The sequence below is a fragment of the Zalophus californianus genome, chromosome 3 (genome assembly GCF_009762305.2).
Source record: "Zalophus californianus isolate mZalCal1 chromosome 3, mZalCal1.pri.v2, whole genome shotgun sequence".
Lineage (NCBI taxonomy): Eukaryota > Metazoa > Chordata > Mammalia > Carnivora > Otariidae > Zalophus > Zalophus californianus.
The window spans coordinates 122163271-122235359 of record NC_045597.1 but is presented as its reverse complement, the minus strand read 5'-3'; the positions used below and the strand labels follow the sequence as shown (position 1 = coordinate 122235359).

The following is a 72089-nucleotide window of genomic DNA, read 5'->3' as shown; positions in this document are numbered from 1 at the left end:
TAATTGATCACTCATTTCCTCTTTTGCAACCATAAACATCTTATCTCAAAATTGAAGTCGATTCATTAGACCTTGAGCAATTTAGCTTAGTTAGGACCTTAATAGGCAAAAATGGAAGAGATTATTATTTTTTTAATATTAGAACATCACATAAAACAGTAGATGCCAAGGAAGACAAGGATGTAATTGGCAGTTTCTTGGGTTTGTCCACTTTGCTTGGACACCTCCCAGACTATCTGCTGTCCCTATGTAGTGGTGGAACAACCACTATTGTAATAATGTAGTAAAGAACAACCATTATTAAGCTTTTACATTATCACAGGTAATTTATAAAACTTAAGCTTTAAGCCCCGTGAAATGAACTAAATAACTTCTCTCCCCTAATCTTTCTGTTTCCAATGTAGCAAGTTCTCACAGGCAGTGCATCTAGAGAACTTTCCAAAAAAATTTTTAAATTTATATATTTATTTGGGAGAGAGAGAGAGAGCACCCAGGCAATGGAGAGGGGCAGAGGGAGAGGGAGAGAGAGTCTCAAGCAGACTCTGAGCTGAGCATGGAGCCTGACATGGGGCTTCATCTCATGACCCTGAGATCACGATCTGAGCTGAAACCAGGAGACTGACACTTAATGAATTGCACCACCCACGTGCCCCAAGACCCTTTCAAATATCTGATCAGAGAGTCCACTGGAGACAACAGTTTGCTAGGATCTTTCATTTTATCAAATAGAGAATCAAAGCAGGCTGGATTTTTTAAGTAGATGGTGTCAGGGTGAATTTTTCCCTGAATGAATCCTTTTGTGTTTGGTGGAACATATGTTTTCCCTGTAAGGCACATGTTGGTATCTTCAGTTTTCACAATGACAAACAGCTATAAAGTCTCCAAAGAGAATACTCCTGGGTTGAAAAATAGCAAGATGCTAAAAATATTGAGGAAAAACTATAATTTAAATTCAAGAAGTAATTTCATGCATGACAGCTCCATGCCTGAGTCATGGTGTGAGCAAAAAATCAGCTTCTTTGGTTCTTATGGAAAAGAAGACAATAAAAGAAAGTTTAAGATTATAGCAAACATGCTAATGTATATTTATTTATAATGTAAAGAACATTGACTGGGCACCAACAACCTGATAGGAACTGTGTACAACCAGTTAGGAATGATAATCCATCTTCACTTCTATCTCTTTTTGTAAGTTTACATCTGATTCCTGTAGTTGGGAAAACAAAAAAATGAAAAGAGCATGAAAAATCTTGACTGGTAATGGACTTGTAAAAATTTTTCAGTGAAGGTAGAAAGCTGTGGCGGGGAAAGGCAAAGAGGAACATTGCCTCTCACTTTATTTAAAGACTCTTGTGGTGTTGAAAGGGAATAGTGAACGGAAGCCTGACAAAGCACACAATCTAGACAGTATTTTAAAGTCACGCATAGACTGAAGCTTCTCACAGAAGTCCTTTTAGAGGTGAAAGCCCAGAGAACAGCCTCCACTCTAATTCTTTTGAGCATGCTCAATAAATATTGTTAAGGATATGCTGATGTGATCTGTTTGAAAAGTGAAATTTGACATGAATTAAGCCTTGTAAAAGTCACTATATGGTACCAAACAACTTGAGTTAATTAGTTGTTATTAGGGATATGTCTAACATGACAGGCTAATCTAGCACTGTATAGAGATGACCACAACATGGTTTTAAAGCTTGGCTCTCTAGAAATCAATGGCAGATCTTAGATGACATTGTGTGTGCTTTGGTGGGCTTGGTGTCACTGTTAGCCCAGCATATGACTCCTGACCATCCATGGCCCCCTGCTCCTCCTTCCACAACAGGAACTTTAGCACAACTCTGAGAAGCATGGTGGCAAATACTGAATGTGCTACTCTGAGCGTGCCCAGATGTGGGAAGTCATTGTTTTTACTACCTGAAGAAAGCCTTTTTTCTCCTGTGAGATATTTTTCTAATTTTCCTTGGGGAATATGTGTGTGTGTATGCGTGTGTGTGTAAGAGATAGGTCCAAATATTTTATTTTCTATGTTCACATTTCCAGTCACTTCGGGCTAGACAGGATTTTAAAAGTCTGTCTCAGGAACACCAGTCTCACTAGATACAAAAGTCACAACAAAAAAAATGTTTCATGGTCAAATGAAGTTGAGTTGTCGACTTCTTAGAGATTCACAATATTCATTGGTATTTTAAAGACTTGCATAAATTCTGAAGCTTACTTAACTGTGTTTAATGCAGTATTTTCCAAACTAATCTGACAGTACAACCCATTTTATTGTGTAAAACATATTATTAACCCACAGAATGATATCCTATAAAGCACGTGTGGGGAAATGATTGTCCAGAAACATAATTTAAAGAATAAGAGCTGGGTATTTCAATTACCAATTGATTTTGCTACAGGACATCAATGGGAGAAGATTCCTCGGAGCATCAGTAGCCAGGAAATAAGTAGACAAAAGGAAAGGATTACTGAACAACCTCTAGAAGAGAAGGAAGAGGAGGATGGGAAGAGCAAAGCTCACCAGGCAACTGAAATGGAATGGTTGGGATTTCGGAAACCTAGTCAAGTTGATGTGTTGCATTCTAAACATGAGGAGGAGCAAGAGGTGTGGGATGAAGAAATTAATAATGATGACGATGATTGCAATGATGATGAAGATGAAGTTCGAGTAATAGAATTTAAGAAAAAAAATGAAGAGGGTTCTCAATTAAAAGAGGAAGTTGATGCAAACGAGGACTCCCCACTGAGCAGCCCCAGTTCCCAACCTGTGACACCTGAGGAGCAGCCAACCTTTGGGAAGAAGAGTGATATCTCTAGAAATGCTTATTCAAGATACAATACAATATCCTATCGGAAAATCAGGAAGGGGAACACCAAGCAGAGAATTGATGAATTCGAGTCTATGATGCACTTATAAACTAAATGGAACGAGGAAATTCTCCTGCCCACTAAAGCAAAAGCTAATTCTATTTTCCTGAGATGCATCTTTGCATGTCTTATTTGAGTCATCCCCTTTAAAGATGTGAAACCTTAATCTCTGTTTCACTGTAGAATAATATGGAAATAATCCTAGACAAAATTCAGTCTGGTAACCTCAAGTCAAAAAGCTTTAGATTCATTCGTGGGCATTTGTTTTTTAAAATTTCACTAATACAGCCTTGTGTGATAAGCACTAAACAGCAAACAGCAAGCACCCCTGGAGAATCTGGCATGATTTGGCTTTAAAAGTAGCAACACAGAAATACAGTCATCAGATGAAAGAGGACTATGAGAAATGACCTGTATCTCTTTTGGTGTCTTTCTTCCTGCACACTGAGGGTGCTAGAAAGTCTGGTATTAAACTTCTCTTTCTTTTAAACATGTTTTTATAGACACTGGCAATAAGCTGTCCAAAATGTTTTGCTTTTTCTATTATCTTCGAATAAGATTTTAAGTGGTTTTCCTTAGCCTCTAGAGTGAAAAGTCTGTACAGGCCTTCTTCCTAGGTGTTACCATTCACTGAATTTTCTCACTAGAGGGGCCGAGCAATTGTCAGTCAGGAAAATTCTGACTAAATGTTGGCTTTATGCACTCAAGATGAATAAAATCCACTGTGAGGTTGATATAAGGAGGGGCTAGAAAAATTGGTGGGCAATAGACTAAAGAGTCAGATACTTTATTTCTGTAACTGAAAATAAAATCTCGTCTAGCACAGTTAAAGTCATTACAAGTGAAAATGACAGCTTTAGCACAATTTTAAGAAAATACCCCTCTCTATTACCACACTTTCTCTTATTAACAGTATCTCAGAATAATTTTCTTTCCTTAGAAACCCAAGACAACTCTAGTCATAACTGTACTAGTTACTATGATAATGGAAATAATTATCTTAGGATATTTTCAAAGTAGAATGTGAGCATGTATTTTTAGTGAGAAAGCTCTGATAGTTGTTGGGAATATATAATTTACTGGACCTCAGCCCAAATCAAGATGCTTAAAATTGTGCCTATGGAGCTTCACTCAAGCCAGTGTGTCAAATAATGTATTAAATATTTATGAAAAGGGAGAATCTATATTTATATTCTTAGATAGTTTCATAATTTTTCATTTCAGGCTCCCATATATATCACCCTGAACTTTCTGTCACCACAGATAAAGATATTTTTGGCCCTGCAAATAAAAAGACAATTCCTTATTGTCTGAATGTAATACAGTCTTCATTGTACTATTCAACCCTTTGTTTATTTCTTTTTCACTTTGTGAAAATACCCAGATTAGGCCTTCTTAGATTATTGCTTATTTATGTGTAACAAATCCCACACATTCTAATGGAAATTTCTTTAATTCTCCCTGGTAATATAATATATTTCCATGGTATCATATACTATTATTTACTGTTTACAAGACTCAATTTTGAATTCAAGATTGAAGAGGTTCTTTTATCCTTTCAAACAGATATTTTGCAACCTGATCATGTAAAAGTCTGTTGCTCTTCATCTGTAGAACCTATAGATTTCCTTCTTGATAATGCAAGTTTTCAGAAGGAAGCCAGGGAAATCAGGTGTTTATTGGTAAATTTAGGTAAAAGATTGGTGCACTCAGACAATTTCCTATTTATTTAGATACTCTGTTCCACCTGGACAACCTATTTTCTTTTCTGGATTACTGATGACCCCTACAATTTTCTACTTAGCTTCAAAGCACGGTATTTTATTATCCATCATGGAAGAGGAGCATATCGTTAACCTACCATCAACAGAACCTCTATTTCTAATTGTTCCAGCAGAAGTGTTGAATTCCTGCAGAATTTGAGTGAGCTGGGTGGTCTATGGTGTGACATGGCCAAGCAACTGGATCTTATGGGGATCCAACACATAGTAACCCTGGCCTTTTTAGCTTTGTGCTCTTACCATATAATTAAGCAAACATGAAAGATTTTGTCAACAAAGACTTTATCAGGGTATGTTCAATGAGCAAATGCTCAGTGCTTATGGGTGAGGCAGTGTAGCTACAAAAGAGCATGGAAACTACTCTTTGACATTAATGCCCATTGCCCTGTGCTGCCATCTTACACTAAGGCCACAGAGTTAAGTGATCATAAGTAACATTGATGGGGTTAGGTGACTATTTAATTCTTTATAACCTAGGAAAGGCAAGGGTATGGTTCTGATTTCAGGAGGGATATTTAACATATTAGACACTCTTACAAGACAAGGTAGAACACAAATTGGTAACTATACTGGAAGATTTACTGCTTTTGTGATTCAAGGTTCAGGGGTGGATGGAAGAAGGACTCTGGTACCCGTTAGGAGGGAAAATTGATTTCTGTGAGAATGCTGCTATTTCTTACATGACTTAATTTTTCTTAGTTTTGGGGTGAATAGGAATTAATAAAAGCTCTATTTGTCAATATAAAATTTACCTTTTATATAATGCTACACTGGAAAACGTGGAATATGTCAGACTCTGTTATCTGTCTACAATTTAAATAAAGAACTGCTATGTCTGACTTGCTCTCAATAAAAGTTTGTGTCCCTGTTTTTGGTGTCTAGAATTTTTTTTCTTTCGCTGCCCTTTAAAATTTAGGAAGAACGCTTGCATATCAGCAGCTATTAAAGACCATTAAGAAATGCTGCTTTAGAAATCAAGAGAACCCCTTATTTAAGTTCAAAAAGCATTATTTCAAAAAGGTCTTAAAATGATTGTGTACAGAATTGCAAAAAAAATATCTGGTAGTTGGTATGTAATGTTCATGAAAAATTTGTATTATTTTTATAGGAACTGAGCTCTTGTTTTAGATACACCTTAACTCCAACAACTTGAAAAACATATATATATATCTTTATAGCCATCAAGGTAATACATTTAAACCATGCTGACACTTTTATAGTCACTGTTTCTGCATATTTACATGGGATAGTACTTTTGGCACATTTTCAAATGAAGAAAGGACATTTAATTTTTCAAAGTGATAGGAAAAACATTTAAAATAAGTAATAATAGAGAATTATGGCAAAAGATAAAGCACCAGAGTATCATAAAGAAGAAATATGTTTGACCATATGAGAAAGGCAACTACTCTTAAAGGCTTAACATTCATTGCTCTATAAAAACAAGAGGGCTATAAAAAGTAATATCAGAAGTTATAGCAAACATTTGCCAATATTAAAATATCAGACAGTAACAAAATAAATATGAATACCAAAATGTGTATACAGCTCATGAGGAACATGAGGTGACTAAGCTATACAATCAACATAAACACAATGACATGGGTAGTAATCAACAGCAGAAATCACCCAACAGATACAAGGCAAACTACAAAATCAAAGGACAATACCTGGTAATCAACTGACAGTGTGGGACAGTCTTGGAAATGAATTTGGAAAGTAATCTGAATTTTTAGGTAGCGACTTAAAATTACATATTTGATTCCTTCTTTATAATAACTTCAGTTAGTAGAGGCTGAAAAATTGGGTACTTCAAAATGTTCAAATTAACTCCAAATTCCTTTATATTCCATTGTTTCAATCTTGTTCTCCCATTAACAGAAGTTTTTAGGTAATCAATGAGAAAATTCACTAATTTGACCTTTGCCTTCTCTTATTTTTCTGTCCATCTCTGGTAGCTAATATGTGTAAAACTAGCAACATCTGGGCAGCTGTTTGAAGGAGGAGAATTAAGGCATGTGCATAATCCAAAATGAACAACAAGCATCTTGATAATTTAGAATTTGGTTACTCCCTTCCAGTATGGAAAATGATACCCAGAGTGAAAGTCCACTGGAGATACTTTTGTCCAGAAGGCCAGATGCAAAATGGTACACTTAAAAGAATTAAAAATATCCAAAAACATTCATAGTTTTCTTTATATTTATAAGCAGGAATTCTTGGTCTTATTTTCTCCCACTTCAAAGCATAAAATATAGAGACTCATTATATATATATACACACACACACACACACACATATGCATATGTGAATATGTGAATATATACACATATTTATCTATATGGATATATATGTATGTATACATATATATTTACAAAAATCGATGTTTTTGGTCAAGCAAAGATAATCTAGGCCCTCAAAAAATTAGTTTTTATATCTAATATAAAGGTTTTATTTATATAGATATTTATGACTAATATCCTTGAACTGGTAAATACCAACCAATCAATAATAAAATAGAAAGCCCCTGTTTTCAAAGATATTATTTGTTACTTATTTAATGGCAACTGTCATCATCAGAAACTCACCATATTAGAAGTTGCTCTATTTGTTGAAAAATGAGAACTTTCCTGTATGTTTTTGCAAAGCAATGATTCACATAAACTTGCAAAGAGACCCTATTGGGATGGTAACTACTAGTTGACCTATTAGGTTGAAAACAGAGGCATTGAATCTGCTTATTGTGATGGGATTTTTTTTTCCTTTCTGTTAGGTGCCAATACCTACCTGAAATACCATCCATTAAACCTCATCAGGAGTATTTAATACTTTACATAGCTTACCCAAACTTTTCCATGGAATGGCTATTTGCCAAAAATAAATATTTTGTCTATTAGCTTTGGTTAGTGTTCCTTTCCTCATTTCAAGGCACTTGGCTCATAGCAATTTTTGAATAACCTACACAAAAGTTGTAAAAGCACTATGGTGACAATCTACACAATGAAGTAAAAGTTACAGCCTTTAGTTTGTATTTTAAATTAAAGGACTCTTCAATGTTTTACTTCCCACCTCTGTTGAAATTGGGCAATCTGTCGGCTTTGATTAATGGTTGGGGGAAGAAAGAGTTGGCAGTATTATTTACAGGGAAGCAATTTCTCTATGTCTGCTTCTCCTTCTCATATTTATTATAGGAAATGGAAAAGAATATGTCCCGCATGAAGTCAAGGAGATAGACAACTGCAAAGCAGGTGGGGATAGCTAACCTTAAGCCTACATTTCAGTTAAAGGAAAAGGTGCAGCCTCTATATCACAGCCTAGGGAGATCTAAGACATTTGCTTTCACAATGAAGGGATTTTAATTAAGCCCACACAAGTTGACTGCCCTTCTTAAAGAAAAAAACAAACAAACAAATCATAGCAACATGTTGTTGTCAAAGAGACTCTTTTCTTCCTCTTCTTCTTTTTTTTTCAGCCACATAGAATGAAAACCAGATTTCAATCTCTTACTAGTGGGATGATCTTAGATAATACCTCTCAGCCATCCTCTTTGCATAATGAGGAGAGTAAGACCTAATTCACTGAGTTGTGTACAACAGTGAGATGGGGTACAGTCGGTGCCTAGCACATGGTAGGTACTCAAAGATAATCAGTTCTCATCTGTTTTCCCTTTATTCCCTGTAAATTCCTTGTTTGTATCAAAGATACTGGAATCTTCATCTGAGGAGTAGTTTCTTTTCTGTGTTTGAACATGGAAGTTAAAGTTGTTAAAACAAATAAAGATGGTACTATCTGGCCAGCCTCAACCCCACTCTCTTGCATGAGAACCCCTTGAAAATCATCCTAAACCATTCATAAATTCAAGGTTGACTGGAGAATTTGAATTCCTGTACACTATAACTGGTATCTTTGCTCCTTTACAATCCCTAAGGCAATACTATAAGCAAGGTGTTTTCAGATCTAAAAGAATTTTCCAAATTAGTTGTGGAAAACTAACAATATGATTATGGCATATGGTGGTTTTGGGCCCTGTGAATGACAGCTGATTGAATGTCAGCAAGCGGAATTGAGCAAATTTGATGCTGGTGATAAAACATGGTTGTACCAACAACAGCTGTGTCATCCTTCAGGGAGAAGCTCTGGGTAACTGTTGAAAAAGAGAAGGGAACTGTGCAAACCAAAAGTTCAGAAGCACTCAGATGGTCTGGTAAGTTAGTTTTTGATCAAATAAGTCCTGTAAAATATCAAAACTATGCTTGTGTTTAAAGTAACAAAATGTATAGACACTTCTCTAAGAGAAGTCAATGACTCAAGCCAACCCAAGGAAAACTCTGAAGTCTCTCCATAACATAGCCTCCTACTGAAGAATTTAGGGTTGAATAGGACCCTAATGTGTCCCACTCAGGGGTTTCTCACTAGAAGTGCCAGAGGCCTAGTAGCATTTACACCTTTATTACAGTCTTCTGAAAACAAAATATAGAGGGGTAATGCTTTAGAAAGTGTTGGTAGTGGCTGCACCAGCTTGCATTCCCACCAACTGTGTAGGAGGGTTCCCCTTTCTCCGCATCCCCGCCAACATCTGTCATTTCCTGACTTGTTCATTTTAGCCATTCTGATTGGTGTGAGGTGGTATCTCATTGATGTTTTGATTTGGATTTCCCTGATGCCGAGCGATGTTGAGCACTTTTTCATGTGTCTGTTGGCCATTTGGATGTCTTCTTTGCAAAAATGTCTGTTCATGTCTTTTGCCCATTTCTTGATTGGATCATTTGTTCTTTGGGTGTTGAGTTTCATAAGTTCTTTATAGGTTTTGGATACTAGCCCTTTATCTGATCTGTCATTTGCAAATATCTTCACCCATTCTGTCAGCTGTCTTTTGGTTTTGTTGACTGTTTCTTTTGCTGTGCAAAAGCTTTCAATCTTGATGAAGTCCCAATAGTTCATTTTTGCCCTTGCTTTCCTTGCCTTTGGCGATGTTTCTAGGAAGAAGTTGCTGCGGCTGAGGTCGAAGAGGTTGCTGCCTGTGTTCTCCTTTAGGATTTTGATGGACTCCTGTCTCACATTGAGGTCTTTCAACCATTTTGAGTCTATTTTTGTGTGTGGTGTAAGGAAATGGTCCAGTTTCATTGGGGGGGTGGGGGATGGGTTAGCCTGGTGATGGGTATTAAAGAGGGCACGTATTAAATGGAGCACTGGGTGTATACGCAAACAATGAATCATGGAACACTACATCAAAAACTAATGATGTAATGTATGGTGATTAACATAACATAATAAAAAAACATAAAAATAATAAAAATAGAAAAATAAAAAAGGAAGTAATTAAAAAATAAAAATAAAAAGTGTTGGTAGGAGATTTCCTAATTAGTCAATACTCTGCAGTTTAGGCCTATAAAAAGATTTCCAATTAATGATTAGTTCCTTGCATCTTAGAGTAGTTGAGTAAATACATGGTAGAAGCTCTTTTTAAAATTCTTTCCAAGAACAAACATGTCATGTATGAAAACAATCCTTTGCTATATCGACAATATAGTTTCCAGTAAAGCTTTTTCTTATGTCAAGGTGAAGTCAGGAAGATCATACACTGAACAGAATGTAGAAGATTTTTGTGAAAAACATTCAAATTTCTTTCACTTGTATGTCCAAAGGTAAGTGTTTCCAAACCATAATTGTCTTTTTCTGAATAGACTTGATGTGTTTTGTGGAAACTGTTTTCGAATAAGAAAAGTCTTCAGACTGGGGGCAAAAAAACCTTTCAACATTTTTGCAGTTACACAAAGAATTGCACGAGGCACTCAGCATATTCAGTTTGGTCAGCAATTCAGCTAGTCCTTTGGCAACTGACTTGTGTTTTATCCCCCATATGGCTCTGTTTTGAAAAGAATTATCTCATTTTCTAGTCATTCTCTTATCTCATCTGCAATATCAATTATCTGACTAAAACCTCTTAAATATGATGCAAATAGGCAGAACTGTTTCTCTTCTGAGTCATAGCTCTGCTTTTGTGCAATTAATTGGGAGATAAAATTAAATTTGAAATAGGAAGTCAGAACTAAAGATGCCCAGTTTAACCATCAGCTCAACTGAACAAAGCTTTGTTTTTCTATTAACAAGCATATAGCATGGTTTTCCTCTGAAGAGACCCAACGCCAGCAAAAAGGTTTATGTCTCTCTTTCTTAAGAATGCTGTGAAACAGATTTGTTTAGGTCCGTGGCCTGGGGCAGTGGATTGAGCCCTGTCTCTGGAGATCCAAATTTGAATCCTCATCTCTCACTAACTGCTGTGGGACTCTTAGACAGGTAATATGTTTTCCGGGCATCAATTTGCCTACCAAAAATCAATACAAAGGATGTTAGGATTTCTAGAATCTCTTCTGGTATGCCTAAATACTGACATACGTAAGGTTAGGAATTCAGTGTGGATTGAAGAACTATTGGAATTTTCCCCAAATTTATCAGTGTTATCATTAGGCCCACATCCACGGCCTTAGCTCCCACACCCACCCCACAGAGGTGCCAGGTTCCTTTTCTTTTCTGGCCAAGTCTAGGTCAATTTTTTTCTTAACTCTCTTCCAGAGGGTTGCTTACCTCTTTCTCTTCCCCTTTCATTATATTTACTTCATTTTACTTCTACTTTGAACTCTTTTAGAGCTTACTTGTAGCTTACTTCATCCCTGTGAATGCTGTTAAATCTAGTCATATTTTATATAAATCTTTAATATTTTTCAGTGCTCTATTGCTGCTTTGTTTCAGCTCCTCTTATTTGGTCTTACATTACAGTGTTATTAAGTGTATTTTTAGGGTATTTTTGGTGACTACAGTGCATTGTGACCCAGCCATTTTTTCTTTGCTTTTTTTTTTTTTTTTTTTAATATCCACCTAAGTCTAGGAAGTTACTAGCAGGACTCTTCTTTTAAAGTGTAGCTTTAAAAGCCCAAAATGAATTGAAACAATGTCTATATCTAGAACTGAATAAGCATTTGACTTCCTCACTTAAAGTTTTTTTTCCACTGACTCAGACTGGGGGAAAAAAAAATAAAAAAACATTATGTAGTCATCTAGATCAAAGTCTATTGAGGAGGAGTTGAGGACTATGATATGATACTGTTAGGTGAACAGGCATGTAGCTGGGAGGGACTTCACCAAGATGACAGCTGTGTGTTTCTGAGGCCTTTTTGCTATAGGAACTCAAGTAATTTTTTGAATTAAAAAAAAAAAGCAAATAAAAGAATAGGTTCTCATTGATTATACCTACTTGTGGGCCAAAAGAGCTGGTTATTATCAAACTCAGTCATCATGAATATCATTGTACTTCCTCAAGTACTTTTGGCTTCATTTCCTGTATTTCCTGTTACCTGTTTGATTGCATGGGGAAGTTGGCAGGCTGAGGTCCATCCAGCACAGGGCAGGAAGCATGCAATTCAAAAGGCCACCTAGAGCTGGAAATGGACTCCAGTTCAACGTTAGGTTGTTTCCCTGAGCTCACTTTTGGTTTCTCAAATATTGTGGGTTTTTAAAATCTTCTATTCAAATGCTCTTAATTTTGAAAATGTAAACTACCGTGGAGAAATACAGTCCTCACATCCACTGTCATTTTCACAGTGTCTAATGGGTTTACTAGATAAAAATATTACTTGTTCTTTAGTCTTCATAATACTTTTCAAATTTCCACTTTTGGTATTGCTTTTCTGGGTCACAAGCAGCGACTTTCAGGGTCTTCTGAAAAACATTTCCTTCTAAGCATAACAACTGATGATAGTTCCCAAAAACAATGTGATTCACCTGGAAAGAAAGGGGATTTGGGAATGAGCCACAGAATGAATTTGACCACCGAAATATAAAGAAACGAAAACTAATTAAAAAAAAGATAATTACATTTTTGATTCCTTAGGAATTCTTCTGAACTAAACTAACAATGTGAACACAGCCTTTGGACTGTATTAAACTTGTCTCCATCTCAAACTAACTTCTCTCTTCTTAAAGCTACAAGGCTTTTAAGACTTTTACAACTTCCTCAGGGAGGAAGCAAAAGATTTATTTTCTGATGATGGGTCTGATAACTATATTGTTTAGAGGAAATTATTCCATATGCATATACTATATTTGATGGATGATGGCTTTCTAATTGATGGTGATCATGAAAAAACAGCCATCACAAAAAGTGAGTCAGTTAATTTTTTAATTAAGTTTATACCTTAGAATGCAAACTTGGGATACAAAGTGCTAGAAATGATGTATTTATTTATAAGTTACCCATCGTAATATCTGATAGTATGTAATGCCTGATGTCCAGAAAATCCAGATGTAATTAGAAAAAAGTCAAAGGTATTTCAGAGGAGTTCTATTTACTGAATATCCTAGAAATAATAGCTTGCCCATGGCTTTATAATTTTTTTCACCTATTAATCCTCTCATTTTTTCCCATGACTATGACAAAGATAATCTTAATTATATGTATATTGTTTTGAAATATTTAAAAAAATATACCAAATAGGGGTGACTTCATAATAGTTTATTTTAAAGATGTTCCTACAAAACCATTGTCATCCTTGTAGGGCTTTGGAAATATAATGTTTGAGTATGCTCAAGGTTTTGTAAAGGAGTTGGCCTTGAGCAAAATCATCCTGGATTATCTACAACATTCTGCCAGTGGATTGTAAAGAGGTAATTGAATAACTCGTCCCCAACCTAAGGACACTTGATGAAGAGACCAGTGGTGGAGGGTCATTCCATGTCACAGTACCTAGGAGCTACCTATGAAACAATTTCCTCTTAGGTATCTATAATCCACAGCATTTGGGGTGGGCTGGCCTAGAGAATATCTTTTAAATGCAGATTAGAAATGTATAATTTTAACAATTCATTGGTATTCAGGATCAAACTCACTGCTACCCTATTTCCTTCTATGAAGCTCTCGATTCCTAATGCTAAAGGGGGAGACATCTTCCTGTTATTCAGTCTTTTTCTCCATTTCTTTTTTAAAGACTTAACAAGCTTTGGATGACTCAGGAGGTTTAGTATGAAAATTACCAAAATACTGAAAAAATAAGGAATACTATTGTCAACATATTAATCTCCATGACATCTAGCAGCATGGAAAGGGGAACTTAAGGTAGAAGGCAGCAGTGTGACATGCTACAAATTCATAGGCACTAACAGGATCGGGAAACATCGAATTTTTGCCATTTTAATTAAATTACTCTCTTTACAAACTGGCTTACCATTTATAGGGACCAAAATTAAGCCTATATAAAAATCAGCTAATGAAGCCTTAAGTTCTCAATGGGGCCAACACAGTTTATAAATAAGACATATGTGATTTAAGGGCTGCTTACTCCTAAATATTTTCTCACTAGTGTGAATTTTTTTTCTGGTAACAGATTCATTTCTGGAGATGAAAAATGTGTTCTCATTCTCATCCTTTCTCACCTCTGGCCCCACCTCCAGCTTTCTTTGGCATAAGGTCAAGGAAGCAGAAGGTAATATCTGATAGATGTTTATGGATTTTTCCAACACTATGCAACATAAAATTAGTAACTGGTACACTAGTAATTCCTAATTTTTCTAAATAACTCAATTTTAGTCATTATCACTAAAGAGAAAAAAAATGCCCAGAAGAAATCAAAATATAACAGAGAAGATTGAAAGAGAGGAAGATTGGGAACTATGTTGCTCAAGCCCTGATTTTGACCCCAAGTAGGAAGAAAAATGCCATGAAGGGAGTAGTCACTGGTTGTGAAATCAAAAGAAATGGAGGCACTTCAAGGGCAGGGAGGAGTGCTTACTTTGGGGACAACCCTGAGCAAAATGATGGTCTTCATATACCCAGTGCATTTTGTGGATTTGGTGATTACTTGTTAGTGAGATAATAGAAAATTTAAGAAGGTTGGCCTGAAATTATTTTTATCACTCCAAGATCTTACACCAAAACTTATGACTTTGTATCTTGTTAAAATAGAATTGGGAAAACCTATCAGGACTTTGAGAGTAAATAGGATATAGCAGGTGTAGTCTGATAAATATTAACAACTGGACCTCTAGAAAAACATCCCTGGATTAGGAGCATGGGTTTACAGAAATCCTCCCATAATGGCTGGTTTCAAGCTACCCGGGTGATGTCACTGAATGTGATGTCGGCAGGTGCACGCAGCACACTGTCAGCTCCTACAAGCAGCGGGGAGCTGCTTCTATCACCTGTTAAGGTCCAGGTCTCTGGCAACGAGGGGGGGGTGTGTGTGAGAAAAAGTCTCCCTTTATGGAAAGAAGGCAGAATGCTGAAAAGCAGAGTCATACTAAAGTGCAAGGCTTGTAGGAAGCATACTGCTTCTCTCTTTCCCCGTATACTCTCCCTAAGGGCTTCTCTGGTAACCAGTGAGAACAAGTTCTAGCCTATAAGCATGATTTTTGGCATTGTTAGTTGACTGAAGCAAATGACTTAAAGAAACAAAGATGCTGATAGCCATATAACCAAAGAAATGGGTGGCTTATATTTAAAATAACAGATTTGAAATAAATTTTGTGAAAGAAAAAAAGGACTTGACAATTTGCAAAACTATCCATTTATCTCTCTGTTTGAACTATTACACTGCCTCTTTTGCCACAGACAAATTGAAAGCTTCTGATTGAAGACGTGGACAATGAGAGTTTTATGTCCCATTTAACTGGAAGTTGGATTTGAGATAAAGAAGAGGTACACATATTTTGCTTACCAGTTCTGGATGAAAGACTGATGTTGATTTATGCAGCCATCTTAGCACTTTGTTTCTGTTATCGCAAGGGTGCAGCCTCAGAGCCCCCATATCAGGGACGGGAGCTAAGCACCATTCTCCATGTTTAATAAGTCTTAGCCAGGTGTAATTAAATTGTTGAAGCTGTCGGGAAATGAACAAGGAGAAGGTCACCAGGCAGCAAACACAGGTAGGGGCTTTGCCGAACATTTTCGTTAGCAATGGTCAAGGATATAGGCACTTTGATCAAATGTTTTGTACCCAAATCCCGGTATTGCCACTCTCAATTCTGACAGCATGGGTATATTATTACCATATCTAATTTCATTTTTATCATTTTTTAAGTTGGATAGCAATAGGGTGTATCTCAGAGAGTTGAGGTAATGACTGTTAAGTGTTTAGCACACAGTAAGCCCTCAATAAATGTGAGTTGCAGTAATAAAAATTATTGAGTACGGTTAGTATATGTCTACAAATAGAGGTCATTTCAGGTGTTCTGAATCCCAGACAAGCCTGGTGCCTGAAGTAGTGGAACATTCAAACCATCCATAGCCATTAGGGCTATAAGAAGATCCAAATCACAGTCTTAAATTACTTTGGTGGAAATTATTATTCTTCTTTGTTTAAGACTATCTAGATCTAGAGGCATTGTAGGAAAGGTTAAAAAAATCTTTCTTAAGGCTAAAAAACGTTTCTATTGTAAGAAAGGTTAAAACTCTTTCTATGCTGATAGCCAAAAGAGTCATCAGGTTCTGCTCTACCAGCATCCCCTAGTTCATAAGAACTACTCTTGGAGAAGTCCAGTTTTGGGGAGTTGCCAAAGTCTAAATCAGGTAATGGAACCATGTTTTCAGTTTTTATAAGAATTTTATCCAGTTATTTACACCCTAGTACTATCTGCCTGGTCAATTTATTCTAAGTCTGTGGGTCTGTGGGAAGTTTGTTGTTTTGCACCAATGTGAACATAAAAAAAAATAGACTGCTGGTAAAATTTATCTAAATGCTTTTACCTACTGAATCATTTGTAATGTAATTGAGATTTAACTTAGATTATCAAGTATGTCATTGAGTTAGACCTCACCACTCAAAGGGTAGGCTCTGGCCCAACATCAGCATCCACCTGGGAGCTAGTTGGAACAGCTGAATCTCAGCCTCTTGAACCTCTTGAATCAGAAATGAACCTCTTGAATCAGAAATCTGTATTGTAACAAACTTTCCAGGTGATTTGTGTGCACATTAAAATTTGAGAAGCATGGTCTTATGTCATAATATAAGGAAGTTATGTGGCTACTAAGAGAAGCTAGACATTACCTTTAAAAGGGACATCTCAGCTGGCTGAAAGTTAATAGCTAAGGAGACTTTTTAGGTAAAGTGAAGGATAAGGCTTGGTGGTTGAATCCTCGGGCTTTATTCCTTTTGAGCTTTTTTTGGATGAATGCTATAAACTGGCTTGGTATTAAGCTTCGTTAATTCTGCCAAAATAAGTTACCTTCCTCCAAGTCCCTTTACTCTTTATTATTCAAACAAACTACAAGCTTAAAATGAGTAACAAGACAAGGGAGACGGGGTTTGTGGAGAGCAGGGGCTGCATATTCATACTTTTGCCTCCCAGCACCCCCTTGAGAAACTCAGCGGTTATCCAGACCACAACTTGGGTCTTCAGATAAAATACTGGTTAATCAGGCACAGAAAAGCACGAGAAGAATGAGCCTTGAAGGGCTGAATGAAATAATACTTTACTTTCATATAATTTGGACTACTTGTAGTTTTATTTTGTAATTTATGACTTTATTTCCTCTTTGAATTGTTAATATGAGTTGTATCTTTCAAATGATTTTTGACATTTTTCTTGTCCCTCTGCCTCCTTTCTTTCCTAATTAAGAGTTCCCTCAGCCTCAAGTTTACAATCCATAGCTGAATTATAGCAACAGAGAGGACAAAAGTATCTTTTCAGTTTTGAATTAAGAGGTAGAGAGGAGATGTGCTCAGAAATAGAAGCAATATCTCTAAGTCAAAGCAAACAGGTAAGCCGAGGGAAGCCTAGATTCTCATCACAAAATAATTTCTTTACCAAAGAGTGATCTACAACTTGAGGATGCTGAGTTTTACTCATGGATTGATGTTTTTATGAGTTTTATTTGGCATTGAAACCAATAATATCTGCACAGAATGAGAATTGGTGGGGAACATTTGCTGAAGAGGGAGGTGCCATCACTCAGAACTCACCTCCAGCTCCGCAGAGCCCCTGCTCTGTTCTCCCTGGCCCTCCTTCCTCCCCTAACCATTGTGCTCTGAGTTTGTCAGAGATTTGCTAAAGGGTTTTCCACCATGGATCATGGATTATGTAATTTGCATTACTCCCTCAATATGTAGGAGAATGGGGAAGAGGGGACTGAATCAGAATAAAATGTCTCCCTTAGATTATTTAAAAATATGCTCTGCCTTTATTTCCTTTATTTTTTCATCTTTAGATGTAATTTTTTTCACATTTTTGTCTTTATTATCATAACAGTGAACATCTGCAGAGCACTGAGTGTTAAATATTGTTCTACATGCTTCATCTGTATGACATAATTTGATCCTCAAACCTGATTTAGGGGTAGGTGCTGTTATAACTACTATTTACCTAAAGGTTAAAGGATTTGCAAAGGTAACACACTTGAAAGTGACAGAGCCAGAACTGGGTCCCTGGTAGGTGGACTTCAGTACTCATAGATTTACTCCCTTGGTCACTAACTTTACATTTAGCGGCAGGCTGTCTTAACAGCAACCTTACGATCATGTAAAAATTTACACATTAATTATTGTTTGTACAGCAAAAATAAATTTTTCAAGTGAGTGGTAAATGTGCACTTATCAGGTATACTTGCTCCATCTATCAACCTTGTCTATGATGAGAGAGGAAACCCAGCCCAGCGTACCTTGCTGCTCGCATCACAGTCTTCCAAAGTGGCTATGGTGTTTTCAATGGAAATGCATTTGCCCAAGGCCACATTAATAAGCTAGGGAACAAAATATAAAATATGCATTAAGAAAAAAATATTTTAAAGTAGAACAAGACATTCAGAAAGCACAGACTATAAAACTATAATAAGGTTAAAAGATAGTTAAGTTGATAGCTTAGCATTACTTAGCACTATACGGTTTTATTGGTTGCTATCTCTAACAGAGACATAATGTAATCTTGCTAAAGTACAGCTTCAATCTGTCAATTTAGGCCTATGATTCAGCCACAGAGCCAACAAACAGAAGCTTTTAATTAACCCTTGCCTGGAATGCTGAATAGGGAATAAGCAAAAGGTAGCATGAAAAGTAGTTATTTTCTTGTCTCAAGTTTTTCTGATGCATACATTAAAAGTCAATGCATAGACTTGCAATTTAATCAAACCAACAGTTACAGGCTCTGTTCCCTGGCTGACCCCTTCAAGCTATTTCACTGCTTAGGCACTGAATCATAGATAAATTGAGTCCTTCAAAGAACAGCAGATTCCAGCTGATTCTCTGTCAGAATCTTCCTAATGACTCAGGCAAGCTACAATTCATCACAGGAAAGTCATGAAAGCTAATACAGAGCCAAACTTAAAGGCACTATCTGGCAGGCCCCCAGGTTTTTAATGGATTTGCAGGGTCAAATATGGAGGCAGCTTTCTATAGGTCACCATTTAATGCAGAAAAATGTTGATTCCCTTGCCCCCTTTGACATCTTGGGCAAGGCTAACGAGCTGGTGAGTTAATAGTGCAATTTAGACTTCTTAGATTCCTAGAAGAGCTGTGTAGAGTCAAGTCTACACTCAGGAAAGCCTTCTGAGCTGGGAGGTTGTGAAGTCTTTGTTGGCAAGGTCACTATTTATGCCCCATCCTGTTCTGTGGTGCCCAACACAGAGCTCTAACTCTGGGGTATTGTAAGATACAGCTGTGTAGCTCAGAGCTGTAAGCCTTCATAACAAGGTGCTCACTTTTACATGCATAGCTTAGCTTGCAAGAAAGTCAGGGGCATCTTCAGGGACCAGAAAATGAAACAAAACAAAGCCCTTCAGCAAGTGGGAAAATTGCAAATGCTGGTAGGCAAGGGACCAACATTGTAAGAACAGGAGAAAAAATAAGAGTGAGCGAGAGAGTTGGAACTGCAGTCTTCCACATAAAGATGGACGACTAAAAAATTAGACCCTCAGTAGAACAATGTCCCAGGAAAAACAATCTACCCTGTAGGTAGCACAGGGAGACAACAGGGAAACTAGAGTCTCCCTTGGGAATCTGAACCTTACATGGACCTTCATTTGGGTTTGAGATGCAAGTTTATACTACTTCCATTGGATAGGAACTTTGACAGACATAAAAATAGTACCAGGTTGAGGGCGTCTGGGTGGCTCAGTTGGTTAAGCGCCTGCCTTTGACTCAGGTCATGATCCCAGGGTCTTGGGATCCAGCCCCACAACTGCCCAATTCCAAGCCCCACAGCAAAGGGCTCATGCTCAGTGGGGAGTCTGCTTCTCCCTCTCCCCCATCCCTCTGCTCCCCTCACCCCATCCCCACCTCACTCATGCCCTCTCGTGCTCTCTCTCAAATAAATAAATAAAATCTTAGAAAAAAAATAGTACCAAGTTGGTTACTTCTGGGGTGGCTGGCAGGTAAAACAACTCTAGAAGGACAGAATTTCCATCAGAAATCTTCAAAGAAAACTCTATTCACAATGTAGAGTGACAAATGTGGGAGGAGACAATCCACCATTAGGAAATGGAGCAGTCAGGACGCACAGAAAGAATCAACTTTAGAGAAGTGATTTTATAGAAATGCATGAAAGAAGGATAATCCTGGAGATTAAAGAAAGGAAATGTGCTCCAATTGCTCTCTGGATTTTAACAGAGATAAGTATAAACTTCTGTATTTGTGGATTACTCAGAAAATATTCTGTCTTCCCACGCGTTTGGAAAACTGGCTTCAATACAGCCAAAGAGGTTGTATAGCTCCAGAACCTCGCAGAACCTCCAGTACGTTAATGTTTAGCTCTCTGCTATAAGAGGGAGTGAAGCATGAGTGTCTGCCAAATATATTTGGCCCTGGGATCCTATTTCTGGCAGCACAACTAACATTGCCCAGAGCAGTGTAGGGAACTCCTGGTTTAACCGATTTTTTTTTGTATCTATTTTGTACAGTCCCTTCTGCCAAGCATGGAAAAGCATTAGATGGAAGGAAAAAATTTTTCTTTCCCTTGCTTTCCGCTCCCCTGCTTTCTCTGAAGATTTGTTTTCCTTCCTCCCTATCAGAAATTTCTGGAGAAACTGCTTTTCTTCACATAGAAATGATTTATGAAGTCCTAAGGAGTTGTTTTTCTTTATCTTATTATGAATGGTTTTAAAAATGGAATCCTCATTTTATTTTCAAGGAATTGTATTTATGCTTTTATTGTAAACCACTTCAATCTTTTTTAAAAAATCAGGCAGTCTATACATTTTAAATTACCCATTTTGAATTATTTCACTTTCCAATTTAGGAGGTGGAGTTCCCCACAGTTCATCACAGAATTACTAAACATTGGGCTACAGGCTATTTGCTAAGCATCTAATCCAATATAAAGACACATTATTAGTGAGGTTCTTTCACTCATTAAATATTTTTGGTTCAAAAAGGTATGATATGTTCTTATAAAAAAAGAAAAGGAAACAAAAAAATCTTGCGCTGTAAATCCTAATAGGATTGAAAGAAGGGAAAATGTGGAGCAAATGACAAAAAGTTGTAGAGTTTATTTTCTTGGGACTTTTCAAAACTGTCTGTCCAAAATAATTGTCACGTTAATCTTCGTCTGAAATGTCTGGAAAAAGATCTTTTTTAAAACTGGTAATAATGCTCCCTACTGGTTATTTAAGAAGGGAACAAATGATACCTTGATTATAATTTGTCCAAGGAAAGCAACAAATAGAATTTAAAAAATCATTTAAAAATATTTTCTGCATTTTAATATATTATAGCTCAGGCATCAGCAGAAAGCTGTTACAGGAGAGCTCTTCAGAAATTTCATGGGAACTCATACACAAGTTAACCTCACAGGGGAAGCAAAAGGTAGTTTTTTAGTTCCCTCTGGTGGTTAAAGTTCAGTAATGCTCTTGCTGAGATCCTGTGTTAGGAAAAAAAATTACTATGCTGAGAATTTCTTTTTTTTCTTACTCAGGAGTTAGAATTAAAATATATATATATATATATATATATATATATATATATATATATATAAAAGTTTATTTTACAGACACATTATTTGAACAGTGTATAAATCCGGGCTATTCTTCCTAACAAGTTACCTAGAAAAAAAACACCAGGTCAAGAACTACCAGAAATAGCTGCTATTCTATTTTGACCTATAAAAACGACAATTTTATACTACATTATGTTACATACAAACAGGTCACATATATTAGTTTGTCAGTTGAATTTTTATGTTTCCTTTCTTTCATACTCTTCCAGAATCTCCCCTATATGGTCGAGGAGAATGGCTTTACTAAGTCCTTGTCATCAGGAAATTTCCCAGGCAGAGAGTGAGAGTGATTGGTTTGTAAAATTCACTTTCTAGGGAGAACTGAACAAACATGGCCTAAAACAACAGGCTTACAAGTGATGGTCAACTCTGAGAACCTCTTTTATGAAGAAAAAGAAAATTCTTAAAGAAAATGAAATAATGCCTGGAATATTTATAAATAAAAAATAAATGAGAAAACAATAAAACAGATTAAAAATATGCATGACTGGGGAAGAGCTCTAGGTCAAGGCTTGACTAATAACTTCTAAACCTACTCTATGGTAAATATCCTCATGTCTTGCCATCCTCTTCAAATTAAGCCCCACCCCCAGAATGGGTTTGAAATGGCTTTCATCCAGGTTCTCTGCTTTCTTGCTTTAGTTCTTAGCTTTGTACTCCATCCAATCTGTTTAGCTTGGTTTCTTCCCTTTTGGCACATTACATTGTGCCCTGGAATTTTTTGTCATCATTTGATGATTTCTTTTATTTTCAACCTGTGTTTGAAATCTGTAAAAATCTAATTAAATCATGTCGTCGCATTGCTTAACCTTACTCAATAACCTCCTTTTACATTTGGGGGGGGGGGAAGAAAGGAAAGAAAAGAAAGAAAGAAAGAAAGAAAGAAAGAAAGAAAGAAAGAAAGAAAGAAAGAAAGAAAGAAAGAAAGAAAGAAAGAAAGAAAGAAAGAAAGAAAGAAAGGAAGGAAGGAAGGAAGGAAGGAAGGAAGAAAGAAAGAAAGAATGAAAGAAAAGAAAGAAAGAAAGAAAGAAAGAAAAAAGAAAGAAGAAAGAAAGAAAGAAAGAAAGGAAAGAAAGAAAGAAGAAAGAAAGAAAGAAAGAAAAAAGAAAGAAGAAAGAAAGAAAGAAAGGAAAGAAAGAAAGAAAGAAAGAAAGAAAGAAAAGAAAGAAAGAAAGAAAGAAAGAAAGAAAAAAGAAAGAAGAAAGAAAGAAAGGAAAGAAAGAAAGAAAGAAAGAAGAAAGAAAGAAAGAAAGAAAGAAAGAAAGAAAGAAAAGAAAGAAAGAAAGAAAGAAAGAAAGAAAAAAGAAAGGAGAGAAAGAAAGAGGAAAGAAAGAAAGAAAGGAAGGAAGGAAGGAAGGAAGGAAGGAAGGAAGGAAGGAAGGAAGGAAGGAAAGAGAGAAAGAAAAAGGAAGGAAGGAATGAAGGAAGGAAGAAAGGAAGAAAGGATCCTTACTCTGCCTTCAAGGACCTATGTAACATGACTCTTCCTCCCTCCTCCCCTTCATTTGGTGCCATTCTTCTCTCCTTCGCACCTTGACAACATTCATTCTCCTTGGCAGTTCTTGAATGCCTGGATAGTCATCTATCTTAGAGTTTTTGCACCAAGGGAGTCCTCTGCCTAAGACTCAATCCTTTAGAGCTTGGCTGACACTTGTCTTCCAGGCCTAGGCTTCAACATCTCTTCAGGGTTGAATACTCTAGCTTAGAAGGAGTCATCACTTGTGACCAGTTCCCTAAATGAGAGCCATTCTATTTTTTATTTAAACGTTACATACTTGTACATTGTTTTCCCTACTCAACTTCAAGCTCCACAAACAGGAATCAAGTCTGCTTTATACATCACCCTATAATCCAGTTCTGAAATGCTGTCTGGCTTATCGATACCCAGTAGGTATTGGCTGAAGTAATCAATGAACATGGCTGCTTAAAAGCCTCCCTCAAGTTCACCTATATTTAACCCTTAACCGTGCTCTGTCTCATCTGCACTCATACTTAGTATTTACATATAATGTAATTCTTCATTCTTTTCCACACATTTTCAAGGGTTTTTAAACTTTATTTTTACGGAGTCAGAATGTAATTGCTGCTTGAACTTACCACACCATTAGCCCTCACAATGGGAGCCTTTAGATCAGGAAAAACATTCTCCAAGTACCATTTGAAACCTTTGCATTTTAGTTTCTTTCGAAGTTCCTGTTGTTCGGTGAGGTTTCCAACATCTAACCCTTGGTCTATGAGGTGGTCCCCATGGCCATAGAATAGCTCCTTGTACTCATCAAGCCAGACCTCAGCAACCCGCACCAAGTTCCGCTCTACTGTCTTCATCCGGTCTTTGGGGAAGGAGTATGGATTGTCATTTCTGAATATGTGGCCCACTCGGGAACAGGGAATGATCTCAATTTCACCACCACACATCCACACCTGGATGATAACAAACATCAATTATCAAATGATGTCTGCAAATCATGGGCAGTTATCAATGACAAGGAACGACCTGGTGACCACTCTCTCCTCCCCCCAGTCTGAAGTAGTTTTTTTTCCATTAGTTTCAAATTAAACTCAACAGGTTTATTTAGTTTTGTACATTGCTGTGGACCATTTTAGGATTCGTAAAACATGTTTTTTTATTCCCTACCCATCAATGTACATCTTCTTATTTTATAAAGAAATTCTCACTGAATTGCAAAGTATAAAATATGGAATATGGATTCCTGTTTTGGTTGGATCAGGGAAAGGAGTGTATATTTCCATGTTTTCAACTTTCCCTTCTCATCTTGGGATGACCCATATGACTTACGGAGCACAACTTGAAAATGAGCTCGAAGTAATAGCCCTTTTACTATATTACCACCCCACTCCTCAGGAAAGCAGTTGCCTTTTGGATTCTCTTTACTCTGGCTGCTGCCAAGGCTTTCTTAGCTGTTGATCAATGACTATAAATACCCAGAACTGTCTGAGATGTCCAAAGTTGGTGCACCATTGCCTGTTGTACTTCTGTCTATCTAACATGACCCATTACTGAATGATTTCATTACTTCCGATATACTAGAAAAATGTTCCCAGAGATATTTTGTGTGAAGCATGAATCCCACAGCATTTATACAGAATGGCAAGATGTTATTTCTCCCAAGTCACATGTAGAAAAAGGACTATAAAATACTAGGGAATTCTAATAAATTTCATGAGAGCTATTGATTCTTCCAAATTTAATCTGGGATATAAAAACATTAATCTAGAAGCCCTTAAATTTCTGTGGAATTTCCTCCCTGAGGCAGTCCCATATCTGATTATATATTAGTAAAAAGAAACCAAATGATAAGGTCTTAATTGTAGAGAGGATTTGAGGACCACTTGGTAATACCTTGAATGAAAGCTCCATATTTTCTCCACCCCAGACATCAAGCCCAGGGTCGTATGTTCCAAGTTCAAAAAAGTAATTTTTATCAATAGAAAACAATCCACCTGCCATGACGGGGCACCTACAAAAAGAAATGTTTGATATTTTAAGCTTGCATGTCTTGGGAATTCAACGTTTCGAGTGGGTCCCTGTGCAGTTGTGATGGAGTTAAGAGATATTTTAAAATAGCTACCAAGCACGGGGAGGTCTTGGAACGGAGTCACAAATAGCACCGAAGTCATCAGTTCCCTAGTTAATGGTGGCAAAGCTTGATTAGGGTCAGCAAAGATGGGGCCTGGAAGTAAGATTCTTATTTGCCCTTTACTCTCTGACACAAACTCTCCAGATAGGTTATTATTTTTTTCCACGCAGAACGTTGCCTCTTTAATCACCAGGCATCCCTCCACGCCCCTCCCCTCTAGAACCCTCAGTTTGTTTCTCAGAGTCCATAGTCTCTCATGGTTCTTCTCCTCCTCCGATTTCCCCCCCTTCATTCTTCCCCTCCTGCTATCTTCTTCTTCTTCTTCTTCTTTTTGTTAACATATGATGTATTATTTGTTTCAGAGGTACAGGTCTGGGTATGTGCTATGGTGAGCGCTGTGAATTGTGTAAGACTGTTGAATCACAGACTTGTACCTCAGATAGGTTATTTTTAACAATGCCTATTTAATAGTACTAAAGGAGTACCAGGCACTGTTGTAAGTATTATGTATGTAATTATCTCAGACTTTATGAAAATCCTGCAAGTATGTACCATTAAGAAACCACAGCACAGAAACGGTTAGGAAATTTCCCAAGGTCACAGATTAGTAAGATGTACTTCGGGTGTTCAGTTTAGGTGGTCTAGTTTGACTCTATGATCTCTCACTCCACTCTACTGCCTCAACTGTAGACAGATTTTTATTGACAGCTTATTATGTGGCAAACACTTTTTAAAGCATGTTATATAATAGGATTTAATTCTTAGATAATAGAGGTAGCTCCTTCTATTAGTCTTAATGCAGAAACAAAACAAAACAAAACAAAACAAAACAAAACAAAAAATGAGGACACAGAGATTCAGAGAGGTTAAGTGACTTTTTAAAGCTCACACCATTAGGAAGTAATCGAATTGAGATTTATATCCAAAGAGTCAGACTCCAGAGCGTTCGCGACTGTTATAGATTATGGGGGATAGAAACTACACTTGAATCAGCAACTAGACAAGGCAGCAATCCCTTCCCATGGTGGTTACCATTGAGCCAGTGGAAAGGTTTGTGTGGAAAGCCTGTCTTGTGTTTAGGGTACAAAGCAATGTCAAGGATAAGGTAATTCTTGCCCCACACCTACTTCCCTACCCCCCATCATTTATGTACATATTCTGTCTGATTGCCCAATGTCCTTTCTAGTCCATCCAGAATGCATTGTCTTGCTAATGTTATGTGGAATATAATCTGAACTCAATCACTACATTAACTCTCAAAATGGGAGTCAGAAAAAGGCAAAGAGGTTCTTTAGATGTGGGATCAGAGTAAGTGTGTTAAATGCAGGCAGATATGGGTTTGAGTCCCAATTTGTTCTTTTACCAGATGTATATCCCAGGGAAAATTACTTCTTTTAGGCTCAATTTCCTCATCTCCACAATGACAATACTACCACCTCTCTCCTAGGGTTAGAGAGAGGCTTAAATGCACAGTGTTTAATAGATGATTGTACTTCTATTTGACTTGCTAGGAATATCAACTCTGACGGCATCATACCTAGCAAGGGATGAGGCATGCAGTATTGAGGGTTAAGTTCTGAGAAATAATGTTACAATGCACAGTCTGGGCTGGGGCTTTCTCTTGACACTTGTCTGCTCAAGTTCTCTCTCCAACTGGGAAGGCTTTGGGGACCCCTGTTGCTCTGCCTGAGGCTGGCTGCATGCTTATCCTGCAGGTCTAGTCTCTGGGGGAAGTGTTCACTTTGGCTTCAGGTCTAAACTGCGATCTTCAATCCAGCTTCTCCATCAATAAAGCCCTTCTTTTAATTCATATCCACCTTCTGTATCTATTTCTCAATTCATTCACAGAATTTGGCTCCCATGGGAAGGGTAGGATTCGAATTGAAAAGAAAATCCAAATGGTAGCTATTATTACAATAATATTTTTACCACTATTATTTACTCTTCTCATTTTTACTCATGTTGGCTTTAACATTATATGTGTTCATACAGCATTTATGCAGCATATTCACTTAGTTTATATTTCTTACATTGTCTATCCCAGGGAACAGGAATAGTGTTAGTGAATTTCCCTGGGTTCAGGACTGAATAAGTTGCACTTAACCATTTAAAAAATGAGGTTTGGTAGTGGGAAAGTAATATCTTAGGAAAACTTTGCTTTTGATCATCTATTGGCTAAAGCTGTAATTCTTGATGGTCTACAGAATGACAGGAAATACTTGTTTTGTGGAATTGTTTCCTATGCCTTTATAAAAAGATACACGATTGCTTTCCAATCTTAAATTTCACACACTTACCTTATTATATCTGTTTCTTTAATTCTGTTTTTTGCAACAACGTCTGGAGGAATTGTTCTCCAACCAAAGTTCATGGGCCACACAAAGATGCCTCTTTGAAAGTTGTCCACTGTCATGTAACTAATCCAGGAAAGAAACAAAAGTGCTACCTGAGATCATACACATATACTTAAGCAACCTGACACCATGTCTTGTTCAAATGAATGAAACAAGTTCTTACACAAATGATTTTAGATTATCACAAACTTTTTAATAACATTTCAAGCAAATTTATGAGTACAATTTAACATTAGTGACTAACTGGCTTGATTGCTAGTTTTTAACTTATACTTTATTTTAATAATGTTCTGACTATTTTTGAGGGAAAAACAGTTTAGGAGCTTATGTATTATTTCCCACTAAAAGAGGAACTAATCTTAAGGAAGATAAATATTTTCTGGGTTCAGGTACAGCTGAATAGAAAGAGGAAAGAACAGGACACTGAGTATTAGGATTTATTGCTCTTAAGAGTTAAGCATTTTGATGATCAAATAAATTACTGGATTGACCTTCTCTGATCCCAAGATATCTATTATGTGTTTCCATTTATTTAAATTGATGCACTGTGTATTTCTTAGATTTGCAAAAATGTGCATTTTAGGAATATGACCAGTACTTTCTGCTGCTGTTAAAGACTCGCTTAGAAGTATCTTGTGGAATATGACAGTATTACCTCATATCCTTATCATTGATGACTTCAATTACTGGACAGGCTACTTTCTTTCTACTTAAATAAACCCTTTCCAGAAGAGGTTCCAACCAACCAATGTTACATTCCACGTGAGAATCCAAGAATGTCAACACATCACCTAGAGAGCCAGAAAAAAAAAAATCATTTGAAAATGTGATACACTGAATGTATGTACTTCATGTTCAAAGGTTTTGGGGATTGCTCCAGAAAGGTGATTATAAGGGCAGTAGTCTTCTCATTGAATTCCTGGTCCCTATAATTTCATCCTATAATGAAATAAAATAAATTTTGTTTCTAGAAGTCCTATGGGACAAGCATCATTTCTGTTTGTGAAAAATTGATAAGCCACTTAGAATGGATAGCCAAGACTTTGAAGGGAATCCTTAGTAGTAAAGGCTTTGTCTCTTCTAAGGAGGGTGGGTCGCATTAACCTGGGGTGGGGGTGTGTGGACCAGGTAGAGTTTGATATTCCAAGGTGGGCCTTAGGAATGATGAAGAGGAGAAATCATTCTGCATAACAAGGGTGAAAACAAATAAAAAAGGAAGAATCAGCAAGGCTAGAAGGTAGTGTAAAAAGTGTTACAGGGATGGGGAGGGAGAATAGGGAATAGTTTAATGGGTATAGAGTTTTAGTTTTGCAAGATGAAAAGTGTTCTGGAGATTGGTTGCACAACTGTGTGAATATACTTCAGAGTACTGGACTATGCACTGAAGAAATAATTAAGATGGTAAATTTTATGTTACGCATATTTTGTTGCAATAAAAAATCAAAGACTTGCAGGAGAAAAAAAAGAAAAAAGAAAAAAAAACTTGGAGGCCAAAAAATAATCACTAAAAATTCTTTTTTTCCTATTAGTTGTGTGAAGTAACACTCTCTTCCCAATAAAAATCTCCATAGCATCTACATTGTTCCAAATGATTTTATACAAATGGAGTGTTTGTGTGTGTGTGTGTGTGTGTGTGTGTGTGTGTGTGTGTGAAGATTAACAAATAATCTGAGGAATTGGGGCTATGGCCAAAATCCTATATGTGTCCTTTCAGGCCCAACCATTGGCCAATTATAAAGGCTTTCCCTGGCAGGTCCTCATGGCTGGAGGCTGCCCTCTTACACCAGACGTGGTCTGCAGCCAGCGCACCACAGCCTCTGAAGGGACTTGCAGTCAAGAGCTCAGGCCCTCCCTCTCCCTCAGTGGACGTGCTTTCAGCATAGCTTCACTCCTAGCTCAGTTTCCTCCATCGGAGGCCTCCTTCAGGCTAAGATCTCTGTCTCACCGCATGGGAGGTGGGGAGGTCGCCAGGACCTTTTCCTCCATCTGACTCAGCATCAGCACTTTCCCACTCGGAGCCTTCTCCTTTTTCTCACCCTCGGCCCCAGGCTGTAAAACAGGAGGAGCCGTTTGTTCTGGGCTCCGTGGACAGTGAGACGATCCTCACATCTACCCAATCCATCAACCCGTTTCTCTACAGGGAATCATGGGACATTCAGGGAGTCAGCACTTTCTTCTGTTTCAATTCTTACTTATACTTCTTACTTATATTAGTGCAGGAAATGATTAAAGACTTGAGGGTTGCTTTCCTTTTGGCTTATTGTTTGCATTGACCACTCTGACACCTGGCTGCTCCCCTCTGCTCTTGACAAGCTTACAACATCAATTACCTTCTATTAAGTGCTTACTCCATGCCAGACACTGTCCTAAGCATTCTACATGAGTGTCTTGTTTAAGCCACACAACAAACCTGAAGTATAATCTAATTTTTCTTTCCATTTAAGAAATGAGATGCAGATCTAAGTTTTATTCCCATTTAAGAGAAACAAAAAACTGAAACAATTTTTTCAAGTTTGCACAGCTAAGTGGCAGCCTGATATTTGAAAATACATAGTTTATTCCATTGCCTGTGTTCTTAAAAAAAGAAAGAAAAAACGGTCAGAAAGAGGCAGGGCTATGAGAATGGGAAGGCTTAAAGTAAAAGCAGAAGACGGCAGCAGGCAAGGAACAAGGTGAAATTAAATACCTAGATGATGGTTCATTATCCACTAAAAGCTATACCTCTTCATTAATGGTTCAGTAGTGTATTAATTGATCAACAATGGAATTTTTGCATGAGGGTAAAGAAACTGATTTTAGCCAAGGTCTTGGTGAGGAATGCTCTTGAGAAGTCTCTAGGCAGGACCAGGCTGTGCTAGACTGAAGCCCCTCCCCCCATTATCCCCAACTCTTGGAGACGGTGGTTACAACTCCTGATCATGCTGGTGGAGTCCTATTTTCAGAGATTATGGCTTATTTGATAACGAAAGGTCATTATCAACTAAGGGTGTCATTTTGCACAGCCCGCTCCCTGTGTGGGAAGGTTCACAGGGGTTATCTAGGTGCATAGGGTGTGTAAACATGGCCTGCTAAGGTCCTACTTGGCTAGTGAATAGCATGTGCAGAAGATAACCTCCTTTTTCTCACTACTTCTACTGCTGGTCCGTTCGAACCAAAGAGCAGTCTCTACCAGACTGCCTGTCCCTATCCCCAGAGTAAGCTGGTACGGTCAAAGGGGCCTGGATCGACTTTCTCAATCCCTGGTGGCAGCAGGATGGGTACCCAAACCTACATTCATTTCCCACCTGGCCCAGATTCCCATACAGATTTTCATTCACTTGTTGCCAGGACCCAAAGGAAGCAGCTTCTGCCCAAAACACAGACTGGAATTTTATACTGTTTTATTTTGGGTGAGAAGAGAATCCTCCCATGCATGAATGTCATTGCTCCACTTTCAGACACTTTAATTTAAAATAGGATCTCCGGAACTAGACCAGGGAGCTATCTATGTAGCTGACTCTGGTTAGGACTTCTACTTGTAGAAGGTATGGTCTGCGGACGTTTCACATACACCCTTCCCAACCCTGAGGGTCATGGTGAAATGAACAGAGTATCGAAGCCACATAGCTCTGCTTTCCTTAGCTACAATGGATAAATTATTTAACCTCTCTGAGATCTACCTTCTTGGGATAGTTCTAAGATCTTCCTAATACCTAAATTCCTTATAAATAGCTAGTGTTGTTACTGTTTTTTCCATGAGTGTTTAAGCTAGAGCCCCAAATAATCCTATCTTGATGACCACCTGACAGGCTTTTCTGTTTCCTAAGAGTAGGTCCCAGCGATGCTGGATTGTTTGCACATGGGTTTGATTGTGACTTATTCATTTATTTACTTCTTGACCAACCCAGAGATGCTCCCATGCCAGAAGGCTTTGGCTCCTTATTGAGTACAGACCCCCATTTCTATTTAGCCAACCAGCTTGGAATATTGTTGCCAGCATCAATTAGTGTTGGAGTGTTGTCTTTAGGGTTCCTTGAGGGATGTGGACCTGGCTGCCCATTTAATTTTACATAATAATTTATAAGTGATGCTAAGAAACCACCTGTTTTACCTGCAGCAGAAACAAGTTGTAGAAATTTACAGAAGGACCATCGCTTTTCAGGAGACCTTAAGGCTGTCCAGGAGTCAGATGTCATTTCAGTCCACATACTTCAAGTTAGCCAACTGATTCTTTGGAATGTTCACAGCAATGTCATGTATTTTGCCAAATGCCCTTGTTATAAAGGAAATGAGAATCTGATCTCTACTCTGACTCTCTAGAGTGTACTATTGAACCTGCCCATCTGCCGACTCTTCTTGGCAGGGCAATAACTTGCTCTTTTGTTCAATACTCACACGAGATCTGAGTGGTCAGCTTGTTCACTTTGTACCTCATTTACTACAACTCTCTTTTTACTTGTGTTGGCTTCCTATAGGACACTTTCCCTAGAGATCCATTGACCGTGGCCTGCCCTTCAGATTTTTAAATCCTACTTGAACTCTCTATCTCCTCATTCTCAGGAAATAACTGATTGGACCCGATCTTTTTGCCTGAATCATATCCAGATGAAGAGCCTATCATGCACCGGAAACTGAACATGTAGTGAACGTTGTTAGTGGTCAGAGAGTCACTGTTTTGCCCTTATTATTTTGTATTATGTACTTTCAGAGAGTCTAATAATACTCTGGGATCAAAATAGTACCCTGGGACCAAACCTGACCAATTTCTGCAGGTCCTTGGATCTTTGATCTCATCCTTACCTGTGGCTTCCCCTCCCTTTTCCCTGAATTCTAAAGGGTAAATCTTTAGGAAACAATAGCTGTCAAGGCCTGTCAGATTCTGCATTCAGATTCTTGTCATTCATCTCTGTTTGGCTGAGGCAGTCCAGAGGAAATCTCTGCCCTGGTATCTTTGCTGATCTCTGATTACAGAGACTTTTCAGGCCCAGAATGTGTCCTGCCTGTGCTTTACTTGGGGTGGCTGGGGGATGCCCAGGGGAAGTCTGGGAGAACTAACAGGCTGGCCAGCCCCGCTTAGGGCCAGGCCCTGGACAGTTCCTGAATTATTTCCTCAGCTAAAGCTGCTATGGGCTTCTGAAGCCCCTTGAATTTCCTACAGGAGCCAGGTGCACTTCAGGGCCCTTGGATGTATTCTTGGACAAGGCTGTTAAACTAATTCCATCAGAACACACTTTTCAGCTTCTTCCAAGTTCAGGCATTGACCTTTTGCTAATGCTGCTCAAAGTGTGGGCCATAGACCCTGCTATCAGAGATAGGAATGGAAATTGAGAATGGATGATTTAAAACTCTAGCAGTTTGCTGGAATTTGTTAATTTATTCTCTGTTTTATACAGGTATATGTATATAACCTAAAAGTCATTACTTATGTCATTTGTGTCTTATCTATGTTATACATACACACATGTATATATTATACATAATAAATTTATGTATATATCTATATACATAGAGTATAGATGAATGCATATATAATTGTGTACATATCTTTCTTTTTTTCCATTTCTTTCTTAGGTAGTTTATCTTTAGTATAATTTACAAAGGGGCCGGTCCACAAAATTTGGAAATTAGAAAAAAAAAAAGTTCTTCTTTGATAGTTTGAGAAGCAGCTCTTCACTAGACAGTGGCAAGCAATTAAGATGCACCTAGCTGGCCTCTCCAAACTAGAGCTGTGACCCCTTAGCAAGTCTTTACAACAATATAGTGGGCTCGGTCAGAATCTTAAAAAACAAATAAAATAGAAGATATTAGAATCTGCTGCACATGTTATTTCATGAAATGTCTACTGTAGTGACATGTGTAACATATATATGCACTGGGTTGTGGTGTAAGATTTATTTCTTAACATGGGTCATGGTACAAATAGTTTTGAGAGTTACCAAACGGAAACTGAGCTCATGCACTCACGGGTGTTAATGACTGACTGAGAGCCAAGTTTACATTGTTACATTTGGATTTTCTAAATTCAAAGAAATTATTTGCTGGCTCTATAACCGCGATTTGCTGGCTCTATAACCACAAGTGCTTGAGCAGGCCGATAAGGCAACTTCTTTGAGCGAGTTCATTGCAGCCCATCTGAAGAGGCCTTCCGTGTTGTCTAACAGTTTAGACTGTTCTGGAGATGATCGCCAGCATGCTTTGTGTCCCATGCAGGCAGAGAGAAGGTTTTTGTAAGCAGTACATTTTTGGTTCTACACTTGTCAGCTTTCTCTACATGGATGTCTCATTTTCATCTCAAATTTACATGGACAAAATCGGAACTCAACAGCAATCCCAAATCTGTTCCTCTGGTTATGGCCCCACCGCCCACCAAGTTGCTCAGATGCCAATTCTAGGGTTTTTTTTTTTTGTTTTTTGTTTTTTGTTTTTACTCCTCTCACTATTACTCTCTTCATATCTTATGTGATGACAAGCCCGTGGGCTCCATGTCCACAGTATATTCTTACTCTGACCCCTTCCTTCATCTGCCCGAGTACCTCCCTGGTGTTTGGACAACGATAATAGCCTCCCCCTCCCCTTTTGTTTTAAGATTTATTTATTTATTTGAGAGAGAGAGCGAGAGAGAGCAAGTGGGGGGGGGAGTGCAGAGGGAGAGAGAATCTTTAAGCAGGCTCCCCGCTGAGTGCAGAGCCAGCCGCAGGGCTCAATCCCACGACGCATGAGATCACAGCCTGAGCTGAAACCAGGAGTCAGACTTTCAACAGACTGAGCCACCCAGGCACCGTGACGATAACCTCCTAATTGGTCTCCCTCCTTCCTCTCTCATCTCCCTAATACCCATTCTCTACAAGGCAGCCAAATTGAGCTTTAAATTAAGTCAAACAATTTTATCCTCCTCTTTAATGTACTCCATTGCTTTCATATGATACCAAGAATAATGCCTACACTCCTTGAATGACTCATAAAACTTTACAAAAGCCCGCCTTTTCCTTGCCCCCCAGATGAATCTCCTATCATTCTCTCCATGGTCAGGACCCATCAACCATAATAAACTTTCATTAACTTTAATACACAGAACATATTTCTGCATCAGGACCTTGCACTCCTTTTTTTTTTTTTTTTTAAGATATTTATTTATTTATTTATTTGACAGAGAGACAGCGAGAGAGGGAACACAAGCAGGGGGAGTGGGAGAGGGAGAAGCAGGCTTCCCGCGGAGCGGGGAGCCCAACGTGGGGCTCGATCCCAGGACCCTGGGATCATGACCCGAGCCGAAGACAGACGCTTAACGACTGAGCCACCCAGGCGCCCCAGGACATTGCACTTCTTGTTCCACTTGTCTGGGAATGTCCTTCCTCCAGATCTTAGCCCCAAACTTGCCTACTTGGCCTATTTCCTCACTATCCTACTTCTGTACAATTTGTGTGCAATTACTTCCTAAAAGAAATCAAACATGGATTTTTACTTAATCTTCCAAATGCGGTCTATCATTAAGAATCTTCGTTATCACTGCAATGTCAATTTTGATGTGATGTGGGGCACCTGGGTGGCTCAGATGGTTAAGCATCTGCCTTCGGCTCAGGTCATGATCCCGGGGTCCTGGGATCAAGTCCCGCATCGGGCTCCCTGCTCCTTGGGAGCCTGCTTCTCCCTCTGCCTCTGTCTCTCTCTCTCTCTGTCTCTCATGAATAAATAAATAAAAAAAAAAAACAATTTTGATGTGATGTGTTTGTAGTTAATTTTTAAGTTTCCATTACAAGCCAAAGAAATTAGCAAACCAATGAGATAAGAAAAGTTCAAAATTTGGGGTTTAGTTACAAGGAAGTGTAACTTAGGTGAGCAGATAATTTATGATTAGAACATGCTTAAATGCAGGGCGCCTGGGTGGCCCAGTCTTTTAAGTGTCTGACTTTGGCTCAGGTCATGATCCCAGGGTCCTGGGATCGAGCCCCACATGGGGCTCCCTGCTCAGTGGGGAACCTGCTTCTCCCTCTCTCCATCTGCCTCTCCCCCAGCTCTTGCTCTCTCTCTCTCTCTCTCAAATAAATAAATAAAATCTTAAAAAAAAAAGAACATGCTTAAATTCAAGGTGGTGGAGTTATGCAATGCTATGGTCTACAGGGGAGAGTGGCGGCTAGATATCGAGAGACAACCAAGTGTAGCAGATAAGTGCAGATTTGGAGCCAAGGTTTCTGGCTTCCGATCCTGCTGTAGCACTTGCTAACGGGGAGAACTTGGGCAAGTCATAACCTCACTGTGCCTGCCTCCCTATCTTCATCTGTAAAATGAGGAAAATTATTGTACCTAGCTCCTAGGGTTCTGGTGAGGATTAAATCAATTACTGTAGAAAGTATTTAGAATGGAAACTGGTATATAAGTTCAGCAATTATTATGGGGTACGGGTCCTTCCACAGAAGGATACAAAAATAAACCAATATGTTTGATGTCATTTTTTAGAGTACTCATGGGCAGAAAAGATTTGACTCCTCCCATTCACTCACCAACCCACACACTAAAAAAAAAAGTGAAGAAAAGAAGTCGTATTTATTGCTCTTTGGGAGGACAGAGAGAGCTATCAGAAGAGCAGACATACCCATAGGTCAGGGAAGAGAGAAGGAAACAAGTCTAAGTCCTCAAATACTGATGGGATCAGGCAAAAAATGCATAGGCTTGGAGGGGCTCCAAGTGGTCAAATTTGGGACAAACTGAGTACAATAAACAAACGAAACAAACAAACAAATCAATCAATCAATCAATCAATAAACAGAGGGAGGGATGAAGGAAGGAAGGACGGAAGGAAGGAAGGAAGAAGTTTAATAATATACACATTGAATTTTTTAAAGCATAAATTAGTATCGATGGGAGCGTAAGAGGGGAAGACGAAGGAGGGAGAGAGTGGAGGGGAGGAAGAAAAAAAGAGGGGGGGAAGGACGGAGAGATGGACAGCCCTCCGTGTAACAACTGATTTAAGCAATGACCACCAATGGGTGCAAAACCATTGAGTAAAATGTAAGGAAAACAGTATTCATATGAATCAAAGTATCACATCACAAATTACTTCTTACTCCCAAAAGAAAAACCTGGCTGTGACATTTTAACCAAAGGCTCAAAATTACTATCTCCCATAGGGGGACAACTTGACATCATGGGTCTCTTGATTTGAAGCCATAAACAATAAGTAATTCCCACCACCTACGTAGTACAATACTATACAATATTCACTTCCATAACATTCATCATGAGTGTAACATGAGGCAACAATGATAAAACTTCAGAATGTGGTCACATGTACAAAACAAATGGCCTGGACTTTAAAAAAAACCGAACAAGTCAACAGTAAGTAGTATGTTGTCTTCTCTAGATTGAGGAACTAAGGAGACTAAACAACCAAATGCAGTGCATGGAACTTAATAAGATCTCAAATTTCAAAAGAGAGAAGTAGCTATAAAAAACATTTGAGGAGCAAATGAGGACGTCTGAAAGAGCATAAACCAGATGATATTTAGATAGGAAAGTGTGCTTATCTAAGAGAACGTCTGTATTTTGCAGAGAGGCCTACTAAGGTACACAGAGTTGTAGCGGCATGATATCTGCAAATCCAAAAGTTGAAGACAAAAGTGGGTATATATAAACACGTGTCTGTGCACGTGTGTGATGAAGCACATGGTGCAGAGAGTTAAAAATTGGTGGCATGATGATGGCTATGTGGGTGTTCACTGTGGTATTACTTCAAATTTGCTATATATTTGAAAGCAAATAAACTAAAACAAAAATATAACAACAACAAAAAATTAGCAGCTTCTTACCTTTTGCATTCTGTGCTCCTGCCAGCCTGGCTCTTATTAAGCCATGTCTCTCTTTGAGGCGAAGAATCCGAACTTTTGGAAACTGAGACATGTATTTATCCAAATTACCTTTTAGGTAGTCTGTATCACAGTAAGAATAGACAAGGAAACATGTGAAGTAACTAGATCTGGATAATACTAGCCGTGGCTTCTCAGTATCAAATTCCAGAAACTATGATAGTTACTGTAGTCACTAAATTTTATTCCTTGGACCATGATTTTATTTTTTGATGTCATTGTCTTGGATGGCTTTTTGTCTGCATCCAGTACTCCAAGCTATCTTTTTCTCAGATTCCAAATCCTTCTTTCCAGTGTTGCCAAGTGACATAGAGGAGGGCTCACCCTTTCTGGGTATTTGTCAGGATGGGCAAATTTGCCCTGAAATAAACGAAACTCAAGTTTCTGTACAAACTTACAAAGGCCCGTGCCAAGACCCAGACAAGAGGCTAAACATTGTATGCAAACTGGAAAATTTGTGAAAGAAAGATATTACAACTGCAGTTGGTTAAGGGCACTGTCACTTCCCTACTATGACACCCTCTGAGTCATACCTCTTTTGTCTTGTTGGGTGGCCAAAGAAGTATCCACCCAAAGAAATGTTGTTGGGGTTTTATGGGATGTATTTACATGACTTGCAGTCACTTCGATGTGTAATTAAGCTATTGACAGGTATCCCAGGTAGGAAAGGCTTCCAGAAGTACTTCTGCTGCTCACTTTCCTACTGATTTTGTGCGTTTTTTTTTTTTTTTTTTTTTCCTTAAAGAGGACCCTGAAAACCATATAAGCTCCAGGTCTCTCCAAAGGGTTCTTCAGGTCCCTGGATCTGCCATTCATAAAAAGACTATTTTTTTGCTTGGTGACTGGATACTATTTCTGTTTATGCTTTCAAGGCTCCTTCTCAAAGTTTTCAACCAGTTTTTCTTAGGCATCTCACTGCTAAGAGAACTCAGGGTGATTGTGGTAGGAGCTCTGAGGCTGAGGAAACTGGCTCATGCCGTTGTGGTCATGAAAAGAGCTAAGCTGTTCTATTAGGGCTAATCCTCTCTTTGCTATTTTCTAAAATTTTCTGAAGTGGGCTGCATGGTGAGAATTTGTAATGTGGTGGCAGTGGGACCTCGAATGGAAATGGAGCACTTAATACACAAATTATGTGATCTCCCCAAGAGGGAGATTCTTCACTTCTTCCAGACCATGGTGGATTCTGCCTTTGCACTCTGTTGAAGCCTCATCTCTTTGGTTCTATTGGCAATTTGTCTTCTCAACACTTAACACATAATGTACTTTGCCCTTGAGGAAGAAACCATTGGCCTTCCATTTCTTTGTTTTCCATAGAGTCTAACTCTGACCTCTTATTACCAGTGGGAAAGGCATCCTATTAATTGTGGGGTACTTGCTTATTAGACTTCATAAAACGGTTGAACATCTTCTGGTCTCTGGAACTCCAAAGTGCTCCAAGGAGCTATAGTTAGAAAATCATTTCTACATGGCAGAGAAGGCACAGCTGAAGGGAAGTCTGAGACAGCTAACTGAAGATAGAACTCACTTTCTATATCCCGTAGATGCTTGGCTTTATGCCTCTAAAGCACCACACGAAGCAATGATTTGATATTTTTGCCATCCACCCAAATTGTTATCGCCTCATATCAAACTTTAATTTTCCAGGAGTGCTTTTCTTACCTTTGGTGCTGAAGTCATCTACCAGTAGAATCTCCTTGATGAGGTGTGGAGGAGAGCGATTAAGGACACTATGAACAGACCTCAGGAGAGTGGACCACACTTCATCCACAAAGCACATGATGACACTGGTGGTCGGGAGGTTATTGTGAACTAGCTGCTCTGCACACCTGGGCCAGGACACAAGCAGGGCTCATTTTAAAGCCGAAGAGATGGTTTTAAAAGTCACAGAGTGCAATTTTATGTAGATAGACATATACTGACATGCTCTGTTTATCTGTCTGCGTGTCTATCTGTTTGTCTATATATCTGTTTATCCATCCAGCCATCCAACAACGTCTACTACATATATCAGTGATGATTTTATCATGTGTTTTTCTTGAGGAGGGGTATAAGCAAAATAAACAAGCAGAGTAAGAATAACCAGGAACAGTAGTTGCTATAAAAGGACTAGCAATGCAAGACATGAGAAGTTCCTGTGGAGGCATCTTGCTGTAGGGGACAAGACGTAGGCTTTGCAGGTGGTTAGACACTATTTTGAATCTCACCCCCAATATTTCTCAGATCTTTATCCATTGATACCATACTTAATCTTTCTGTGTCTCCATTTCTTCATCTTTAAAATTAGGTAAATGTTCTTATTCAACAGAGCTTTACAGTCTAGTGAGAATGCACGTAAAATGTCTAGCACAGTTCCTGGCATAGGAATTCACCAAATGGTAGCTACTGCTCTCCTACTTAGACCATATACCACAAGAGAACACTCTTACTTATTTAATGTTACCAAGTAGTTTCTGATTGCCCTTCCAAATGGCCTCCTGCCAAGTGCCAAAGGAAATATTCTCCCTTTCTCCCACCCTGCATGTGAGTGCATTTATGGATATATATGGAAATGTATAATTAAACTCTTCATCTTCTCTGTCTATTTAGGGGTTACTTGCTGAGACTCTCTGTGCTACAGAGTAACCACAGTAGAACGAATCCTCCTACCACAGGGAGGAGGATAAAACTACAGTGGGAGTTGGTATTCAGGTGGGTTGTAATTGGTCTTGGGTTTTTTTCCCACACCCTGCAATGTGTACTGCCTTGGCTGCTGGCATTCTTCCATCCCCTGCCTGTTACTCTTCATAGGAGGGTACCCACTGGAACCTCACAAAAAGTATTTGTCATCCTTCTAACTCAGCTACTATTAGTAATGTCATAATTAAATTACAATGATCATAAATAAATATTATAGGCAGGCTGTATTATTTCAATTTAAACCAACAACATCTCTTCCCCTTTTTTTATGGAGGAATAATTGAAATCACGGTGAGGCTAGTTCATGATTATACTGTTAGTAAATGGCAGAGTTGGGACTCAAGCGCTGGTCCAGTCTGACTCCAGAAATAGCCCTTCAGGAAGCCTTAAGTTCTCAAGAATAAAAGAAGCTGGCAGCAGATGTAACATTTTGTGGGAGCAGGAACTTCTGCCAGACAATATAGCTATACTTTTCTTAGTCTGTTAAAAAAGAAATAGATAAGAGCAAAAACCATGGTAAAACCATATTTTGATGCATTCACCATTTATCAATAGTACTTAATAAAGTACTATTATGTAGATAATTGTAACAACTGCTTGGGATCCATATTTTTACCCTCGTCTCTAAATAGAGCAAACTGAAGCTGGAGAAGTTAGATGACTTACCCAACATGATTCACCTAGAAAGGATATGTATGGAAACGTGAACAAATAGTTGTCAGTCCACTGCACTATGCTGATTATTCTGTACTAAGAGCATGGGTTTTGAATCAGATACATATGTGGGCAAATACCTGATCCCCTGATTACTGGCTTAGATTAAAGTTGTGTAACTCTTTTGAACCTCGATTTGCCAGAGATTAAGAACCTCCAAGCAGAGATGAAGAATCACCTTATTGTAAGACTAAATGCAAATACTTTATAGAATTCACCTACTATATAACTGACAAACAGCAGATACTTAAGAATTTCTTAAGGTAGGCAAATCCAGCTTTGGTCTGTAATTTCAATGGTTCCCTAAAGTGGATGGTTATGATACTAACCTACAAAACATTATGAAAACATACATATCCAATCACCGACCCCAGAAAATCAATTCGGCAGTTCTGAATAGGCCCTGAGAATCTGTGTCTTAAAACACAAACAAACTAACGTAGGTAAAAATCTACAAACAAAAAGGCAACCCACACGTTGTTGATAAGCCAGTTTGGGAACTTGAGCTCTAAGACAAAGTGGATTTAATTTTACTTACCATTGGTGGATAAACTTAATAAATAAATAAACAAACAAACAAATAAATAAATTGAGGGCTGATAGGAGCATGTCCTGAATCTCCAAGTGATGTAAAATCAAAATGACACATTTTCATCAGGTATCCTGATCTAGTGATTAGGCACCCAAGGTTAACATTAACTAGCAGCAGCCTAGAGTAATCTGATTCTACCCTAGAGATCCATGAATTGGCATTTCTAAATAACACAAGATATCCCTGACTTCACTAAAGGCTGTATTAGTTTCCTATAGCTGCTGTAACAAATTACTGGAAAAAAAATCTGTTTATCAGTTTCTTCCTCAATTTATCTCTTTCTTCTCACATTTTACTCTGAACAGAAAAGAAATACCAGGCCACCCTTCAACACTTGGCTTGGAATTCTCTTCAGCTAACTAACCAAGTTCATGGCTTGCAATTTCTGCTTCCACACAGCTATCTGACACAATTTAGCCAAGGTTTCTGCCACTGTCTTGGGAGGATCATTTTCCCTCCAGTTCCCAGTAATGTGTTCTGCATTTCCTTCTGGACCCTCACAAGATGCACTTAGAATGCTCATATTTTTACCAAATTCTGTTCAAGACAGTATGTGTATTCTTAAAGAGGACAGAAGCTTTCTTTTCTGTACTTCTCACTTCCTTCTAAGCCTTCACCTGTAACATCTTTTTTTTTTTTTTAAAGATTTTATTTATTTATTTGACAAGAGACAGACACAGCGAGAGAGGGAACACAAGCAGGGGGAGAGGGAGAGGGAGAAGCAGGCTTCCCGCTGAGCAGGGAGCCCAATGCGGGGCTCGATCCCAGGACCCTGGGATCATGACCTGAGCCGAAGGCAGACGCTTAACGACTGAGCCACCCAGGCACCCCCACCTGTAACATCTTTAACATGTGTGTTTCTACCAACAATTTCTTCAAGGCAATGTAGGCTTTGCCTGTCATGCTTCTCAAAATTCTCCCAGCTTTGATCTATTATTCAATTCTTTGGCTATTACTTGAATAATCCTTCCACATTTTTAGATATTTGTTACAGCAGCAACCTACTCTTTGAAACCAAAATTATATTCGTTTCCTCTGGCTGCTGTAACCAACTTTATGGCTTAAAACAACAGAAACATATTCTTTCACAGCTCTGGCAGCCATGGCATTAATTTATTGATTTTATTTCTTGTCTTCTGCATCCAGAATTTCCTGCTTACTACAATGCCACAAGCTTCTAGCATAGTTGCACATAATTAATATTTGATAAATATGTATTAAACGGGAGGATGAAAAAAATGGAAATGGAATGGAGCTTAAATCAAAAGATTAATGGGGGAAGGAGAGACATTTTTCTTTGAGATAGGAAGAAAAAAGGTGGTAATGTATATAGATGAGTTTATGCACAGAGAAGTTGAAAGAATTTGTAGCTCATGTTGGAGGAAAGGTTGTTTGTTAATGTGATAGGGTAGGGGTTTGAGAAGAATGGAGAATATTTGGAATAGACACTATGGATAATGGGAGGGAGTACTGGCCAACTACACATAAAAGGATTTCTGGAGATCTCAAAATTTTAGTCAAAATACCGGCGTGATTTACTCCACCAGGGTCTGTCAGCCTGGGTGTAAGAGGAGATAAAGGCAGACTGGTAAATTAGTCCAAGTCTAGGGGTCATCAGAGCAAACAAAGTAGAAAGAAAAATGATAGAGGATTTTGAGGATACTGGTATAAAATGGGTAAAGGTTCCATCGTGGGCTGTATGTTGGAAGAGAAGAAGTAAAACTAAGAGGAGTTTAATAGCCTGAGGAAGACATCAGCGACTTCCTATGACTTCCTCATCTCTAATTTTATAATGTAAGTGGATGGAAAATGCACATTTTACACTTAAAACAAACCAATTCTAAAAAGGAAGGGTCAGCTGCACAAATTCCGCCTGAGCCATCTGAACCAACAAGTCTTGCCATGAAGTCCTAAGAATTGCTTTATTGTTAAAATTTGGTTGACATTAGAAAATCTAGTTACAAACAGGAATACATTGGGAAGTTAACCATGTAGGCTAACGCAGATGAATCTTCTTATATAATAATAAATCAGTAGATTTTTGGTCTCTTTCAGAAGGAACTTCCAAGAAGTGTTGTAACATTAACCAGTTTGAAATTGGAGATGGGAAGCGCTCTCAGTGATTTGAGATTTGGGGGAGGCACCTCCCACTAGCCAAATATCTGAGCTTCCATTCTCCACATCCCATCATGGTGTCTTAGTTTTAACATTAGAAATCCATATGGGTGGGATCATGAAGGATTCCACTAGATGCCAGTATCCCAAGAAATAAGTAGTACCCGTGCCAATTATTGGCAGACATGTACTTCAGATGCATTTTAAGAACCCATTGAAGATGACTCTGTGGGAGATTATATTGTACAGGTCACACTGGTGCCCGGAAAAAGGGGCAGCATTAAAGGTTGGGGGAAGGGGAGCACAGAAGGAAGTGAGAGGCTCGAAATACGAAGTTGCAGAGTGTCCCTTGCTTTGGGTGGCTGAGATGTCAGGCCACTCTAATATTTATATGTACCTGGTTTCCTGCACAACTCAGCAGGCTAAACAAGTTTCCAGGTGTCTAGAAAAACTAGCAAGCTTGCTTTGTTTAAAGGCACAGCGCATCAGACCAGAAAGCCTTTCCACATTAACTTTTGCACCCTTCTTATGTACTGACAGTCATCTAGGTTACTACAGGTTGTAAAAACAATTTCAAATTATCCTCCACTGACCAACTAAGAGCAAATTTCCTTTCTTCCAATTTATCTATTGAAAACCCTGCTTTCCGCTATATTGAGGGGAGGAGTTGCAGCTCAAGTCAAGTCTCATTTAAATGTAAGCGATTTCTGCGTTTGTAATCTTTTTTGAGGTTAAGAAATCATATTTTTATTCTATATGCTCATCCATTCCACAAGTCAGGTGTTTAGAGTCCACAGAGTCCATGCTATATGTGAAAATGAACCCGATCTGTTTTGTTTGGTGGAAGCCTGGAGTTCCATATGGCGGACAACCAAGTACTAAACACAAACAGGGAGTCTGCCATGAGGTCCACTGTCCAGCAAATAGTTGATACTACTGTGGTGGCACAGCTTTCTGAACTTTCTCTAGACTTGGGAAAGATGACAAGGGACAGAGTTTTAATTCCTTTCTGACACTTATTGGCTGCGTGACCACCAGTAAACTGTGTAACTGTGCACACCCTCAGTTTCTTTACTTTTAGGGCGAAGATTACAATACCTTCCTCACAAAATGTCTGTGACGATTTGACGTGATAATGGATAAAAAAATACTGTGTAAGTCCCATAGTAAAAACCCATGTGAGGACCTGTGAGTGTCCACAATGCAAACACACACGTTTTGACTGGGTAGACTGACCTTTTCTCAGGCAAACCTTTAATTCAGATCTATCAAGTGCTCATCAGTTATCAAGAGACTCAGGGAGTGATGTGTTTTGCCTTTTTGGCTTGTGTGTGCTGAATGCTCAGCCACTAACCTGATTTGAATGTCGTCTATCCAGTAAAGAAGGTTTCAAATCATAAGATTGGGGGAATGATAACATTCTCTCATTTTTATGAATTTTTCATTTTATTCCAAACCTGTCAAAATGTACTATGTGGGTCAAGTCTCAGTCTTCTCAGGTTTGAACAGAAGGCCGAGGAAAATATTTCTCAACTTTGATTTGCAATTCAACTAGTGCCTGGAGGTAAGCCTTCAGGGGCCTTCACTCCCTAAGCTCTGCTATCTTCGAGAGGATCAGAAGGGGAATCGGGCATGCTGAGGAGGAGCTCCATCCAGATTTGTACTCTTTTCTATAAGACGTTCAATATATTGGGGCTTCTTGGCTTCTCCCTGACAACAGGGGATAGTTATATAAAAAGTTTACTTTTATGTTTTGTTCTTTCTAGGGTAGACAACCCTGACATTCAGTCAGAATTGCCTGACTGCTAATTGAGAAGATTTCAGTCACACCACTACTCCCAAGGCCTCAGCCAGCTGAGGCTGTGGTTCCTGAGGTCACCCTATATCCATCCAAGCTACTGGACTCAGGATCAACATTCCCCACTTTAACAATCATCTATTTTGAGCAAGCAGCTGTCAGAGTGAAATCGGGATGAAAGGGAAAAGAGCAGAGGTGGTGTCATGTGGCAGAAATAGTTCTCGGTGGCGGTCAGGGCACCTTGGGGGTGGCTATGACCTTGAGCAAGTCACTTCCCTTCTCTGACTTCGGGACCGGATTAGACTTGACTTTGACGCTTCATCCAGGACTAACATTCTCTGGTTGTCTATGCAACCTGAGCCTTGTTCACCTGTAAGTGCTTCCCTCTGGGTCACGAGGCCCCTGAGAAAAGGTAAGTTAAATGTTTGTTTTTGTTTTTTTTTTTCCACATTTTCCCACTGGTCCTTAGAAGAACCTTAACAAGGTCCTAAGGGGATCTGGATTCTGCTTACTTTCCATGGTCTCATTTCCATCGCTCTCCCCCACCGCATGTCGGATTTCCTTCCGTTTCTTAATGGGTCATTTTTTTTTTTAACCCTTTTTCCCCACTTCTCTGCCTCCCTACCCCTTCAGGTCTCTGTCCTCTCTCAAGCCAGTTTCGGGCTCGCCCCTCCTTCCTCCGGGAGTACCCTGTGCTTCCACAAAATGTTCTGCTGTAGTCGCCTTGGAGGCAGGGACCTTGCTCAGATGGTAGATCACATAGTGGGAGCCCAGGGCCATTTGCTCACCACTGAGCTGTGGTTGGCAATTTTAGACTCTCCTTTGCTTAGTGCTGTATAGAAAATAATTTCCTATCAATTTTCTCTCTGAGGAGGTAGCTGACATGCAACACTAATTCCTTTCGCACACCTCTGACTCATGTGTAAGGAAGAGGAAGAGAAGTGTTTTAATTTCTGCCAAAGTTATATGATTATAAGTAAGCAAAGGAAAAGGAAGGAGGAGCTGTATCCTTATGGAAAGAGGACTAGGATTTTATGTCAGGAAACTTTCCTTTGAGTCACAACTCGACTGTTGGCTTGCAGGGACAGCAGATAGATCATTTGTTCCTCTCAAACCTCGGCCCCATTTTCTCATCTGTAAGTCATCTGAGTGACAGTACGTCTTTTGTAGCATTGCTGTGGGGATTGGTTAGAATTAAAGTGCGCACACACATACTTATAACACATACACGTGCACACACAAAGACACCATTGCCTAGAACATAAATAAGCACTTTTTTGGTGAGGCCCAGCAAGCAAGAATCCCCTTATTCAGACAGCCTGGGCAAGCCCAAGAGAGGTGAGGGTGATGGTCACTCTGAGGAGCTGGTTCAGGGAGAGAGCCAGCCCAGTGTGGTAGAATCATTACTGAGCGAGAGGGAATTGGAAGGCTAAAGTTTGGGTCCCAATGCTGTCACTTGTGAGCTGTTGGACCTTTGGCCAGAATACCTTTCACTGTGGTTTTTTTTTTTTTTTTTTTCCTCATCTGTTAAGGGGATGTAACACTTTATCTGTCTGGCACGACTATTGTCAGGATCAAGCGGGATGGTGTGCGTGAAGCATGAACGGTCCCAGCTGCTTGGTACAGGGAGCCCCACTCTTGATAGGCGGTGAGCAGATAACGTGTGGAAGGAAGTGGACTGCTACCAGCGAATTATCTGCTGCCATCTGAAACCTCAGGTGTCTTTTCAGGGTCCGGTTTCTCCATAGGCAGAGCTGGGACGGTGACTGTCCCTGCCTTAAGGAACGGTTTTAAGGATCAGATGAGAGGAGGCAAGTTGGGAAGGCCCTTGTAAATACTGTCTCTCCATACTGCTCCTTCTCACACATGTCCACATAACAACATTTTAGAAGCAGAGCCAATTTAGGAGATAATTTAGTTTGGAATAATGTAGACTTTTTTTAAACATAGAGGGGACTCTAAAAAGCTCCTTTCATTTTGAAAGCAAACAACAAAAGAGAGCTTCTAAACACTGTTATTTTTCCCCAATTTTCTGACCCTTGAGCAAACAATGTTTCATTCTTGAGAGGTTCTGCTGGGAATAGGTTGCCCAGAACAGCCCAACAGGTAGTTATTTTCTGAGACAAAAGTACCCAGGGCAATACTGCAGCAAGAGTTTGATAAAATTAGGCTGGTTAAATTAGGCACATGGATTAGATGAGCAAAAGAGAAGTGTAAATAGGTTTGAATTCTTACATTTATTGACTCTTCTCTCTCAGAGACATTTCTAGGTCTTTGGCAGTATTTAGGAGAAAAAGTCACTGATCTGCTTTAACATTTCTCAGTTTTACACTAATCAAACAATTTCACTGTTTTCTTTTCTTTGAGTTAGGAGCAGAAATGTGTTTTATGTCCTCTGATCATCTTTCTCCTTATTACTCTTATGTGATGGGGTGAGTGTGATCAATGAAAGTATTGAAAGGCACTGTGCCATCTTTCAGTTATGTTTAACCTTTGTATGCTATGGTCTAGCCTGTACCGTTTAAACCGATTTTGCTCTTTATTTCCTGCTCTCCGACGTGACTTTTCAGTGAAAGAGCACGCTGTCCTCTAACACACAAACACAAATGTGCACTAATGTACACACACACACGCACGCACGCACGCACAGTTCAGAAGCGCCAGAAATAACCCTTTTAAATCATCTTGGCAGATGTTTCTTTCCTGCTCCTGTTTAGTTTCCCAGGGAACTTCTGCAGTCAGTTTTAGATAATATTCCCTTTTCACTGTTAGTCACAAAAGCAGTCTCATGTCATCAATTAAAATATCCATCCTGTGTAAAAATAAAGAATTTGAACTTCATTTAACTTTCGAGTTTCTCTTTTCTCCCAGCCCGATAAATTCTTAGGAGCCTGAACTTCAGACAGATATGTGGTCAGTTTACGTTTTCTCTCCTGACTCCTCCTCCTCTAGTAATTTGTTAGTTACGGTTTTTGACCTCAGTAAGATTGAGAGGGGAGGAAGGGGTGGAATTGAAGGTTCCAGAAAGGTTTTTCTTCCCCCTCAGTAATGTAGACTGGTTTGTGGCAAATGTATGGTGCTATCCTTTGCTTTTCATATGTGCCGGAAGAAAAGTCTCTGTAGCTGTGTAGGAAGGAATCAAATTATTGGTTGACAGTCCCAGCTCTGGGCTAAAGAGAGTAAAGATCGGTTGTAACTGCTTTATAGAGGGGCTGGCCAGAGTTCTGTAGGAAAAGCAAAGTATTAAATTAAGCAACCGAGTACCTCGTGATGATGCAGTAGTGGTAGAACAGCACGCTATAATTCTTAGTGTACTTTAACCAACTAAATGCTGGCAGCAAAAAATTTTTTGAGTCATTTTTCTCTAAAACAGATTCCGGAAGTGCACTCTTCAAATAAGTTCATTTTTGGAGTGTCATCTTAACTAGATAGCGGCAGGCCAGAAGACAGACTTCTTCCCATAGAATGGCCCTGCCTTTTCCACAGATAGGACTGTGTTTTAGCAAAATCTGTGTGTATTGATTATGGCTGACTGAAACAAACTTCAACAATTGAGAGCCAGAACTGTAAGGATTAGCTTTTTATAAAGAAGAAAATTAAATATGGAACTTTGTTTTTTTATTTTTATTTTTTTAAAGATTTTATTTATTTATTTATTTATTTATTTATTTATTTATTTGACAGAGAGAGAGAGAGAGAGAGAGACAGCGAGAGAGGGAACACAAGCAGGGGGAGCGGGAGAGGGAGAAGCAGGTCTCCCGCCGAACAGGGAGCCCGACGCGGGGCTCCATCCCGGGACCCTGGGACCATGACCTGAGCTGAAGGCAGACGCTTAACGACTGAGCCACCCAGGTGCCCCTAAATATGGAACTTTAAAATGACTATCAAAAATTTTTATTTGAAGCATATTTTATAGGCAAAAATTCTAGGCAAAAATGAAACTGCATTTTACTTATGGACATCAAACATTGTTATAAATAAAATAAGGAGATTTTTCCTCCCTTGAAAGTCAAAACATTAAAATGAAAAACCAAACAATAAAACTATGAACTAAAGAGCAAGTCTGAATCAATGAATAGATCATAGTGTTAGAACAGGATGTATTTACCTTAAACCAGATACTAACATACTCTATATATTCAAAGTGAAAAATTAAGAAGTCATAATTAATTTACAAAAAGACTTACTGCATGCCATATTTGAATAGCTACGTCTCATTTATTGTTTTAAAGTAATATCAATTTTCCAAAAATGCATTTCTGAGAAACATATCTTTTAAAACCATATTGCTCAGGGCCAAGGGGGCAAAAAATGAAGGAAAAGACAGAGTTTCCTGGAGAAGCTTATACTTTCACTGAGGAGGCAAAACAGATTGTCAAGGCTCGAGTGAAGGAAGAGCACATGATAGGGAGGGTTTCAGTGACTGTGAGCACATTAAAGGTCGTTGGAATTTAGAGCTCACAGTCAAATCATGGTCTAGGAGGAGACAAGCTGCAGTTGGATTTTGAGTAATGTCAGACCAGTTGAGGATGGTGGGGCCGGTAGGAAGGCACCAGTTAAAAGGAACATCAGTGGATGGTACGGAACATGAAAAGCGGGAAAAGGTAATGAGATACGTTGTTAATGCGAAGGGCCCACAGTAGAGAGAAGGTCATATGCAGAAAGCTCCAGCTATCCTGCAAGGGACAGAGACTAGGGTGGCACTGCAAAGGAGAGCGAGAATAATGCTGATGACAGAGAGGAGTCGTTGTGCTTTTGGAAGAGGCCATGACTACATCTTAACAGCTTAGAAATGGTTCTCTGGGACTCAGGAGAGAAGGAAGAGCAGTTTTGGAGAAAAGAGTTTGGTTTTGGAACTAGAGCAGGTGAAATTGCCCTGGACATCCTGCTCGTCTCCTCTCCTTCTCAGGGCCAACCTCATCCTGGCATATCATTTAAATCATCCTTAAGAAGATATTAACTTAACTGGTACTGGTTAATATCTTTACTCAGGGAAATTGAATTTAAATGAACGTACTAGCAAATCTATGGTTTTCATCCTTTTTTTGGCTCAATGTATATTCAATAGGCAGTTATGATATGCCAGTTACTGTGTTAATCATCCCATAGTGGTGCATTTTTGGGAAATGTAAAGAGCAGTGAGGGAGATATACCCCAGAACTCTTAGAATTTAAGGGCTTCAGTGGGCTGCTACTGTGGCTAATTTTAAGGCAAGCCCTCCTGTCCTCCTGTGTTCTTATAGCTCTCTCTGTCTCTCTCTTGTCTCTCCCTTTCACATGTTTTCTTATTATATTCTATGACAATTTTCCCCTTACGCTGACTTTTAAAATTTAGTATATTCAAAAATCTTATTGTGTGCATTCTTGTAAGCTATTTCAGATACTTTGTGAGCAAGGCTAAAAATAAACTCAAAGTAAGAAGACTTCAGATCATGCCAACCTGATGAATCAAATGTTTTTCATTTGTATTTTCTCCCAACCTTTATCCATATGAATACATAATTTGCACATATTTATAGTCAGAGTGTTCGGGTAAAAGAGAAGAAAAATAATTTACCCTCTTTCAAGGAAGAGTGGCACACACGGGCTGTAAATACTTCAGCGGGCCCTGTACATAGGATCCCTGGTGGCTACAGAGTCACCTCCATCCTGTTGGCATAGAGCATCAGGGAGGCAGCTTGCCGAGAGCGCCTATGTTTAGCCAAGGTGGGTTGTGTGATAAGAGGGCGGGGGCCTGGCCACATGCTATCTGACTCATCCTCTCAAGCACACGTGTCAGTGTCTCCTCAGTTGGGACCGCCTCCTTCAGAAGACAGAGCCTGCCTGTGACTTTTCTGCCACCTTCATCAATTTTCAGAAACTAATAGGCGCTGGGCACTGTTGAGCCTTCAGTAACTCACGTGGCCGATAACATCATTACTTGCTGCTGGCCCTCACGCAATTGCCCTTTCTCTGGTTTGGAACTGCAGCCCGAACTTCGGTGCAGTGCCTGACTCTTCCCCAGCCTCCAAAGCAGTCTGCCAGGCCACTGAAGGGATGCAAAAATGAAGCTACTTGACCTACTGCTTCGTTCTCGGGCATTTCGTGTTCCATTTCTGTGTGCATACATAAATATATGCGTGATACGTGATTTTGGATCATAGCTGGTCCCACATAATTTTTAGGATCCTTTTGGGGGGTAATCGGCCAGAGATAAAGAGCACAGCATAATTTTGAGCATGGATTTTAATAATTGCTTTACATTTACTGATCTATGACCACAGCCTCAGTTTTATCATCTTTATTTTGGGCCTATTTGTGTTCTCCTCAGGGTTCTGTGTTTTACCAGGGTAAGGGACACGAGTGGCATGGTGCGTAGTCTAAGCAGGCGTCGGTGTTTGACTGATAGCCGTCTGCCAATGGCCGAGGGAGCTGCAGACGGCTTCCCTTAGCTGACATCACCATGAAGAGGCTCTTCTTACAAATAGGACAGACACATCTATTATCTGCCTTCCTCCTAGGAACACTGGCCACCTAGATCGCAAACAGTTTTCCACTGAGGTCAAACAAGGTCACTGGCTTACCTACCACAGCTGCTAAGTCTGAATCTTGACATTCCTTAATTCCAGCTTCTAGGCCAACATTGGCTCAGGAGTCGACTATCAGGGCATACGTGGACCTGTATTATCAATTAATGGATATGAACATATGGCTACAAAGTACCCTCACTTATGAGGGAGCCAAAAAGAACCAGGAACCAAACTGCATTTGAATCAGATGAGATACCTGTGATTTGATCCACTCCCTGGCGATGTAGTTATAAGACTTTAATTCATTGAAGAACTGGTTCACGAAGGCTCACTGGGTGGCTTTAGCGCTGTACTACCTTGGGAAAGTGATACAACTTCTGAGGGCCCTCACCTATGAATCTGAACCCATCATGTCTGCCAGCTCCTTTCTGGGGTTCTTATGAAGTTCATGTGGTGTGTATGTAGGCTCTTTGTAAATGGTGAAATTCTAAACATATAAGTGGTTGTTTATAGGCTCTTATGCATCCTGCAGGTGTTGCATGCTATTAACTGGCCGACTTTTCCCAACATTATTTTCCCTCTATAACTGAACTCCTGAATGTCTACCATCCCACCTACAACAGACATTAAATTTTAGGGAGGAAAGTCATTTCTTCAGTTGCTCTTATGGTGATCATTAGTCATGATTAGGCAGAATTCTACTGGTTAAGATATAATTCCTTATATCTTAGGGAGGCCCTAAGGGAGGCCTAGAAGGCACTTTGTGCTCATTTCCCAAATATATCCCTGACAAACTTGCTAATAATGTAAGTTCTGAAATTGGGAATTCATGTCATTGTCACAGTTTTAATGGAATTACATTTTAAGATCTACCATTCAAATATGCCTTATTAGGAATTAAGTTCATCTAATAGTTTTAATAAGTTTTCAGTAGAGGAAAGGAATGGAACATGAGCTGATAGGGGTGAGAGCCAAAGTCTCAGAGAAGTTAAGTGTAGAGAGAGAGAACACAGTGGATATGCTATATCAGAATTTTTCTCCATGTGGATGGTAGACTATTTGGATTATGTCTCATGATTAATGTTGTTTTAATTCTCTAGGTGACCAAAAATCATGTAAAATTATCTAGAAATAAATCTCGACAGAAGGGCCAAAATACTTCAGATGGAGGAAAGAGAAGAGAAATGCATCTTACCCAGCAGGTCTGGTGTCTTCAATGGCTCTGTCCACTGGGATCAAATCACTGAGGTAGACATTGAAGTTTCCTTCTTTCCATCTTCTTTCTGCCTCCTTCTCCTTTCCACGGGGAACAACTACGGGCCGTCCAAATTGGCCTGGAGCTTTGGGATCCCTTGGAGAAAGTGTCACGTCAATTTTTAACACATGGTGCATTCCACGTTCTTCAGGTAACAAGGCTTTTATATGATTTTGGTTGAGTTCTGCAGGTTGGGCCTTGGCAGTCAAGTTGATTCTTGCTGGCTCTAGCCCCTCAGCTAAGGCTTGATGGGATTGAGAGACTGTTGGTCTCCGTGAAGGGAAAGATGCCTCACTTCTCTTCCTGGAAATGTGTTTCCCTCGGCTTTCACCCAATACAATAGGGAGCACAGTTTTGTTTTTAGGATTGGGGGCCTGTTTGGTGTCTGTCTTTAGCTTCTCCTCCTTAGTTATAATCACAACGTGGCTTTCAGAGAAACTGAATTTCTTCCCACCAGCCACTTTGGCTCCATCATCCTTTGGCAAGCCTCCCAACGGTGCTTCGTTAATAGATTGCTTCTTTGAGCGATTTGAATTGGCAATAAACTTGGAAAAGGGAAGGCTCTTATTGGCTCCGTGTTTATTTGAATCTAGTTCTTTGCTCTGAGTCTCAGTTTTATTTAAGGCTATGGCTTCCCTAGATTTTGGCAACAGTGGGCTGGCAGGGTGTGTCCTCTCATTTGCTACTGCCTGTGATTGCTGCTTTGATCTGTCAGTATCAGGGCTGAGGGTCACATTTGGATTTCTTTCGGCTGCTTGTTTTGATGCATCACTGCCAAGACTAGAACTCTTCAGGGCCTCCTGGTTTATACGGTCAGGCCCTGCATGTGCAGAAATTTCGGCCAACTGAGTTTCTCTTGCAGCTATGAATGGGGTTCTCTGAGCCCCCTGAGTTCTCATTTGCTTTGCCATGTGGCGAGAGTAGGCTTCAGGTCTGAGGTCCTGCCTCTCTGTGTTTTGCTTGGTCAAAGTCACCGGAAGGGTCTGTAGATACTCAGGATGCCACAAAGGGGCAACCTTGCCCCTTCCCGGGGTGTTCTGCATTTTTCTTTCCCTCTGGGTTTGGTCCAAGTCATCCTCAACCTTGAGCATACCCTTCTCAGTTTTTCTAAAGCTCTCTTTGCCCCATATGCCCTTCCCATGTCCCCTCAGTGGGGGCTTCATTTCTTTTATGCTGCTGTAAAGGATCTTAGTTTGGTCTGGCTGAACTCGGAATCCTATCTGCTCCCTCCTAACGATGTCTTCCTTGAGGACCCGAGTGTTGACCTCACTGAATGACAGGCGGAGAGCTGCCATGTCAAAGAGCAGCCAGATGACAGAAGCTACAAATATAAATGCCAGGACTCGCCCGCTTCCTCGGAAAAACTTTCGAATCTTGTTCATGGTGCAGAGGCTTCGCTTGCAGCCTACCCTCCCCTGGAGCCTGCTTACCTTGAGTGGGAAGAGGGAGCTGAAGTAGCAGCAGCAGGGTTGCCAGAAAGCACCCCTCCCCTGAACCCAGCGGCAAGAGCGGTCCAAGGGGGAAAGCTCAGCTCCGACTGCTTGTCAGTCTCCGCCTGCGTGGCATTTCACAGCAGAGCCTCTGTGCCTGCTCAGCTGTCCCCTGGCTAAACCATGCTAAACACTGCCCGTAGGTCACTCCGGGAGCAGTCGATTCCAGCCACTGGACAGTTCAACATATCACTTGTCTCCCCCCACCGAGCCCACGTCCACCTTCCTATAAGCCCAAGAAAAGGTGGGGGCCGGGCTGGGGCTGCCACTTCTCTCCTCCCAGTGCTCCGTCTGCACGCTGTAACTCAACACCACTTCTCATAAGGAAAACATTTCAAGCCATTACCCAGAAAACTTCATTCAGCTCTCACCTTCCGTGTTAGGTGAGAGCGTGTGTGTTTTCTGGGCAATTAAAAGGAAAGAAAACTTGGAGGGCATGTGTTCCTGGTTTGTAACCCCACCTACCCCATGCCTGCTCATTAACCCTGTTGTGCCCAGTTCTCTGAACGACCTGGCCCAGCAAACAATCACTGACCTTCATGTTTCGGCTTTGAGAGGGAACAGCTTAAAGAAGGGGTCTAGTGCGATCTCAATATCAGAGGTGGATCTTTAATCACTCAGCAGTTTTCCTTGAGTGGGAATCAAAATGTTTCTTTAGAAGTCAATGGTTTTTTAAAATGACTCCATCTATTTTTATTATTAGATTGACTAGACATAAACTTAATTTGTCATATTGCTCTAAAAGCTTCTAAACGCTTACTCTCAGTTTCGGTACTTATCTTGCCACAGAGTGGTAACAAACACTTTGCAGAGTGTCTTGGGGGTTGGACCAGACTTGGGGTAGCACTGGGAGACTGGCAGAGCAGTGGTCCCCACACAGGCTTCATGTTAGAATCACTCTAAAGAGGTGGCCCCCCAGCCCCCTATTCTGATTGACTGATGGGGAGTGGGGGCAGCGACAGCAGTTGGTCTGGTGTTGTGCTTTTGTGAAGCTTCCCAGGTCTCTATAATGTACAGCCAAAGCTGAGAAACACTGGTCTAGAATAAAATACCTCTCATTTTTTTTTAAAGGTTTTATTTATTTATTTGACTGGGAGAGAGAGCACAAGCAAGGGGAGTGGCAGAGGGAAAGGGAGAGGCAGACTCCCCACTGAGCAGGAAGCCCCACTCAGGGCTTGATCCCAGGACCCCAGGATCATGACCTGAGCCAAAGGCAGACACTCAACTTACTGAGCCACTCAGGCGCCCCATATTTTTTGTTTGTTTTTGAACACTCTCATAATTTTTGTGAAATTCCCTCCCAGATAGAGTAAAACTGAATCAAAATCCGCATTTTAACACCACCTATTATAAACATTGTCCATGAAGTTTGAGAAGCACTTCCGGAGAGCACTGTTCTCTTGGGATCTTTGAGCAATCTGTAGACGGCAATGCCACTTATTATTCCAGTGTGGGGGAGGGTGGGGGCATAGCGTCTCTGCTCTCAGGTAAATATAGGCCCCTGAAGACTTGGGAAGGGAAGAAGGACAAATTCTGAATTCTCTATACTGATGCATTACCTTCTGTAGCATTTGGCCTTTAAATCCGCACCTTGCCCCAATGGAGGGAAGCCCGATAAATGCAGCTATGGTAACATGTTTCTTGAATCCCTGATTCTCCTTTTTATTCAGTGCCTGCTCACTCCAGTTTGGATTGTCCACATGGATGACAGCTTTGGTAGTTTAGTCATTTCCTGCCTGCTGTTATTCATCCACCTTTCCAATATTTGCTATGTTTTATGGCTCAGATCCTGTGTTAGGTATTGAGGGATATGGAGTAAAAGGCCATAGTTCTTGTCTTGGACCTCTCACACTCTATTGGTGGATACAGACAGGTAGGCGGATTTACAGGACATGATACGTAATACGAGAGAATAATCTACTGGATTCTACAGGGACCTAGTTTAGTTTTGGGATGCATGAATAATTTTTGAGGAAACTATCCTTAGACTTGAGGGGTGAATGAAAACATAATTATTTCTGTCCATATTGTGGTCTGAGAAAAGAAATATTAGTTGGATGGTGAAAGGGAGCTAAATTAGCAAAAATCATAAAGTGAAGAGAGAGTATAGGACCTGAGGGGAAGCACAGATGTCTGAGAACAAGCAGGACTGGAAACACAGGCTTTGCCATTAGTGGGCATGAGTGTGTGTGTGTGTGTGTGTGTGTGTGTGTGTGTGTGTGTATGGATGTACCCGATGTGTCCCAAACAGGTTACTGATCTCTTTCCATAGAGCATCTCACTCAATCTCCACACAACCCAATAGGGAAGATACAGTGAGAACTATCACTCTGTTATCAAAGAAACAAAGCTTAGAGAGGAGAAACAACTGGCAGTAGAAAAGGAGGATTTGGATCTGGAATAAATGACTAGGTGACACTGTAGTACTTACATGCCACACGTGCTGCTTCTCTAGCCGTCCAATCTTGTACATTAGTTAATGCCGTGTGTTTACTCTGCGATTAAAAAAAGAAAATAAATTCTGCCTTGCAGGGGAATGTAAAGATTAGAGAAAACAATTTAAAGTTCTTGTTATATTGAACGATAGAGTCACTGCTTCTAATACGGTTGCTGATATCTTGTGTGATAGGAGTGTGGGGTGCATGTGGGAGACAGCATACTGGCTCTTCTCAAAAATCAAACAAGAAGACTAATGACTAACATTCTTTTGGCAAAAGGACAAGAAGAATATTTGAGTATTTTATTTTTGGCTTGCTGTTCCTAATTCCCTTATTTTGGACTCACTCAATGAAGTCACTATATGCCCAAAACACTGAAGTAGTAACTTTGTTTCTGCCCCCTAATGACTTTAAAACTCCACTGAATAGAATAACTTCGACATAAAACATAGCAAACTATTTAGGATCCAAGTTCCAAAATAAAGTAAGAGATTGTTTTTCATATCATGGATATGTGGTTTACATTACAATATTGCTTTAAATATGAAAATAGGATGCTTTGAAATATTTTACTATCCAAGATTTAAGTCTTGTCCAACCACATCTCCACCCCAAATGGCAGCTGGAATTACTCAAACTCCTGTTAGAAAAGTCAGCCCTTATTACAACCTTATTAATCTCGACAGCTTTAAAACACTGCTTGAAAAATATCCTGAGTCTTCTATATTTATTTGATCTAAGAACAATGATTTCTTTCTCTCTCTCTCTCTCTTTCTCTTTCTCTCTCCCTCCCTCTCTGGTCTTTCCTTACAAATCAAAACATAAAGCAATTGCAACAGGAGGGAAGATTGTTAAGAAAATTAAAGGAGAGTCCTGGCTTATCTACCTTAGGTAGTTACTTATAAACTCTGGCTTAGTATTGACTTCTAGCTGATATAAAATACAGAATAAGACATGAAGAGTACATAAGAGAGAAAAAAAATGTTGACCTAGTCCTTTGCAACAGAAGGAGTGGATTGGCAGACTTGGTCTAAAGTACTGACTTGACCATTAATAGACATAATCATGGATAGGATCACACATGAAAGAGCTCTTCTAAAGGCCTCTTCCAGCCACTTCCCCATTTTTTTTCCCCTGGTGAGTCTGTAAGAATCTGTAAGAATGACCGAAGTTGGTTATAAGCTACATTACCGACCCAACGTTATGGAGCTTCAGGAACCCAGCAATAACTTCTGGTGGCTCCCAGCAGCTATACATAGCTCCTCTTTTTCCTCTCTTGTCTGGACCCATGATGTTCATACCAATGACAAAGTGTGGACAAAAAGAAATAGATTAAAAAAAAAAGGAATAAAAAAACAAAGAAATTAAGAAATTCTACACTTAATGGAAGTCAATACACACATTATCCAACAGATGACATTTCATATATGTAAATGGTGCTGTTTTTTTATTTTACTTGTATTAATTTCCATGTTACCAACATAAAAATAAATATATAGGTGGGCTGACTACTTAAGATATGTGTGGCTGTCATCCCAAATGGTAGCTTTAGCTGCTCAGATTTCTTAAGAATTTATACATAGTTAGTTGGAGTGGGTATCAATCTAAAAATCTTGAGTTATGAAGTAATCCTTGGGAGGCTTTTGGAGATGCTATTCTAATTTTCATTCTGACTCCACCTGTAGTAAAAAAAATAAAAAGTTTTAGCTTTTTCTTCTGTAAAATGGGTATATCAGTGGGGGGGGTCTCTCCTTTACTTGGTTGCTGTCAAAATAATCATATTAATAACAACTGTTTATTGAAAATTTACTGAGTGCCTGCCAACCTAGTGGATCATAGATTGTTCAACAGCACAGCGCTGTGTATTAGAGTGGGATCTGAACCTTTATGCTATGTCCATGGCAAATACCTCTGAATCATCCTCATTGTTAGTTGTAGGAGATTAATAAACCATGTTTTTATTTCTAGCCTCAAACTTCCTCAGTGGAAATATAGAATCTTAGAAGTACTGGTTCCAGTTCTCTGGATTTGCAATAAAGTTACTCTCTCAGAGTATTTGACTGTTTCTTGATTATATAAGTCTACTCTGATTAATTAATATCTATTTTCTTTTATGATTTTTCCTCAACTGCTTAGTCCTAATTACAAAGGATATAAAAAGAAAAATGTATTTAGGCATATATTTTATGGAGAATAATGATAATCTATAGATACATCACTGAATTTGAATTTAGATTTAAATTTAGAGATTCTAATTAAAGACAATATGGAATGAAGTTATTATTCACTTGAGAAATTCAAATAGGAAAACCAAATAAATATTATGTGTATCATTTTGCTTTCTTATTTTAATATGGTCATTTTTTTCCTCCAAAATTCTTTTTTTTTGACAAGAAAAAATGTATTTAGCAGGATAACACCATCCTGTGAACAAAATCCACAAAAAAAGAGAGAAGATTGAAAATTATAATTTAAAGCCTGGAGTTATTGCAAAATCCATGGGTAAACTAAAAATACAAATCAGAATCTTATTCCATTTTAAGCCGTTCTTCCAAAGAAGATGGTTGACTATAAATTCTGGCAGCCATCTAAGATATTGGTGTATGTCTCCTTCTTTAGAAGTTTTGGAAGCTGGTTAAGAAATGGCCTCAGTGACTAAGGCCCACAGAAGGAGAGCTGCTGTAATATTCTGTTAGACATTTGTTCTTGAAAAGAGTTTCCCAGGGGTCCTGGATGGTTCAGTCAGTTAAGCATCTACCTTCAGCTCAGGTCATGATCCCGGGGTCCTGGGATCGAGCCCCATGTCTGGCGCCCCGCTCAGCAGGGAGCCTGCTTCTCCCTCTCCCTCTCTAGCTCCCCTGGCTTGTGCACACTCTCTGTCAAATATATAAATAAAATCTTAAAAAAGAAAAAGAAAAAGAAAAGCGTTTCCCATGTTACTGGTGGTAAATCACCATCAGTTAAACCTGTGTTTAAAGAAAGCAAGACATTCCTCAAAAGAGATTATACTGGGCTGAACCTCAGTTTTCACTGATAATTGAAGAGTAGAACCAAACCAACATTTGTGCTTATAGGTCCCTGGCCAATTTTAACATTTTATTTTGATTAAGAAAATTTTAATAAATTTAATGGAAAACAATAATTGAATATCTTCCTTGGGCAAAGAATTGTGCTAGTTATCAGAAAAAAGAAAATGAGAAGCTCCTAAAGCTCAAGTTGTTAATGAGTGCAAGACTTGTAACCCAAATAAGAAGTTAACAGAGCCATTGGTATTGGTTAATTATAATTTTGGAGATAAAAAAGAAAACACTTCAGGGTGTTTTCTAAGAGCTTCACTAACTCAGACAGGAAAGTAGGGAGAACAATGATAGTTTGAGAGAAATGGGAAGTTCAGATTTAAACATGTTGGCCTTGAAATATATGCAGATTAACACCAAAAAGAAACCAGATAATAATAAAAAAAAAAAATGGGCAGAGGACTTGAATAGACATTTTTCTAAAGAAAACATACAGATGGTATGAAAAAATGCTCAACATCACTAATCAGGGAAATGCAAATTAAAACCACAACGAGATATCACTTTACACCTGTCAGAATGGCTAAAATAAAAAACACGAGAAATAATAAGTATTGGCAAGAATGTAGAGAAAAAGGAACTTTTGTGGTGAAAATGCAAACTGGTGCAACCACTGTGAGAAATAGCTTGTGGGGGGCGCCTGGGTGTCTCAGTAGGTTAAGTGTCTGCCTTCTGCTTAGGTCATGATCCTGGGGTTCTGGGATCGAGCCCTGCATTGGGCTCTCTGCTCAGCGGGAGCCTGCTTCTCCCTCTCCCTCTGCTGCTTCTCCTGCTTGTGCTCGCTCTCTCGCTCTCTGTCAATAAAACAAATAAATAGAATCTTAAAAAAAAGAATAAGCAGTTTGGGGATTCCTCAAAAAAATTAACAATAGAATTACCCTATGATCCAGTAATTCCACTATTGGGTGTTTACCCCCCAAAACCCCAAAAATACTAATTTGAAAAGATATTTCCACCCCTATGTTTACTAGAGCATTATTTACAATAGCCAAAATATAAAAACAACCCAAGTGTCCATTGATGGATGAGTGGATAGAGATAATGTCACACACACACACACACACACACACACACACACACACACACAGTACTATTACTCAGCCAGAACAAGGGAAATCTTGCCATTTGCAATGACATGTTGAATCTAGAGAGTATAATGATGAAATAAGTCAGTCAGAGGAAGACAAATACCATATGAGCTCACTCATATGTGGAATTTAAGAAACAAAATGAATGAACGAAGAAAGAAAACAAAGACAAAAAACAGACTTAGTTTTTCTTTCAAGATTTTATTTAAATTCAAGTTAGTTCACATGTAGTGTTGTATTAGTTTCAGGGGTAGAATTTAGTGACTCATCAGTTTCATATAACACCCAGTGCTCATTACATTAAGTGCCTTCCTTAATGCCCATCACCCAATTACCCTATCCCCCACCCACCTTTCCTCCAGCAACCCACAGTTTGTTCCCTATAGTTAACAGTCTCTTAATGATTTGCCTCCTTCTCTGTCTTTATCTTATTTTATTTTTTCAACAGATTCCTTAAATACAGAGAACAAACTGGTGGTTGCCAGAAGAGAGGTGGGTGGGGGATGGGTGAAAGATAAAGGGATTAAGAGTACAGTTATCTTGATGAACAGTGAAAAATGTATAAAATTGTTAAATGATTACATTGTATACCTTAAACTAATATAACACTGTATGTTAATTATACTTGAATAATATATGTGTATGTATATATACATATACATACACATATATGTATTATATATATATATGTATATATATAGTTCTGTGTGTGTTTGTGCATGTGTGTATCACAAATATTTATTGAGTACTTACCATGTACTAGGCTCTGGGAAAACAGAAACTGAAGCTCATAGTTTAGTGTAATTGTTCTCAATTTTTTTGTATGTCAAAAAGCTCATGGGGAGGGATTGTTATAATATAGATTCCCATGTTCTACCCTCAGAGATTTTGAGGTCAGATGTAGGACTTAGGAATCTAGATTTTTTAATTAGATTATTGGATGATTCTGATACAGGTGAACCAAGAACCATACTTTGAATGATTCAATGGCAGAGGCAAATATAATGATATTAAATGAAAAAAGTGAAACAAGCAACTGATTTATTGGGGGTGATTGAGAAGGCTTCTGGTGGTGACGACTGTAATGAAAGATGGCAGGCAGGGACAAGGGGCCCTGCCCAAAGAGGAAACCACCCTTAAGAGGATTTTATACCACACTGGAAGGAGCCCTCCACACTGTCCCACGTGATAATTAGATGACAAAAACCTGACTGGGTGAGGCCCGTGGAGGGTTAACCAGATTAAAAAAGCCCTCCAACAAGCCCATAAAACCCCCTAGACTTAGAAACTCTGGTGGCAACCCTGTCGGGTCCCCTCTCTCTTCGGGAGCTTTGTACTATCACTCACAAAACTTTGCTGCCCACCACTCTTCATCTGGTCTCCCTCTTCATTCTTATGAAATGGCATGACCAAGAACTGCGGGCACCGAAGGAAAAGAAATCCCACAACAGTTGTATGTGAATTCACCTTATGGATAGGGAGGGATTCCAGACCCAGACCCAGACCCAGGGCAGAGATTGTGCCAGGGACCCTGGCACAATCCAAGAGTGATGGTGAAGGCTTTAGAAGCATGTGAAGAGGGTGAAAGGGAGGAGGGGTGGAGGGGTGGGAGGGGTGGGGGAACAGAACTCAATTCTTAGGAGGGTTTGGTCATCAATTATAATTTCTCAGTGAGTGAGACAAGGAATATGGAATAAACCCAGGGAGTACAGAACAAATTCAAGATTTCTACTCAGGTGCCTGGGTGAATATTATATTTTTACCCAGTGGTTCCCCAACTTTAGCATGAACCAGAATCACCCAGAGGACTAGTGGCCCCACTCCCAAAGTTTTTGATTGAGTGGGTTTGGAGTGAGTCCCAGAATTTACTTGTAATTTATAATAAATTCCCTAATGAGGCTAATTGTGCTAATCAGGTGACCACACTTGGAGAAACATTGGCTTTTGCTGAGAATGAGGACCATAGAGGAGAAATAACTATGTGGAGGATGATGATGATTTTGACTGGTCATGTTGAGTTTCAGATGCCAATGGATATTTGGTTAGAGATGCTCATTGTTTAAAAAGAAAAAAAAAAGAAGAAGATTGGCTTGGATTTTAGGAAAGAAGCCAGGGCTCAAAGCCTCTGTGGAGTCATAAGCATATATTTAATATTGTATGCATAATGTTACTCTACTATGGCAGAGAGCACAAGCCAAAAAAAGGGCTGAGAAACTCATAAAAAGAAGGTAGAAGAAGTGTATAATAAAAAAGAATGAGAAAGAATATAGAGCTGGAAGGCTGGACAAGAATAATGTCATGAGATCCCAGGGAGGAGAGAATGGAAGACAGTCAACAGGGTCAGAGGCTTCTAAGAAGTTAAGTCAAATATATTCTGAAAATAGTCCTTTAGATTTGCCAGGTAACAGTTCTTCAGTGGACTTCAAGTGAATCTGTTTTTATTGAGGTGAAATCCATATAACAAAATTATTTTAAAGCGAATAATTCAGTGCCACTTAATATATTCACTGTTGTACAAACACGACCTCTACCTAGCTGCAAAAATTTTCATCATCCCAAAAAGACACCCGCTTCATTAAGCTGGCAAGCCCAATCTGCTTTCTGTGTCTATGGATTTACCTATTCTGGATATTTCATGTAAATGAAGTCATACAATATGTGACCTTTCCACAATGTTCTGGGCACTGAGAATACAAGAGTACCTAAACCAGAGAAGGTTCCATCCTCCATGTAGTTCACACTCCAGTGGGGGATACACAACTAAATAACCTGACAAAAAGTACAATTTTAGGTATTGATGCATAGTAGAGAGAGAAATAAAAGGGAATAGAGAGAGATGAAAAAGAATATAAACCAGGCACAGTTCCTTAAAGAGATCATATCGAAGCAAAAACTGAACCAAGTGAGAGTGCACGAGAATATCCAGGGGGAGAAATTCTACATGAAAAAAGCAGAAAGAGCCAAGACGTGAAATTGGACCCAAGCCTGGAGTGTGGGGAATGGGTAGAAATACGAAAGCAGCTGGAGTGGAAGGGGTGAGCTCTGGAGTCAAAAGAGATGAATTTGGAGAGGTAGGCAGGGGCCAGATTTTGTAGCTAATTTATTGTATATACGATTGAATTGGCTGAAAGAGTGGACTAGAATTCATGGCATTGCATACATTACCTCAAGTAGTCTTTTTATTTTTTATTTTTTATGACATTTATAAATTAGTTCAATGCAGGATATATGTGTGTAGTTAATGAACTTCTTCAAATGTTAGGCCTTTGTTTATTTATTTATTTTGAGATTATGTATTTATTTATTTATTTGACAGAATGAGAGAGCAGGAGAGAACAAGCAGTGGGGGCGGCAGAGGGAGAAGGAGGGGCAGAAGCGGGCCCCCCCACCAAGCAGGGAGCCTGATGCTGGGCTCCTGGGATCATGATCTGAGCCAAAGGCAGTTGCTTAACCAATTGAGCCACCCATGTGCCCCTCGAGTAGTCTTTTTAAAAAACCAACTGGGTGAAATAGGTGCTAATATCCCCATTTTACAGGTAAGAAAACTGAGGCACAGTGAGGTTAAGTAACAGGCCAAAGCTCATACAACCAGTTGAGCATTGGTGGTCCAGGATGTGAACCCAGGTAGTGTGGATCCACACCAGTGCTTCTCAGTCTTTTCATTATCAGACCCCACTCCTTGGCAGAAAAATAAATTAAAACTCTCCCTAAAGAGAGAAATTAATTTAAGAATTACTATTTTGTTGAACTTTGGAGGGTCAGAAACAGTTGCAGTATTTTAGAACTTTTTGCCTCCAAAGAACCAGTTTTTAGCCCCTTAAGGGCAACATCACTTCATTGAGAAAAAAATGCATGCATTGCACTTTAATGCCTCTCATAAACACATAACTTATGGTAAAATTTCTTGTAAATAAATCTTATAAATAAATGAATACTTTTTCTTATAAATAAATAACGTCTTTTAAATAAACACTTTTATTGTAAAATTTTCTTACAAATAAGGGAAGAAAAAGGAGAAGTCGGTAACTTGACGAGACCATTATTTGAGGATAGAGAAGACCTGCATGTTTTTCAAGAGTAAGGCAGGAAGATGACAAGATTGAAGATAAGTAGAGATAAGCCTTATCAGATGAAAGTGAAGTCCCAGAGGAGGCAGAAAATGGGCCTAAGAACCCAGGTGGATAATTTAATTTATTAGAAAAGACATAGGGGTATATTTCATTTTGAAATTGTACCTGTTCCAGGGCAGATAAGGATGAGTGGATACAGAAGCAGGGGAAGTTGGGGGAATTTGTGCCCAAAGGCTTCAGATTGTTTTAAATAAGTACAAGGCAGACATGACAAGTTGGGAGCCAATGAGAAGGGGGTCAATGCACTTGGTAAAAGGTTGGAATCAGTTGCTACAAAGAGAAAGAAATGCAGCTAACTCAGAACAAGAGTAAGAATTGTCAGAGAACTTCAAGAGTCCTGCTGAGATTTAAACCAATGTTTCTAATCCAGGGGAAAACAGACTGAGTGACAATAGAACAGAGTGGGGATCTGGACAGTCACAAAACATTCACGAGGCAGAGAGACAGAGGGTGATGGGGAAGCAGAAACAGAGTGGTGATTTCTTTTTCCTTCCCTTCCCTTCCCTTCCCTTCCCTTTCCTTTCCAGTAGACTCCATGCCCTGAGATCAAGACCTGAGTTGAGATCAAGTCAGAGGCTTAACCGAATGAGCCACCCAGGCACCCACAGAGTGGTGACTTCTGACCAGCTTGGTGGAAGCAGGATGTCATGGAATATGTCTTAACCTCTTGTAGGAAGTGGAATGGCTGGATCTTGAAGCATTCATAGAACCAGTACAGGTTAGAACAGGAAGTAGGTACTAGGGTTTTTGCTGTTGTTTCTGTTTGCTTTTTTGGTGGAAGGAGACAATACTTCGATGACCACATCAAAGGTGTACAGGGGATTTATCCTTTGAAAATCTATTACCAATGATATAAAAATTTTTCCTCCGTTACTTTTGGCAGAAACTGGATTAATCTTCAGCAGCTCTTTGACATCACTTACTTAAAAGTTTCAGTGACTCATATGTGGAGCTTGGGTTAAGAGAACGAAGATGTGGGCAAGTCTTTGGCCAGAGCAAAATTGCCAGGTGCAGTGAAATGAGCACTTGCTACCCAGTCCTCTGCCCTGACCCCCAGGGAGCTCCACATGCCCAGCTTGAGCTCCCTCTGTGGTATTCCAGGTGCCTACACAAATAATGCCCTCAAAACATATCCTGACACTGCTTTCTCTTCTCATCCTTCCTATTCTGGAACCTTCCTGTTCTCTCTAGGACCTCCATTTTAGCAAAGAGAGGAGGAGTAGAAAAAGCAGTGTCATGGGAGGAGCAGATAGCAGGAGCGATGGAGGGCATTCAAGGGCACTTTTCATGTGCTGTGAAGAAGTGGGATGAAATTAAAGCCTTTCAAATACAGCAAGATGCTGTTTCTTCTTTCCCTCCACTCCCCCCACCAACTCAACTTCTGCCCCCAGGAGGCAGATCAAAATAACTTTCTGTGGGATGAAATGCTGACAATGACTTTGGATCCAATTACATTATCATAACCTGTAAACAACCCTTTCATTTGAGGCTTGTTAAAGTCCTGAACTGTGAAACTCAAATCCCAATGTAAGAAATGAAAGAGATTTGAACTCAGGGCCCTTTGGACATTTCCCTCAATATCGAAGTAAATTTTTCAAATCTGAAAACAGGAGAGGAAAGGGACAAGTGATATGCTACCTGAGAAATGGTGGAAACAATACCTCATTGGAAATGAAGCTAAGAAAGGAAAAGACAAATAGGTTCAGATTAATGTCAGGCTTGTAATTTATCACAAGATCTGAATTTTGTTTACATTATCACATAGTTTCAGAGTTACTTAGCTCTTCTGATGTAGAGTGTCTAAGTGTTTCCTTTACCTTTGGAAGATGAGGATTAATTAATTACTCAAGGCTGGGCACACAGGAGATGGAAGTATGCAAGCATCCATTCATGGTTGAGTTATGAGAGGTAAAGACAGCTCTAAAGCACCAACCCCAACCGATTCCAGGGGGATGAAATGTCTGGAATTAGGCAAACTCACCCCACATATTGGGACTGGACTGGAGCTACGCAAAGACAGAACACTAGAGAGAAGGAAAGATGAGCAACATATAGATTTTACACGTGTGCACACGTGTCTACAAGTTTCCATGCACACAAACTCCATGTGCAGTTTATGTTTTTGTGCACATATTCATAGTCACATGCATATGTATGTATGAGTTTACAGAGCACACCCAAACAAATGCACACCAGATGTGCTGATTTGGAGCTCTGTAAGAAAAAATTACTATTGAGAAAGAAATGAAAAAGGACGTTTAAAGACATTGGTCATACTACCAGTTATCCTGTTTTTAGGAGGACATATAGTATGTTTTGCATATGTTTATTTTGAGTAAAAGAAGACTCAGGGGCAACATGACAACTGTTTCAAAATTTGGGAGCAATATCGTGGAAGAAGGATGTAACTTACTCCATATGGTTCCAGGGGATAGAAATGAGGCTGAGGCATAGCAGATTTCTATTCTAAGTGAGAAAGACTTTCTAACAATTAGTACCAAACAAGAGAGGCGTGGATTCCTTCTAAAAGTAGATAATGATCTGCCTTGCTCTTGGAAATGACATGTGGCAGAGGCTGCATGGCCATCTGTCACAGAAGTTGTCAGGGGCATTCTTCCATTTGGTAGGCGTTGAGACTGCACTCGTTTGCTAGGCCATCTCCATTCTGAAATTCAATGCTTCTCAAAAATATATAAACATATTTTGAGGCAAGTCAAGGCAGATAATGGTTTTGACTTTATGACTGTTTTTATCTTGTTCAGTGACTTGTGAACAGCTGACTCCTATCTCAATAGATCCTACAGATAACAATATTTTTTCCTTCTATTTGATTTCCTTGAAGCTTTATATTTTCTGTTCTTTTTTTCCTTGTCTTTTCCTTCATCCTGCCTGTGCCCTCTGGACGTAAGGGATGGAGTAAAGGCAATGTTTGTTGAGAAAGTAAAATGAGGAAGAAAAATGTTTAACTCAATTTTATTTTCACTTCAAATTCTGGCTGTGTAGGAGTCTGTGAATATGTGTAGTGTACGTATGTGTGTATAAATCCTCAGTGAGCTGTGCTATTGTTGGGGAAATAAGGCTGGTAGTGTTTTTAACCTAGACTATTTCTCTCCCAAGTGGATGCTTGGAAAAGCTGGGGCTTGAGAACCACTTTTAATTTAAATCGTGCCTAGGGGCTACGACTAGCCTTTAATGGGAAAAGGGAAGGAATGTTCAGGGTCCTAACATGGGTGGGGACAGTCTCATCTAATCAAGTATTCTGCCTCCACAAATGACAACAGAGCCCCATTCACCCCACAGGCGAAGGTTTTGGAGATACACCATCATTTTTCACTCTGTGATCTTGGACAAGTACTTTAGCTTTTTGTCATCTGTACTGTGGAGGGTAATAAGAGATTCCACCTCACAAGGTTGTGTTGAAGATGGAATGAATTAACAAGCCCAGTGCTCAAAGACAAAGCAAACGCACTCAACAAAGATTAGCAATGATTTTTATTTTTCTGAAATGGCCAGGAATGGACTATTTGGGTTCATTTTACACATTGAGTATATGTAAGTTTCTACATGCTTTAACCAGTTTTCAGGGAAGTAGAACATAATGAAACTACTTAAAAGTGTGGCCTATGGACACCTTCAAGTTGTGGAGTGGTTGGGACACCACCATGGACGCATATGTGCAGTAAGCATTGGCAAGGTAAAATTAGTCTTTCTTTCCCTTCTTGTACATATGCAAAATATTCCTAAACATTTCCCTAACACACACACACACACACACACACACACACACACACACAGTTGTAATTAATAAAATATGAATTCATTTAAAGTCCTAGGAGTTTTGTTCCTAAGTATTTGCTCAGTAAGTGGATACAAAAGTACATTTACAACATGTAGGGACAACAGAATTTTGAAAAAGTTTTTTTATTTAATTCCTTATGCTTGAACGGGTTGTGATTCATACCATAGACCATTTTTAATCCTATACTGATAATGAAGATTATTTTCTTTTTAAAGAATGACTCAGAAGGCCTTTCAAGATTTGCCATATCCCAAGGTCAGAATCATTCTGTCATAAACCAGCTCTACGAGGCACATTTAATTAAGAGAATCAGTTAAAACATTTTACTGACATAGAAATTCCTTTTAGAAAAAAAAATCCCTGACATTTGCTTATTTACTTGTCATTTTTAATCTGTTTTATGCAAACAGAGTCAAGATTCTTCATAGTAATGTATATTTTGGTACAATGAAATATATCTCCAATTGATTTTAGTCCTTTTTGTTTAGATAATTTCTCTTTCCCATTTTGAGTGGCCATTTGGAGAGAAACACAAGTGTGTATGACAATATGTGGTCTGAACCATATTATTCCCCTTTAAGGTGACTATTGTATTTTTCTATAAATCTATACTGAGAAGTATTAAAACTTTTTGTGCCTTTCCTGGATGCATTTTCTGATCTACCTGTGGCACATGTAGCCTGCATGTGTGGATGGCATACATTCCATGGAGAGAATGGAGACATTTTATAGTTTATTAAAATGTGTATACTCACCCACTTTTCACTATTTATTATGAGGATTAAAAGACGTCTTACAAGTCAAGGGTTAGAAAAGCACAGACAAAACATTCAGCAGGTGTCGGCTATATTTTGATATTTCTGAAATGGCTGTGAATGAGCTACTTAGACTCATTTTACATGTTGATTATATGAGAATTTCTGTATGCCTTAACTGGTTTTCAGAGAGCTGGAACATGATGAACCAGCACTCAAAAATTCCATGGAGAGGATAGAAATACTGTATAATTATTAAAATAGGAGTACTCTATGTACCACTTTGGTCCAGGATCTTGATAGTGGGGGCAGCTGTGAATGTCGGGGGACAGGAAGTTTATGGGAACTCTATGTACTTTCTGCTCAGTTGTGCTGTGGAAATAAACCTGCTCTAAAAAATAGAGTCTATTGGGGTGCCTGGCTGGCTCAGTCAGTAGAGCATGTGACTGTTGATCTTGGGGTCATGAGTTCAAGCCTCCATGTTGGTTAGGCATAGAGTTTTCTTAAAAAAAATAAATAAAGCCTATTAAATGCTCAAACATACTACCAGAATTAAGATTGAGATTATAAAGTAGTAGTAGTAGTAGTAATAATAATAATAATAATTGCATAATTCAGGGTTTATAAAACCAAAACTTTAAATGACTTCTTTTCTCTCGTGTGTACCTCCACCCGTAATTCCACTGGGAGTGTTACCAGAATTTGACTTTATAGATAATTCTTTTTTTTTTAAAGATTTTATTTATTTATTTGACAGAGAGAGAGAGAGAGATAGCAAGAGCAGGAACACAAACAGGGGGAGTGGGAGAGGGAGAAGCAGGCTCTCCTCTGAGCTGGGAGCCTGATGTGGGACTCGATCCCAGGACCCTGGGATCATGACCTGAACCGAAGGCAGATGCTTAATGACTGAGCCACCCAGGCGCCCCAGAATTTGACTTTATAAGGAATTTTATTTATTGATTTGTGTTTGTCTGCCTTTGAGGAAGCCCAGCTTAGGAAAGAAAGCCAACAATGGTCTTCATGGCTATATGATTCACTTGCTCAGGGTACTGCTGCTCTGTCTGAAGTGCTCTGGGTTCACTGGTTTACATGGCCATGATTTGGGTTTCATTTGCTTTGTTTTCGTTCATCTCTACTGTTCTGTTTGCTAGTGCTTTTGTGCATTAAAGGTCTAGTTGCATAAAAAGAAATGAGTATTTGCCCATTACTTATTTTTTATAAAATAACAAAACATTGAATAGAGAACCATATGTACAAAATTCTCTTGGGGAAACAACCTGGTATGGTAAAGCACAGACAGAATTTGAGGTCACAGAATCTTAAATTTATATCTCAGCTGTGTTGTTTTCTTGTGATGGGGCTTAGACATCCCAGAACCCTCATGTGCGAACTGTGGATTTTGATGCTTATTTGTTAGAGTTGTTGTAAGAATTGGATACAAGCAGGGTAAAAACACCTAGCTCTGTGTCTGGCACATAGTAGATGCTTATTACATGCTAGGGTAGCAATTAATGGCAGTTACTATTTTTTTGCTTTAACATTTTATTTAAATTCAATTAGTTAACATATAGTGTATCATTAGTTTTAGATGTGGAGTTCAGTAACTCATCAGTTGTATACAACACCCAGTGCTCATTACATCATGTGCCCTCCTTAATACCCATCACCCAGTTACCCCATCCTCCCACCTACCTTCCCTCCAGCAGCCCTCAGTTTGTTTCCTATAGTTAAGAGTCTCTTACGGTTTGTCTCGCTTTCTGATTTCATCTTATTTTATATTTCCCTTCCTTCCCCTATGATCCTCTGCTTTGTTTCTTAAATTCCACATTTGAGGGAAACTGTATGATAGTTGTCTTTCTCTGACTGACTTATTTCGGTCAACATTATAACCTCCAGTTCCATCCATGTCAATGTAAATGGTAAGATTTCATCCTTTCTGATGGCTCAGTAATATTCCATTGTGTGTATATATATATATATATATATATATATATATATATATATATACCACATGTTCTTTATCCACCCATCTGTTGATGGACATCTAGGCTCTTTCCATAGTTTGGCTATTGTGGACATTGCTGCTATAAATATTGGGGTGCAGGTGTCCCTTCAGATCACTACATTTGTATCTTTGGGGTAAATACCCAGTTAGTGCAATTCCTGGGTCATATGGTAGCTCGATTTGCAACTTCTTGAGGAACCTCCATATTGTTTTCCAGAGTGGCTGTACCAGCTTGCA

General features: G+C 39.2%; 2 protein-coding genes across 2 annotated transcripts in view; one reads left to right on the top strand and one right to left on the bottom strand.

The window, feature by feature from the left end:
- Positions 1–5538, top strand: part of ERMN (ermin) — a 7475-nt gene extending 1937 nt beyond the window's left edge. Inside the window, exon 3 of the mRNA XM_027591567.2 lies at positions 2400–5538. Within this exon, the coding sequence (XP_027447368.1) occupies positions 2400–2917 (518 nt within the window). The 3' untranslated portion in view covers positions 2918–5538. The remainder of the gene's footprint in view (positions 1–2399) is intronic.
- A 6749-nt stretch (positions 5539–12287) lies between these two features.
- GALNT5 (polypeptide N-acetylgalactosaminyltransferase 5) lies at positions 12288–54560 on the bottom strand. The gene is made up of 10 exons (XM_027590754.1): positions 53011–54560; positions 39072–39238; positions 37356–37475; positions 28229–28364; positions 27517–27636; positions 24982–25099; positions 23718–24041; positions 18295–18375; positions 15356–15517; positions 12288–12428 (listed from the first exon to the last, which is right to left on the bottom strand). Exons 1-10 carry the CDS (start codon positions 54450–54452, stop codon positions 12288–12290), a joined length of 2811 nt encoding a protein of 936 aa, XP_027446555.1. The 5' UTR covers positions 54453–54560.
- Between the last annotated feature and the right edge of the window lie 17529 nt (positions 54561–72089).

Coding starts and splice junctions, on each gene's coding strand:
- GALNT5 (XM_027590754.1), bottom strand. CDS start 54,452: ATGAACAAGATTCGAAAGTTTTTCCGAGGAAGCGGGCGAGTCCTGGCA. Junction 28,365..37,355: donor AGGAGCACAGAATGCAAAAG/GTAAGAAGCTGC, acceptor CTGGCTCTCTAG/GTGATGTGTTGACATTCTTG. Junction 25,100..27,516: donor AAAGAAACAGATATAATAAG/GTAAGTGTGTGA, acceptor TTCTTTTTGTAG/GTGCCCCGTCATGGCAGGTG.